General features: G+C 34.8%; 2 protein-coding genes and 1 non-coding gene across 4 annotated transcripts; all 3 read left to right on the top strand.

Moving 5' to 3' along the window:
* The first annotated feature begins 25259 nt into the window (after positions 1-25259).
* On the top strand, positions 25260-45441 carry NMU (neuromedin U). Of its 2 annotated transcripts, XM_051964450.1 has the most exons (11): positions 25260-25551; positions 29173-29231; positions 31087-31134; positions 32079-32138; positions 33137-33166; positions 33391-33441; positions 35205-35279; positions 37322-37360; positions 40465-40518; positions 43031-43069; positions 45215-45441. In XM_051964450.1, exons 1-10 carry the CDS (start codon positions 25419-25421, stop codon positions 43064-43066), a joined length of 585 nt encoding a protein of 194 aa, XP_051820410.1. In that variant the 5' UTR covers positions 25260-25418; the 3' UTR covers positions 43067-43069; positions 45215-45441. The 2 variants fall into 2 exon arrangements, with proteins under 2 accessions (XP_051820410.1, XP_051820411.1); XM_051964451.1 differs by lacking the exon at positions 37322-37360 and having other exon boundaries at positions 25278-25551.
* A 1835-nt stretch (positions 45442-47276) lies between these two features.
* On the top strand, positions 47277-69515 carry PDCL2 (phosducin like 2). The gene is made up of 6 exons (XM_051964426.1): positions 47277-47420; positions 59313-59433; positions 61952-62042; positions 63712-63855; positions 66044-66252; positions 69320-69515. The coding sequence occupies exons 1-6, from the start codon at positions 47415-47417 to the stop codon at positions 69475-69477; spliced, it is 729 nt and encodes a 242-aa protein (XP_051820386.1). The 5' UTR covers positions 47277-47414; the 3' UTR covers positions 69478-69515.
* Positions 61762-61870, top strand: LOC127542198 (U6 spliceosomal RNA). The gene has a single exon (XR_007948586.1). It is a non-coding gene; the product is annotated as a U6 spliceosomal RNA (small nuclear RNA).
* Positions 69516-72089: the final 2574 nt, after the last annotated feature.

Raw genomic sequence — 72089 nt, 5'->3', positions numbered from 1 at the left:
ACCAGAACCCCAGTTTCTTTTCAGAAAAACAGGTATAGTATTTTGTCGGATTCAGGCCCTACAAACAGAAGGTTTCATAAAGTAAGCCTATTAAGCCTACAATCTGAAAATTAAATTTCTATAATTATACTTCCTATTACCCAATTGACCAATATATTGGCTGTTTATTTCAAGCAGCAGTACTAAGAAGGTTAAAGTATCACCTAAGGAAAACACAGTATTTGCAGCTATAGTCACAGCCAAGAACTTGCTAGATCCTTTAGTATAATTCCATGCTTAATGCACTAATTAAATATACTGAAAATTTACATAGCTTAAAATTATTACAAGAAAAAAAACTTTCAAATTCTACCTAAACAGTATTAGAAAGAATTTTAGGCCATATTTTGTCCTGTGGAATTTCTAAATCTTGAGATAGTCATGTAGAAGCAATTCCAAAGCCCTCTGGGCTTCCATTTCTATGACCAAGTCTTTTCCAAGACATAAGCCAGAACAAATTTGCATTTATAATCCTTCTGTATCCTGGCCAGCTCTAATCCTCAGGAAGTTCTTTATATTGAGTCACAATTTACTCTTTACAAATTTTACCCAGTGTTCCTAATTCTGCTCACTGGATTCAAGACAAGGAAATTAAATTCTGCTTCCAAATGACATAACTCTTTGGATAAAGATGTTCCTCCTAGGTCTTCTCTCCTCCAGGATAAATATCTCCAGTTCTTTCATTTATTGAACTATGATCATGAGTACCTTATATTTTTCATCCCTTTCTGTAGAGAATTATTTCCTTACATTTCTCTAAAAAACTTTTTAGTCAGTGTCTAATATACTGACACCTATTTTCTTTCTAGTTCTTTGCTAACATTAAGAGTGCTGTTATGGTTATTTTGGTAAATATTTGGTAAATAAAAATATTTGGTAAATATTTTGGCAAATATTACCAGATTTGGTAAATCTGGACTTCTTCCAGAAATGAGATTACTGAGACAGAGTATGAGCAAGTTGGTCCCTTTTCCTTATGTAACCAGTCTCTCCTAGTACCTCTAAAACCTATCATTCCCCCTTTTTAGTCATCTCTGTAGCATTATGGCTTTGAGGTAGAACTTCAGAGGTATAATTCTTAGCTCAGATATATGTATATTGCTTTCTATTTCCATCCAGTAATTATCAGATATCTAGCTTTTCTAAAATTCTGTTCAGGTGTTGTACTGTTTTCTTATTTATCTTTCTTGTAAGTCCATAATCATTTATTTTTAATAGTATTTTATTATTCCAATTACAAGTAAAGCTAATTTTCAACATTCATTTTTGTAAGACTGTAAGATTGAGTTTGAAATTATTTTTTCTCCCTCCTTCCCTTACTTCTCTTCTTCCAAAGACAGCAAGCAATTTGATATAGATTAAACACGTACAATCATTTTAAACACATTTCTACATTAGTCACGTTGTGACAGAAAAATTGGAACAAAAGGGGAAAAGGTGGGGAAGCAAACCAAAAAAAGGAGGAAAGTAGTGTGCTTCAACCTGCATTAAGATCCCATAGTTCTTTCTCTGGATGCAGCCGGCATTGCTCATCAATTCTTTAAGTAATCATTTATAAATGATTGTGCCAGATGGGCAGGTACATAGTACAGTGATAGAGTGCTAGCTCCAGAGTCAGAAAGAATCATGTTCCTGAATTCAAATCTGGTTTCAACACTAGTTGTGTGACATAAAAGGTGAAGCTGGGTTCTCAAAGCTAAGATCGTAATATTTGTTATTCACTGCGAATAGTTTGAAAAATGGGAAAAATCAAACTCAAGCTCAAATGTTGAGTTTTCTATATTAGTCCTAAGAAATTTGAATGACCGAATGATTAGATTTCCAACTAAGAGAATTTTTAGTAATGCTAAGAAATTAAATGTAGAAGCCCCAAACCACAGTTCACGCAAGGGAGACATTTTAGACAACAAGGGAAAGTTCAAGAGAGTATAGAACATTTTTGGTTGAATATTTCGGTTGTCTTCATAAAGGAATGCTATCTTTAGGCTACACACAAAAAATCTGAATTTTCTTGAGAATTGTAAAGGTCTTTGTGTTGGTTAAAGGATAGGAAAAATAATAAAGATAAATTGGAAATAAGCAACAGATGGAAAGGACTAGCATTAAGGGGGAATCTTAAGGAAAGACTTTCTACAGAAAGCAGGACTTGAAGCAATTGAGAAAAGCCAGAAGGTGGAGGCAAAGAGGAAGAGAGCATGGAAGATAGCCAGAGAAAGTGTCCAGAATTGGGAGAGGAAATGTCTGATTTAAGAAATAGCAAGGAGACTAATGCCCATGTATGTCCAAGATGGGGAGCGAGGTATAAGAAGAATAGAAAGGTGTGTGTGAAGGAGGGAGTATTATTTCACATTTATGAATGAGATAATTATGTATTTGCACTGAAAAGTATGCATTACAAAGTAATGCAATGGTCATGAATCATAATATGCATAATAAATATACGTATGTGTGTGTCTTATCTATATCACATATATTTATATCTTCCCATTTGTACATTTGTGTATAACAGACTAAAGCTATATTTTCCCACCAGAGTTTTTCTACCATTGTGACAGCAGAAATCGGGGATCAGATGAAAATATAACTGAGATGTTGGCTGATATTTTTAGACTGCTTCAACAACCACATTGCTGATCCATCATAACCTTTTCCTCCTTTGTGAAAAATCTAATTCTACTTTGGATCTAGGAGAAACTTTGGAAACTAATGTGAAATTTGGGCAGCCTCAGATTGTGGGATAAAAATTCTCATAAGAACACCTCTATTCTTTATCAAAAAAGTTATGAAAAATATGATAATTTCTACCCACTAGCACAACATGTTCATCTTCTACAAAAAGGTTGAAATAGGGATATTAAAGCTAAAAAAAAACTTTAACTATTAAAATCAATCAAAAGTTTCTTCAGAAAATGTGCTATTAGGGCCTTTAGTACTTTTATTATTCACTTGTAAATTACATACATCCTAGAACAATTCAAAAATCTACCAGCAAGTACATTGCATTAATATTACTGTCCTTAATGTCACTATTAAGCATATAGATAACTGGCATTTTTATTATGTTTAAAGGGTCCTTCACTTAAAGAGAGACAGTTGGGTAGAGGAGGCTGTCCAAAGCCATTTACATTTAGCACGCTGCTTAGAATCTAATCGTCTCTCAATTGGGGCATTTTATGAATCTTGATGTGCCCAGAGTAATGTTCAGCAATTCAGAATGACTAGAGTGTGTTCTTTTTAATGTCTAAAACTCAAAAGTGAGTCAAATGATGTTCAAGATCTCAAAATTAACAAGCAAAAATGCAGCACTCCAGCCGCCGCTCAGGCATAGAGATTTAAATTGACACTCATGAAATTATATCTTCACAAAATGAGAAATCATTACAAACTGAAACTCTCAATCAGCCTCAGAGAAGCAGGGTAATATTATCCACTCAATATTCTTGTGAATTTTAAATAAGTCCTATATGTGTTCAACTTGGGAACAGAGAAATGATGGTAAGATCAATGAGACAGGTTTTGGGAGCATCCTCTTCCCTTTCAAGGTGATTACTAATAATCTCATGATCAATATTCAAAGTGTGAAGTCTTTTTTGGCCAACTAGAAGCAATCCGGAGGTAGAAAATAACAAGAAAAAAAGTTATCCAAAATCATAAATGGTCATTGCATGGATAGTGGTTCTAAATAACATTAATTGAATAATCAATAAGAGCCCAGTGACAGATACAGAGTAGGAATTTCACTTATTAAATGCCTATTTAAAAATCTTGTTATTGCATAATTTATTCTCTTAATTTTGTTCATTTCATTCTTTTTCAGTTTAAAAAAGTCTTAAAATTGTTCATTTTTATAATTTTAATGTTATATTACAAATTTATTGTTCTCCTGTGTGTCAATTCAAATCGTCTTTCCACATCTTTTGAAATGACTATCATTTATGTAAATGCTAAAGAACTTTATATATATATATATATATATATCATTTGATCTTTACAATGACCCTGAAATATAGATGCTATTCTTATTTCCTTTCACAGGTGAAACAATTGAGGCAAACAGAGGTGAGATGATTTGCCAATGGTCATAAAAATCGGTTAATGTCTGAGGATAGCCTGTTGGTATCTAGGTTTTTTTGCAACCACAAAAAGGCTCTGTAATTATTTTTGCATATAAATGACCTCTTTTCTCCTCGATCTATTTTCCAGATCAATTATTTTTGCTTTGAAACACCTTATATTTTTTTTATTTTTTTCAGACACTTGTCTTTGTTATAATATTTCTTGTTGCCTCATAGAATCTTTGACCTCTATTTGGTTCATTCTAATTTTCAGGGAGTTTGTTGCTTCGGGAGAGTATTGTCCCTCTTGTGCCAAGCTGTTAATTTTCTTTCAAATTTTTTCTTCTATAGCTCTTATTTATTCTCCAATTTTCCCTTCAAATACTCTCATTCCATTTATTAAAATTTTTTTACTCTTTTAAAAATTTTTATTTCATTTCTTCCAGGAATTCTAGCAGAGTTTGTGCTCAAGCTGTGTTTTCTCTGTAGATTTTTTTGGAGTAATTCTCTTATTTTATATTTGTGTTTTGAGTATCCCTACCACCAAAAGAGCTGATAATGGTGGGACTCATATTTTGTTTGCTCATTCTTCCAGACTACTTCTTGAGTCCATTAGGACTGAGTTCTTCCATTGTTCTAGGCAGAAGGCAGGTCTGGGCTGGTCCTGAAATGTTAAATGTTGTGTTATTTCAGGATCCCCTGGCTGGATACCTGCAAGCTTTCATTACTCCCAAAGTAGTTTCATCTCATTCTGCCCTGAATCTTTGACATATAAAGTTGAAGCTGGGTTCTCAAAGCTAAGATCGTAGAATATGTTATTCACTGCAAATAGTTTGAAAAATGGGAAAAATCAAACTCAATCTCAAATGTTGAGTTTTCTATATTGGTCCTAAGAAATTTTAATGACCAGGATGATTACATTTCCAACTAGGACAATTTTTAGTAATTCTAAGAAGTTAAATGTTAAACCACGGTTCACCCAAGGGAGAGATTTTAGACTACAATAAGGAAAAGTTCAAGAGAGTATAGCACATTTTTGGTTGAATATTTCAGTTATCTTCATAAAGGAATGCTATCTTTAGGCTACACACAAAAAAACCTGAATTTTCTTGAGAATTGTAAAGGTCTTTGTGTTCGTTAAAGGGTAGGGAAAAAACATCTTTAAATGAGTTTCTCTATTCAAACATATTCCCTTTCAAGTAAATGTTGTCAAGTGACAGAGAACCTTCCCCCTGACCTTTTCAAGTTCTTAACAGAGTGTGTTTCTCAAAATGAAGTTATGTCTCAGCATGTGTTTTGTTCTTTACCATGGTAAGCTGAGTTGCTTCCTAAATGGAGTTTTCTAGAATATTTTCCAGGCTATGTTTTAGGTATTGTTCTCCTGTGTGTCAATTCAAATCGTCTTTCCACATCTTTTGAAATGACTATCATTTATGTAAATGCTAAAGAACTTTATATATATATATATATATATATCATTTGATCTTTACAATGACCCTGAAATATAGATGCTATTCTTATTTCCTTTCACAGGTGAAACAATTGAGGCAAACAGAGGTGAGATGATTTGCCAATGGTCATAAAAATCGGTTAATGTCTGAGGATAGCCTGTTGGTATCTAGGTTTTTTTGCAACCACAAAAAGGCTCTGTAATTATTTTTGCATATAAATGACCTCTTTTCTCCTCGATCTATTTTCCAGATCAATTATTTTTGCTTTGAAACACCTTATATTTTTTTTATTTTTTTCAGACACTTGTCTTTGTTATAATATTTCTTGTTGCCTCATAGAATCTTTGACCTCTATTTGGTTCATTCTAATTTTCAGGGAGTTTGTTGCTTCGGGAGAGTATTGTCCCTCTTGTGCCAAGCTGTTAATTTTCTTTCAAATTTTTTCTTCTATAGCTCTTATTTATTCTCCAATTTTCCCTTCAAATACTCTCATTCCATTTATTAAAATTTTTTTACTCTTTTAAAAATTTTTATTTCATTTCTTCCAGGAATTCTAGCAGAGTTTGTGCTCAAGCTGTGTTTTCTCTGTAGATTTTTTTGGAGTAATTCTCTTATTTTATATTTGTGTTTTGAGTATCCCTACCACCAAAAGAGCTGATAATGGTGGGACTCATATTTTGTTTGCTCATTCTTCCAGACTACTTCTTGAGTCCATTAGGACTGAGTTCTTCCATTGTTCTAGGCAGAAGGCAGGTCTGGGCTGGTCCTGAAATGTTAAATGTTGTGTTATTTCAGGATCCCCTGGCTGTATACCTGCAAGCTTTCATTACTCCCAAAGTAGTTTCATCTCATTCTGCCCTGAATCTTTGACATATAAAGTTGAAGCTGGGTTCTCAAAGCTAAGATCGTAGAATATGTTATTCACTGCAAATAGTTTGAAAAATGGGAAAAATCAAACTCAATCTCAAATGTTGAGTTTTCTATATTGGTCCTAAGAAATTTTAATGACCAGGATGATTACATTTCCAACTAGGAGAATTTTTAGTAATTCTAAGAAGTTAAATGTTAAACCACAGTTCACCCAAGGGAGAGATTTTAGACTACAATAAGGAAAAGTTCAAGAGAGTATAGCACATTTTTGGTTGAATATTTCAGTTATCTTCATAAAGGAATGCTATCTTTAGGCTACACACAAAAAACCTGAATTTTCTTGAGAATTGTAAAGGTCTTTGTGTTCGTTAAAGGGTAGGGAAAAAACATCTTTAAATGAGTTTCTCTATTCAAACATATTCCCTTTCAAATAAATGTTGTCAAATGACAGAGAACCTTCCCCTTGACCTTTTCAAGTTCTTAACAGAGTGTGTTTCTCAAAATGAAGTTATGTCTCAGCATGTGTTTTGTTCTTTACCATGGTAAACTGAGTTGCTTCCTAAATGGAGTTTTCTAGAATATTTTCCAGGCTATGTTTTAGGTATTGCTTTCTCTGTAGCCTCATCAATTCCCATGTAAATGTCATGTTGCATTGTACAAGAAGAAGCTTTGTTAAATGATAGAAACCCTGAGGTTTCTATTTTTCTTACATGAAGCATTTTTTTTCTATTTTGGAAAAGGTCATGACATTTTCAAGTGCCCACTTGTTTTGTACACCATTACACCTCTTAAAAAGTAGCATTTGTTAGTGAAAATCTGTGTTCAATGGAAGTAAATAGGGTAAATTTAACAAAAATCAACACAATCTCCATACAGTGCCTCACAAATATAGAGTGATGATCTTTTTTCTGAGTCTCATGTCAAATATCTCCCAAATAAGTAATCAAAAGGAACTTGAAGTCATTGCTAGTCTACAATTGTTGCATATGTAATGCATGTATATATATATATATAATCTGTGGCTAGTAATTATATATATATAAAAACCAAAGCTATATACATATACATCAGTCAATAGTTATCTTCCTTCCTTCTTTCCTTCTTTCCTTCTTTCCTTTCTTCCTTTTTCCTTTCTTTTTTCATTTCTTCCTTTCTTCCTTTCTTCCTTCCTTTCTTCCTTCCTTCCTTCTTTCCTTCCTTCCTTCCTTCCTTCCTTCCTTCCTTCCTTCCTTCCTTCCTTCCTTCCTTCCTTCCTTTCTTCTTTTCTTCCTTTCTTTCTTTCTTTCTTTCTTTCTTTCTTTCTTTCTTTCTTTCTTTCTTTCTTTCTCTTCCTTCCTTCCTCCTTCCTTCCTTCCTTCCTCCTTCCTTCCTTCCTTCCTTTCTTTCTTTCTTCTTTCTTTCTTTCTTTCTTTCTTTCTTTCTTTCTTTCTTTCTTTCTTTCTTTCTTTTTCTTTCTTTCTTTCTTTCTTTCTTTCTTTCTTTCTTTCTTCTTTCTTTCTTTCTTTCTTTCTTTCTTTCTTCTTTCTTTCTTCTTTCTTTCTTTCTTTTCTTTCTTTCTTTCCTCATTCCATCCATTCATCTATTCATCCATCCATCTATTTATCCATCCATCCATCCATCCATCCATCTATCTCTCTGTTATCCATCTGTCTGTCTGTCTATTTTTATGATGCCCAGGGTGTCCCTTTCCAGAAAAAAGGACCTATCTTTGGAGTCACATGAATCAAGTTCATGTGATTGATTGGGAGAAACTTGACTACACATAACATGAGGTTTTTCTCATGACTCTGGTTTGTTATATTCCCCACTCCACAATAGAAATTCGGGGGGGAGGGGACTTCTAAATCAAGATTCATGATTCAGGAACCTAGGAAATGAAGGAGAAAGGAAAAGAGAAAGGCAAGAAAGGATGCAGCAAGGATGAAAGAATGGAAGGAAATAAGTACTTATTAAGTGCTTATTGTATCTAAGAATTTTACAAATATGTCATTTGTTTTGTTTTCCTTCTCAGGTTTTTTTTTCTTTCTAGATCCTATTTTTCTTGTGCATCAAGACAACTGTATAAATATGTATACATATATTGGATTTAACATATATTTTAACATGTATTGGACTACCTGCCATCTAAAGGAAGAGGTCGGGGGAAGGAAGGAAAAATTTGGAACAGAAAGTTTTGCAAAGGTCAATGTTGAAAAATTACCCATGCATATGTTTTGTAAATAAAAAGCTATAATAAAATAAAATTTTAAAAACCCCAAATATATCATTTGATCCTTACAACAATGCTGAAAGGTTCCATTTTAGAGATAATGGAATTGACAGAGGTTAAGTGACTTGCCAAGAGCCAACTGGAAATCCCTGAACTCACAAGATAACCACTAAGGCTGAAAATATCCATTTTTCAAGATCTATCTTTGTAGCCTATGCTTGGGGAAAAGAAACTCAAAGCAACAGAGGCAACCACAGACTTGAGACTCAATCTCAGGTCCAATTAGGTAAATTCTTGCTGTCCTTGTCATGTGCTTATAATTGCCTTTGCTACCGGAGTTAGGAAGGAGACAAACTACCTGCCCACACCACTGGAAGTTCAATGGAGAGGGAGTAGAGTTCCACAGCAATACACTCAAATGAGATAAGGGTAGAGCCTCCTGTAGCTCTTCCAGCCTTCTAGGTCAGAGGGATAACTCATCTATCTTGATTCAACACCATCATGTTCAGCAGAATCCTTCAGTCAAGAGACCAGCCAGGAATCTCTATGTCACTGTATCCTTCAATAGGGTGTGAGAGCATATATATGCCAGCAGAAAAGAGCTCCAGGTGGCTTTTCTAATCACTCTCACTACATATGTGTATAATTTACATACATGTTTAATATACTTTATATATATGCAAACTCAACTCAAGTGAATCTATCATTTCATTTATTCAGGAGTTCTCTCCAGCGACATAAATCACAACCCATTTTTCTCTTCCCATCTTTGACTCCTATACAGGAAAAGGTCCAGCTAACAAGTCAGAGACCTATCTGATTTCCATTCCCCACTGTACAATCTGATTCATTCCAGATTAACCATGTCTAACTAAGGTCGTGGTTTTTAATAGTCTGTGTAGACTAAGAATCAATTATAAGATGACCAGCTGTGATGGAGACCCCTCAAAAGAGGAGTAATAATAGTAATAGCTCTTTAAGATCTGCTGAACCCTTTACGTACTTTATCCCATCTGATCCTCAAAACAGCTCTGTGCGGGAGGTGTCATTTGTATCATTCTGCCTCTTGTAACCTGAGTTTCCAAACTCATCACTACGGGACTCTTGTTTTGGTGGAGATCAATGCCCTACACATAACATGAGGTTTTTCTCATGACTCTGGTTTGTTATATTCCCCACTCCACAATAGAAATTCGGGGGGGAGGGGACTTCTAAATCAAGATTCATGATTCAGGAACCTAGGAAATGAAGGAGAAAGGAAAAGAGAAAGGCAAGAAAGGATGCAGCAAGGATGAAAGAATGGAAGGAAATAAGTACTTATTAAGTGCTTATTGTATCTAAGAATTTTACAAATATGTCATTTGTTTTGTTTTCCTTCTCAGGTTTTTTTTTCTTTCTAGATCCTATTTTTCTTGTGCATCAAGACAACTGTATAAATATGTATACATATATTGGATTTAACATATATTTTAACATGTATTGGACTACCTGCCATCTAAAGGAAGAGGTCGGGGGAAGGAAGGAAAAATTTGGAACAGAAAGTTTTGCAAAGGTCAATGTTGAAAAATTACCCATGCATATGTTTTGTAAATAAAAAGCTATAATAAAATAAAATTTTAAAAACCCCAAATATATCATTTGATCCTTACAACAATGCTGAAAGGTTCCATTTTAGAGATAATGGAATTGACAGAGGTTAAGTGACTTGCCAAGAGCCAACTGGAAATCCCTGAACTCACAAGATAACCACTAAGGCTGAAAATATCCATTTTTCAAGATCTATCTTTGTAGCCTATGCTTGGGGAAAAGAAACTCAAAGCAACAGAGGCAACCACAGACTTGAGACTCAATCTCAGGTCCAATTAGGTAAATTCTTGCTGTCCTTGTCATGTGCTTATAATTGCCTTTGCTACCGGAGTTAGGAAGGAGACAAACTACCTGCCCACACCACTGGAAGTTCAATGGAGAGGGAGTAGAGTTCCACAGCAATACACTCAAATGAGATAAGGGTAGAGCCTCCTGTAGCTCTTCCAGCCTTCTAGGTCAGAGGGATAACTCATCTATCTTGATTCAACACCATCATGTTCAGCAGAATCCTTCAGTCAAGAGACCAGCCAGGAATCTCTATGTCACTGTATCCTTCAATAGGGTGTGAGAGCATATATATGCCAGCAGAAAAGAGCTCCAGGTGGCTTTTCTAATCACTCTCACTACATATGTGTATAATTTACATACATGTTTAATATACTTTATATATATGCAAACTCAACTCAAGTGAATCTATCATTTCATTTATTCAGGAGTTCTCTCCAGCGACATAAATCACAACCCATTTTTCTCTTCCCATCTTTGACTCCTATACAGGAAAAGGTCCAGCTAACAAGTCAGAGACCTATCTGATTTCCATTCCCCACTGTACAATCTGATTCATTCCAGATTAACCATGTCTAACTAAGGTCGTGGTTTTTAATAGTCTGTGTAGACTAAGAATCAATTATAAGATGACCAGCTGTGATGGAGACCCCTCAAAAGAGGAGTAATAATAGTAATAGCTCTTTAAGATCTGCTGAACCCTTTACGTACTTTATCCCATCTGATCCTCAAAACAGCTCTGTGCAGGAGGTGTCATTTGTATCATTCTGCCTCTTATAACCTGAGTTTCCAAACTCATCACTATGGGACTCTTGTTTTGGTGGAGATCAATGCCCTACACCTGCTGGAGAAAGTGGGCTCTGAAGAAATTCTGTGAGTCTTCAGGGACTTCCAGTGCTGCTGTGACTGGGCCCTTCGGGCTCTCATTTTTGAGAGAAGTGATGGAGGATTCTAACCCCATATAAAGTTACTAGAAGAAAAGACCTGAGGTATATATGACATGAGAGGAGCTGACAGTCTCCATAGTGTCCCAGTCCCCAGTTTGCTACCCTAGAGACTTAGGGGAACTTCTCCTTGGGTGAAATCTGGGAATCTCTCTTTTGGTTGAGCTGAGATATCTCATTCCCGATGGAAGAGCTCCATTTAATTGTCTGGCGAGCATTCTCCTTTGTATGCTTTCTCTGGCTTCCAGTTTTGCCATAGATCTGGTAAATGGGTTCTTCTATAGTTCACTATATGTTGACGAGGAGAGTCAAACTTGGATATAAAGCTTGGAGTCCTCCTTCTCCCAGTGGTGAAAAAGCAATCAGAAGTTAGCTTGAACCTGAAAATTGAATCCCCTGGATAGATAATGCTTAAGGGAGAAGATAGAAATAATTCTGGCTCAGTATTCTCTCTCTGTCTCTGTCTCTGTCTCTCTCTCTGTCTCTCTCTGTCTCTTTCTTTCTCTGTCTGTCTGTCTGTCTCTCTCTGTCTTTGTCTCTGTCTCTCTGTCTCTCTCTGTCTCTGTCTCTCTTTCTTTCTCTCTCTCTCTCTCCCCCTGTCTCTCTCTGTCTTTGTCTCTGTCTCTCTTTCTCTCTCTGTCTTTGTCTCTGTCTCTGTCTCTCTCTTTCTGATGCTCTTTCTCTCTTTCTCTCTCTCTCTCTCTCTCTCTCTCTGCGTGTCTCTCTCTGAAGAAAGCAGAGTGTCCAAGATTCTGGCCCCAACTTTCTGGTAGGAATTGAATTCTCCTTCAGAAGTATAGGGGGAGAGGCCAGAGATTTCTACTCTGTATCCCTTCAAGCCACACATCATCCCAATGCTACATGTGGGGAACATGTTATACCATTTTACAGATTAGGAAACTGAGGCTCAGAGAGATTGGTAATAGCCTACAGCCCATCACTAAAACGTTTCTGAGCCAAGGTAGAGCTTAGAGCTTAAAACTGCACTAGGGCCTTGGGGACAAGTGTATATTATTTTGTCAGGACTTTTTATTGTATTAGTAATTTCCAAGCTCACAAAGCAGCAAAGTATTTTAGAGGAAAGATGCATGAAAAGACAAATGTCTTTACTTTTTTCATTTCCATGATCTTTAGAGCCCCTGTTGACAATTCTTTTTGAATGGGAATGAAATAAAATTGTCTTTCCCATCCTGAACTTTTGTTTGCTTCTGACTCATCACTGGCTCTACAAACTCCACAGAGTGCCACTAGTATAAGTAGACTTGCGTATGCTTACAATACCATATGGAAAGGAAATGCTCATTGGAAGGAAATAGGGGACTGGGATGTTCCAAGGGGAAAGGAGAGATAGGACATTTTAATTAATATAATTTAGCTTGTTTTAGATTATTTTGTATAAGAAAAGTTCAAATATATTAAATTAACTAGCAGTTATTGAAGTAATTTATTTTACTTATAAATGAAATAATCTTATTTGTGAAAAACAGGCATTTGATGAAAATATGATTTCATTATACTTTTCCAGAATACTTTTTAACTATTTGAAAATTGTCTTTTGTGGTCACTAAGTTTCAAATCTCCCTTCTTTTTTTTATTTTGATAAATAGATGAAGAATTTGAGGGACTTTGGAGATGATATAGTGCAACATTCTCAATTTATAAATGCGGCCCAGAGATATGGAGATGCTCATACAGGAAGTAGGAGACTTAAGATCAGAACCCAAATTCTATGACTCCTTAATTCAGTATTCTTTCTATTATGCTGCACTGTTGTTTAGGTCTGTTTGGAAGAAAGAAAGGAAGAAGGAAGGAAGAAAGGAAAGAAGGAAGGAAGGAAGGAAAGAAGGAAGAAAGAAAGAAGGAGAGGGAGAGAGGAAGGAGGGAAGGAGGGAGAAAAGGAGGAAGGAGGAAGAGAGGGAGTGAGGAAGAAAGGAGGAAAAGACAGAAGTGAAAGAGAAAGAGAGAGAGAAAGAAAAAGAAAGAATGGAAAAAAGAGAAAGGAAGAAAGAAAAAGAAAGACTAAAAAGAACAAAGGAAAGAAAGAAAGAAAAAAGAAGGGAGGAAGAAGAAATGATGGGAGGAATGGAGGAAAGAAGAAATTAAGGGAGTGAAAGAGAAAGAGAAGAAAAAGAAAAGAGGAAAGAGAAAGACAACTATAAAAAAGGAATAAAGGAAGGAAAGAAGAAAGGAAAAAAGGAAGGAAGGAAGAGAATGCATCAAGTCTACCAGGATAATTTGAAGAATTATTTAATATCTACAAATTCTAATCTTCCCCATGAATATGGATTCCCACCAGAAATTTAAGAGGGGGGGGTCATTTTAATTAGTAATCATACAAAGGTCAATACTCTTCCTGTGTGATATTGGTATATATGTAACTTACATGTTCTTAATCCTACTTTTTATTTTTTTAAGTATTTTATTATGAAATTAACAAACAACAGCTAGGAACATGTCAACATGCAAAGAAGAATAGAAAAAACAGGGTTGTATATTAATTTGAGAACTTCTATTGGAGATAGCTGGTCTTTTTAAAAGTTTGTGTTAAATTTGGCACATTAAGAACAAAAATGCTCTTCTTGTTTCCTTCTGAATTTCCTTTTTGCTTTGTCTATTTTTTAAAAGTATTTGTTGACAGTGTGTAGCTCTTAGATTTTTCCATCTGTATTGCTGTTTTGAAGTTATTTTACACATCTAAGCTAAAACAATAGTGACATATTACTAGTCTGATGAGTCCTTTTACCAAACTAACTAGGAAAAGAAACTCACCACTGAAATTCTTACTTTTTCTATTTTTGTTGTTATTATCTATTTGAGAGACCCCTTTATACCTATCCAGTTCTGTTGTGACTTGAAATGGCCTTTGGCCAAAGAGAATTTCCTGAATGGTGATGATTAAAAGTTCCAAACAATCATGGAAAAAATAGCAGTCATTTTCTATTTACTTCAGAGATTTGTCTTTTTCATAATTATCCCTTGCTTTCATATCACACTCAATGAAAACAATTCTAACAGGAATGAGAAATTATGCTATTTACTGTATAGAATCAGTAAAAAAAAATGATTTAATTTACTCTTTCCTTGTTGCTCCCCCCATTTGAAAACATATCACATATTTTAGAGCCATCATATAATTTTTAGTCCCAGCTTTTTACAAAACGATCTGTTTCTGTGCCAACTTTACAATACATGATCTATGAACTTTTAAACAAAAATCTAATAACATGCTTATTATTTTTATTAATATTAATGTTTGTTATTATTATTAATATTAATAAATAGAATTATTATTAATTCTTTTTTTTTTGGTGAGGCAATCAGGGTTAAGTGACTTGCTTAGGGTCACACAGCTAATAATTGTTAAGTGGCTGAGGCCAGATGTGTTAATTTTTTAAAATCAAGTTTAGAGAGCAAAGAAAAATCTACCTTTGAGAGTTTGGTTTATTTTATTTTTTAACTTAATGATTTCATTGGAGATAAAATTAATATTTACATTTTAGCCTTTTGTTTCTTTTCATTGCTGTTCTCCTTTATTCAGCCTCTTTTTAAAAACTTTAAACATTTTATTATATATTTTTAACATTAACTTCTTTTTTAAAAGTTGAGTCCCACATTCTCTCCCACACTCCCTCCTAGCCCTTCCCACCCACTGAAAAGAAAACAATGTGATATCATTTATACACATGAAATCATACAAAACATTTCTCTATTATTTAGATCTTCATTTCATAGCCTGATTTTCAGACATCTCTCAAGTTAAACACAACTGTATGTTAATACAGTCTACAATACATCTATAAATGACCACTGAAGCAACTATTATTTAATTTCTAACTTTGAAATGAAAAGAAATAAAAATATTTAGAGAATTTTAGTTATTTCAGTCACAGGTTTATCTTGGGGATATTTCATGGGTTAAAAAAAAGTATAGAGAAAGGAGTATGGATGAAGAGATTAGATTCCTTGAAGATGCAATAGTCATAGTTGGATAATACTATCAATGGCATTTCAAACTTCCTGGGTAGCGTGATTTTGTGTTTAATTGTTATGTTTTTAATTATTTATTTATTCATTATTTGTTTATTACCTATTTGAAAGTATCTTTTTATTATGCAATTAATAAACATCACTAGATAGGAACATTTCAAATATTCCTGACTCCATCAGAAGTGATTCCAGCTCTAAGATACCACGACTTATCCAGCCATTCCCCAATTGATGGGCATCCACTCATTTTCCAATTCTTTGCCACCACAAAAAAAAGTTGTAAATATTTTATACCTGTGGAACAGTTTTCTCATTTTTTACAATAAAAAACATTAAAATAGATGATTTTCAGACTTTGGTTTTGACTCTTCCTACAATTTCTAGCTGTTTTCCTTCTTGCTATTCCACTTATTTCCCGTGAAGTAGTGCCAGATGCTAATCTCAGGCAGAAGCAAATGTTCTTCCAAGACTAATCTTCTTCTACCATTGGATACAAAGGGGAAGATCCCCACAGTTTTTCTTGTCTTCACATCAGAAGTTCATTGGATTTAGAACTGGCAAGGATTCCAGAGGTCATCTAATCTAAATCTTCTTAAACTGTGTGTCATGAGCTCACAATTGAATATAAAGATGCTTAAATTATAATTTATTAGCAGTAATATATCTATTTTATATTCCCATATAATAATAATAATACCTATATAACCATGGTTGTGTAAAAATTTTTTGGGTGGAAAGGGGTTATGAATGGAAAAAGTATAAGAATCCCTATCTAATACAACACTATTTTACAGATCAGGAGATTGAGTCCCAGAGAGCTCATGGAGTTTCCTAAAGTCACATAGGCGAGAGTCAGAAGATTTGAACTTGGGTTCTGTGAGCAGTTTCAGTAGAATTTCCACTGAAGCATCTTCTGCCTCCTATGTCACTGTTCTTTTCCTTTCCACTGCTGCTTTGCTAGTTCATGCCATAATAACTTCATGGCTAGACTAATTTAATCCTGCTTCTAGCCCCTCCCCTCAAATGCAAAGGTAAACCTCTAAAAGATTCATCACCCTAAAACACACTTTTATCGTGTCACTACAGTTTAGATTTTTCAACAGTTCCCAATGTCTACAAGTTTAAACATCTTAGCTTGGTATTCAAGCCACCTACAATATGACTCAAATATTTTTTCCCCAGTCTTCAATAGTATCCTACACAAACCCCCTGCGCCAGTCAAACTTATCTACTCACTCTCTTCGTAGAGTATGCTGTTCTTTAATGGTTCCATGTCTTTATCTCTATGGCTTCCTGTGTCATTAGTACCTTAGGTATATATCTTTGTTTCCCTGAGCCTACTCTGAAATTCATAAAAATTGCTATTTTTAATTCTAACAATCTATGTAAATCCTTATCTTGTGTCATTGAAATTTTGCTTTTCCTTCAAGATATGGCTCAAATCGGATATCCTACATAAAAAATCCTCAATTTCTTCAGATAGAAGTGGTGACTCCATTATCTTACTATTCACTTATAATTATATTCATTTGTCTTATCTCTCCCACTCAGTTGTATGGTCTTGGAAAAGAGAACCCACAACTTGTATATATTTATCCCTTTGGAGTCTTTCACATAGTAGGTCTTTAAAAATGTCTTTGGAATGATTATATTTGGCAAAGAATATTATTGTATGGATGAAAAATTAACATAGATTTTTTCTTCAAACACTGAAGATTCAGCATTAATGTAATGGACAGTACCAAGGCAACCCCAGCTGATTGGGTACATCAGGTAGCTCTGTGAGCTAATGATGTTGGTGTAAGGATCTTTGAGAATAGGGAAGTATTGGTGTGAGGGCCAGAAGTTTTAATTAGGGTGACACACTTTTGTCACTTCTGATATCTTCTATTGTGTACTAAAGCTACAGGAGAACTCAGACTGATAGATTCTGAAGGAGAAATAACTGTACTGGAATAGGATTGCGGCTGCCTACAAACACTGATAACTGTCCGTGAGATCTTGCACTATAAAAGAAATAATCAGGACGTCCCTTTGAATCTACTAATCAGTGGAAAAGGGATGGATGGAAAATATTTCCCTGGGTTAGTCATCAGAATGTGGAACAGTTTTTATTTGAATTGATGCAGAGAACAAGAATAGAATATTAGTAGAAGGACTAAACAACAGGATGAGCCTATGTAGACAAAGAGTCTGATTAGAGAGTGAAATCTGTGGCTGTGTGAATGCTGAGAGGATGTTAGTCACTATAAGAAGTTCTGGGAATTCTCAAGTATTGATTCCTGGAAGTGGATTATTTGAGTGTGGATGCCTATGGTTTGTGAAGGATAATTTGTGTGGATGCCTGAAGAACTGGGTTTTCCTCTAGGATGAGCTCTGACTTCTTCAAACACAGAAAAAGTTGGTACTGGGTAGAAGTGGATACTGGTATATTCTGTTCGTGCTTTGATATCTAAAATTGTGCATAACTCTGATCCCAGTGAAGTGATTCTAATTTGGAGAAATTTCTATCCGATATTATATGTGAATGATTCAGTCCTGAGATCCCATTAGCTTTTACATGAGAAAATGGATCACCCAGGCAGGTACAAGTTCTAGAATTTGGAGGTCTATTGAGACTTAGTTTGAAAATAAGTGGAGTAGAAGGAAACAAAGAATAAATGAATTGTTCTGAAAACTATATCTTTTATTATTATAATATATGGTTTCTTGAAATGGAAATTTCTTGTTATATATTTTGAATCTTCCCTTATGTTCTCCTGGGCATATAACAATTTTTTTTCTTTTTCAGAATTTTTTTCTTTTTCTGTTTTGTTTTTTTCTACTTTGTATATAACTTTAAAATAAATTCATTAAAAAAGAAAATGAATGGATCACTCTTTTTTCTTAAGAAAGATAACCTTTATATTGTTTGCATTTATAATGAGAAACTTACTTGATGTGATTTTTTTGTGTTTCCCACCCCAGCATGCCAACCAACAGGCAACATGTGTGTGTATGTGTGTCCCTAGGTATCTCGAGTGATGGACATGGTTCTTAACAATGAGGTGACCCAGGCAAGTTCCAATAGACTGGTGATGAAGAGACTATCTTCATCCAGAGAGAGGACTGAGGGAAGGGACTGATGGAGATCACAATGCAATATTTTCATCTTTTTTGTTGTTGTTTTCTTGCTTTTTTTGTTTGTTTTCATTTTTTTTTCTTTTTGGTCAGCATGATTTTTCTTGTGCAGCATGATAAATGTGGAAATATGTATAGATGAATATATATTGAATTACTTACATATCTTGAATTACTGCTGTCTAGAGGAGTTTTTTTAAAGGCTCATATTTTATTAGCTAATTTGGTTATTAAAAGTGGATTTCTTATACATGGAGTTAGCTCACATGGAGTTAGTTGGTTAGATTTTGTCAGTGTACAGTATGGTTTTGTACCCCCTTCATATATTAAATGTTAAATGTAATGAGAACACTAAAATGTCACTAATTCAGAGTATCTGAATCTGAATTATGCAACAACTGATTTCTCCAGAAAAATGTCCTTAAAGTAATAGGGCAAACACTCAGAAAAAGTACCATATCATCAATGCAACTAAAACTGTTTTTAAAAGAATTTTCATTATAAATTCAGTCATTGCTAGAACACTGACACTCCATAACAAATATTGCCATAAGGTGCCAGATACCTAGGGACAGCTTGTGTCATCACATCAATTTACCACAGGAATCAATTCAACCTACTGGAACCATTCCTTATGTCTTTCTGTCATCACAAAAGACACAAATGGAGATGTAGGCTATCCATTAACCATCCTTTGGTCATCTGATAAGACTGTTCTATCTTTTTCAGTCATATATTTGTCTCATATTCTTTACATTACTTCTTTCTCATAATTCCTTGTTGGTAATCAAGTTTGTTTATTCTCTTTTTAGTCTCTGGATATTGAGGAGTGCTGAGGAGACTTGTGATTCTACAGCATCAGGAGAAGAACATTAGTGTTCCCCCCAAAACACAAAAAGATTAACCTTTATTTCAAAGAAAAACTTGCAGTTGAAAGAACTATCATTTTCCAAAAGTAATCCAGCCTACAAACATCATCCTGTTTAGTTCTGGGTTCAGTACATTATTCATTTGCAGTGATTGTCTTTTTTTCCCTTTTTGATCTGATTTTTCTTGTGCAGCATGATAATTGTGGAAATATGTATAGAAGAAATGCACGTGTTTAATTTACATTGGACCACTTGCTATCTAGGGGAGGGAGTGGAAGAAGGGAGAAAAAATTTGTATGTCTGTGTAAAATAGATTATATGTGTACATATGTAGAATACCTTTATAATCATCCAACTGCTTATCAGTATTATCAATAGACATTCTTCATACGTTTGGCGGTTCCCATATGGATAATTAGGCAAAACCCTTCTGTGTGATTTTGGATTTCATTTAGAAAGTTCTTCAATATTCTGAGGGTTCAGTGTGATAATATCAATATCACTTTTTAATGGGAATAGATGAATCACTCTATACAGAATCCCTTTTTGACCTGTACTCTGGGCTGAATCTTCTCCATCCTAATACTCAGGCCACTGTGTGTTAGACCTCTCTGTGTTAATTCTCACACAGCCATGATTGGAAGATAGTCCAACCGAGTTGTCCCCATTATTATGTCTTTCAATAAATTGAATTTTATGTATCTATCAGAGACATCTTGTTGGAGCAAAACCTTTAAGACAATGTTTTACTCTACCAAATCAAATGTTTTTTTTTAATAGTCAAACAATAAATTCAGTGGACTTTTGCATTCTCTCCATTTTTCAACTTATTGTGTGATGGTAAAGCTATAAACTACTGTGGAATATCACTTAAGCATACTCATCTAGGACCTGCTCAATGAGTACAAAATATTTTCATATATACTTCATATAGATAAGAAAGTAGGCATATGAGTATGGATAGTCATTAAAGCTCTTTAATAGTCCTTTCAAGTCATTCTTTTTTTCTTTTTCTTTTTCTTTTCTTTATTTTTTTTTTGGGTAATCAAAGCCAAAAAAAATTTTTTATATCATTGGTATTTTTCCCTTCTTAAATAAATTGAGAATCTATATCTTGACAGATTTTGTCATATCTTGCATAAACTTCCTCTGCAAATACAGTCAATTCTCAATATTCATGCATTTGATTGTTATGACTTCAAGAATTTGTGTGGTTGTATAAATCACCTCATTTTCACCTTTGCATTGGCAATCAGGCACATTTGTGGCTATACACAGTATAAGGGGGAAACGATAGGTGTGATACATGCAAACTTGTAGAGTTATTGACCAATGAGCAGTTAGTAGCAATGGCTCAGAAAGGTCTTCAGGATAGTAAAGATGATAACAATGATCAAGTTCCCGATATTGTGCTACTCACAGTGTCCAGTCTTGACATAACTAGTTGGCTAAAAAAAATTGAGGCTGCTGATCCCAGCATTGATGGTGATCTCAAGGTTAAATGTCGACTCAACTTTGCTGTGCTCCCATATTCTCAGATCCTTAAGGATTTGAAATGGAATACAGAGCAAACATTGCTGATGGATGATTTCAAACTGACGTCTGCACAGTCCCAACAGCATCCACCAGGTGTTCAGGAAAGAGTGTCACAGGTGATGTCAAGTGACTTCTCACAGCAGCAAAAACTATCCCAGCCACCTCTCCCTTGGTTTTCAGCGAGTGGCCAAAATAGAGAAGTTTATAGCTATGTAGGTCACAGTGTAACACCTTTACACTGCCATCCGACACGAGGGAGAGTAAGATACAGATCGTTCATCTACATGACAGACTTCCGGATACTTAAAGACAGCTCTCACCTTCCACTACATCCACTAGTTCCCAAACAACTTCCATGGATGCATATGTTAGAACCAAATCCACTCTTGAGGGAGCAGTTTTCAAAAACTAAGGAAGAATGAGTAAGTTGGAAACCCTCTTCATTGATGACTTGCACTCTACAGCAATGCACTTGTATTTCACCAAGCTTTGAAATAGTATTTTATTATGGTCCCAATTTGCTCCCCACTGGCCTTCTCTTGGTTCCATACCCAAGAATTCTGTTCATAATCTCATTCCCAGAAGTCAGTCTTCCCAACAGCCTGGATCACTTTGACCAAAGTTACAGGCTTTGCTGATGAGTGAATATGATGCCATGTTAGGGAGAAAGAGCTCTATTCAAGCCAAGTGTTATAAAGTAGTAACCAAAAATGAACCTAAGCAAAAACATAGACACTGAAGTCATTCATCCCAGAGAATTCTCAGTATTAGGAATTCCATAGTAATTTCCATTTAACCTTTTAGTGAACCAAAATCCAGTTCAAAGGACCTTCCCAGAGAAATGCAAAAAGAGGGACATGTCTGAACAAAATCTGCTTTTCTCCCAAGATCCTTTTCAGATTGGTATTTAAATCAATATTAGTAAGAAGAGAGAGCAAAATCATTGTCTTCCATCCTCCTTGTTTGCTTTCCTACCTGGATTATTTATATCTGTAAGCAGTAAAAAAAAAAAAAAAAGCAAGCAAATATACAAACAAACAAACAAAACCCAAATGTGTATTTTGTGCTACATTGTTACTAAGAAAATATGAATGAAAGAAAAGGAATTATTAAGTATTACCTTGTTTAAAACATTCTGCTACATAGTGGGAAGAAAAAAGGCAAGTGAAAGAACCCCTCCTTTCAAGGAGTTCACATTCTAATGGGAGAGGCCACAAATATGAGATTTAAGCTGCAAGTTAGAAAGAACTAAACTACCATTTTTATATGGGATGCAAGAAAACACAGAGTTCTTCTCTTTATCTTTAAATTGGCTTTAGAATAGAACTCATATGGCCTTCTACATCTAGTTCTCAGGAAAAAAAAACCCAGCTCATCAATATAGTCTTAAATATTTATATAAAAGAAATCAGGCTTGGAAAATAGGTATTTGTATTACCTTTTAAGGCCCTTTAAAATCTAGCCCCAAAGTATCATTCAACTTCATAACACAATATTCCCCTACTCTGGTCCATTCAAAATGGTCTTCTCTCCACTCCACACATGGGCCACTCCATCTCTCATCTCCATGTCTTTGCAGTGGCCCCAGAGTACTCTTTTTTTAACCTTTACTTCCCAGAATCCCTTCCAATCTTTACAAAGCTCTACCATCATTTCCCACATAAAGCTTTTCCTAATCCCATTTCCCTCAAACAGCTACAGACTTCCTATCTTTATTTTTCTTTTGTTTATTCTACATATACATATTCTACATTTACAAAATATATATCCATAAATATACTATATAAATAGATGTACATATTTAGATAGGTTATATATGATGCCCCTCTCTTAAATGTAAGCTTCTTAAGAGCTTGGATTGTCCGATTTTTTGTTTGTTTTTATATCTAAGCACCTAATATAGTGGCTGGTACATATAAATCTGATCAATTCATTGAATACCTAATATATGATTATGAGTGTTTTCTTCTTTTCCCACCAGATACTGTACTTGGTTTTGATTCACACCCCCTTGCCAGGAACCCTATGCCCTCTCCTCTTCAAATCTTTCCCATCTCATCCAGGCTGAAAGTTCAGGGACTTCTTACAGTTCTGATCCTTTTCTACGCTAGAAATTTTTACATTACTCCAGGTATATAAGCATATAAAATAGGCATACAAATAAAACATTTACTGACAATAAAGCATAACTTCAAGACCCTTGACCCCACGTGGAGTCACAACCCACAGTTTAAGAACCTTTGCTTTATCTTATCTAATCTAAAAAAATCTCAACAGACTAGAGGATCAGGATGAATCTAATAAGATGGAACTTAATAGCAATAAATATAAAATCCTACACAAATTCAATGAATCGGTTGACCAAGTTAGCTACCAAAAGGTTTATGAGACAAAGATTCGTGATTTTATGGGACTAGAAATTCAAAAGGAGTCAACAGTGTGAGATGGCAGACAAAAAAAAATAAATTAAATTCTAGGCTGCATTGAAAAGCACAGTATCCTGAACAATGGAGTCAATAGTCCCATGTGGTGAGCTCCTGGGAACAGGAAGCCACTGGGTTGCATAAGGAGGGCAAACCAGTCCATTTTAGAAATGGAGCAGGTCAAAACTCCTGAATAATGGGATCAGAATTGTAAGGAGTATCTGAACTTTCAGCCTGGATGAGATGGGGATACCTGGTCTTTAATAAATCATCAATCATCATCATCTCCACAGCATACTATATTTATGAGTCTCTTCTGTTTGCACCAAATTGCAAGCTCTTTGAGAGTAGGGATCTAGTCCTACTCATCTCTGACTCATCTATTTTGGAACATAAAATCTTGAATATCCTGAGCTTTTAATAATTATTTGTTGGTGATATCTGAGAATTCATTTCAAAAACAGACATGATACCTTCCTGCATTTGGTCGGAGGAACGTTCCTCTAGTTATATAAAATAATTTGGTTATAACCGAGACAGCGAGATGACACAATTAGTCCTAGAGCCAGGAAGACTCATCGTAGTGAGTCAAATTTAGTCTTAGACACTTACTAGTTGTGTGACTCTGGGTAAATCACTTAACCTTGTTTGCCTCAGTTCTTCATCTGTAAAATGAGTTGGAGAAGGAAATGGCAAACCACTCTAGTATCTCTGGCAAGAAAATCCTAAATGGGGTCATGATGAGTTGGAACACTAAAATGACTAAACAACAAATAGAATGGGATCTAAGCAAAGTATCGGGGAGAGACAAGTATGAGAATCCATTTATATATGAATATATATATATCCATATATATCTATACATACACACATATAGTCCTGTTCAAAGGAACAACCCTTTGAGTTAGATACATGTTTGTACATTATCATGAATGAGTGTTGTCCTTTCAAAAGGGATTTTGAAGATAAGGCAAGTAATTAATGTTCATTGTTCCCCCTTTATCACCATGAATAGGAGAAAGTCATATGAAGTTTAAGGTTCTAAATGGGTTTCTTCCCCACTATGGGTGTAGTTCTGGCAAAAGCTCCTTTTCCTGCATCTGATACCACTTGGACAGTAAATGGATTGGGGATAGTGAAAGATCAGAAAGTTAATCTGGAGGCTTAACCTGGCTTGGAGGGGTGGGGGTGGACATTCTTGTTGGGAGAATAATGTGGTTGGTTTCCTACAGACCCAAATTTTTCTCTAAAAGCCCAATGTGTGGTTTGTCCATCCCGGGGAAAACTGGAGAACTAATTACCTTTTAGGCAGGGAAAGAAGCAAGGAGTATTTTATTGTTGTTTGTTGTTTCCCCAAACATCTCCCAAGTCCGCTTTTATAAAATCTATCTGGTCTCCAAATCCTTACAGGAAATTGATTTGTTGTCCCCAGTAAAAATCTCCAGACATAATCATTTGGGAACGGTTTGCCATCATTGTGACTTTCTCTTCCTCTCTTCTCCTATGGGAGTTAGAAATGGAAAACTTTGACAAAAATTATTGTCTTAATACAAAGCTCTGCTTCGTGGTTAGAATTCGGAGGAGGCAAAGGGGAGGGAAAGGATGAGAAAGAGAGAAGAGGAATCTTGGGTCAGAGCCAACTAACTGTCAAGTGGGCTGCTTTGCCCAGAGAGGCAACTTGCCCGGGAGGACAGGTCAGGCAGGACTGTCATGCAGAACTGACGCAGGAGTAAGGGGCAGAAGGTGACGTGAGGAAGTCGGGGCGGGAGGAGGAGGTGGAGGGGAGGTTGGCGAGGTGGCAGGAGGCGAGTGACGCGGCCCAAGAGGCTCAAAGAGGGCTCGGCCCCCTGAGTCTGAAGGTTTAAAAGTTTGGGGAGAGGACTGTCAGGTCGGCAGCTCCACAGTGGGAAGCAAAGGACAGGTGCTCCCAGGACGCTCGAGTCCGCTAGGAGGAGCCTGTGGGAAACTTGGGGAGCACGTAAGTGCTCAGCGGCAGAAACCCGCGGTCCAACGAGCATCTCTGAGCAGCGGGGAAACTCCAGGATGCCCAGGAATCGCAGCTGCGCTCCGCTGCCCGGCTACCCCAGGGCGCAGAGACAGCTGCTGGGGTGTGGGCGTCCGGCTGCTCCCCTCCTCCTGCTCCTGCTCCTGGCTTCTTGGGCGTGCGCCTGCCAAGGTAAGGAACCCGCCCGCCTCTTCCTTGGGCGCCCAGTCCAGCCGGTCCGATCCTGGTCCCGTTTACCCGGGAGGCCGGAGTGGAGGCTCTTTATCCGTTCTCTGGCTCCCCTCGTCAGCAGCCTCTTCTTTAGCTCCTTTCCTTCGCTGCTCCGGCTCCCTCCTCTTCCCAGTCCCGGGCTTCCCGCTTCCCTCTCTCCGTTTCCACTGATGGGTTCTAGAACCACAGCCGGCAGGTATAATGATCATTTTGAAGTCCAAACACAAATGGGGTTTATAAAGTTCAGTTGGAACCATCGTTTGTTCTTACTTAGACGGCTCTCCGCGGTCGGTGCGTGGCTAGTTCCTGCCCCCGCGCAGGTGAGCGCACGCTCCCCCCTCCGCTAGGATTCGCCTACTTTTTTTCAGCCTTCGGCTGAAACCCGGCCGCACTTGGACAGCTCCCAGCCTCAGTTTGCCGGACACAGGTCGGTCCGTTCAATCCCACGTTAGCCGAGAGCCGTCTATAAAGGAGGAAGGCTCCGAGACTGGTTTAATGTGGAAGGAGATAACGGACGGCGGGGCGGGACCAGGGCTCCGCGCACACCCGGGCTCCGCGCACACCCGGGCTCCGCGCACACCCGGGCTCGCTGTCCCGGCGTCGGGGGCGGCCTTCAGCCCCTGCGCGGGGCCGTCGGGCTCGGCTGGTGAAAGGCAGAGGAACAATCTCAGCCGTTTGTTTGCACAGGGAGGAAGGGCAAAGTCGCGGGTGGGAGAACAGAGAAATCGTGCGGGTTTTATTCTCATAGAGATTCAAGAAGAACAACATGCTGGGAATACAAGTTTGGAGGGAAAACCTTCAAGCTCTTTCTCCTGGTTTTCAATCCGTGCCGCTTCTAAAGTCATCTGCGGCAGAGTCAATAAATCGCTCCTTCGCTCCCCACTCCCCCCAGACTCTCTTCCCCCTCCTTCCTTCCCTGCCTCTTTCTCCCTCTTCCTTTTCTTCTCCATCTCCCTCTCCCACCCTCTCTCTACCCCTTTCTCTCTCCCCTCTTTCTTTTTCTCTCTCCCTTTCTCTTCTTCCCTCCCTCTCTATCCCTTTCTACCCTCCCTCCCCCCGCTTTCTCTCTCTGTCTCACTGTTTCTTTCTCTCTCTATTTCTGTTTCTCTGTATGTTTCTCCGTGTGTCTCTCTGTGTGTCTCTGTCTCTTTTCTTCCTTTCTTTTCTGTTCTTCCTTCCCTCTCTCTCCCCCTTTCTCTCTTCCTCCTCCCTCTCCTCCCTCCTTCTCCATCTCTCCCTTCTCCCTCCCTTCTTCTCCACCTCTCCCTCCTTCTCCACCTCTCCCTTCTCCCTCCCTCTTTCTCCACCGCTCCCTCCCTTCTTTTCCACCTCTCCTCCTCTCTTTCCCTTCTTCTCTCCCTCTCCCTCTCATCCTTTCCTTCCCTCCCTCTCTTTCCTTCCCTTCCCTCCCTCCCCCTTTTTTCTCCCTTCCTTCCTCTCCCTCCCTCTCTTTCCTTTCCTCCCTCCCTCCCTTTCCCTTCCTCCCTTTCTTCCTCCTTCTCTCCTTCCCTCCCTTCCTCTCTGTCTCTGTCTCTCTCTCACTAGTTCAACTCATACATAGTACTTTACAGTTTAGAAAAATATTTTTCTTTTCTGAACAAACCTATAAAATAGATTTTTCTAAGTACATTTGTTAGATCCATAGGGCATCCTCATGTCTTACTGCAATTTTCTACATTAAGATTTTAGGTATACCCTGTATTTTATGGAAGCTCAGCAGAGGAAAGTTACTTGTCCAAAGTCACATAGCCAAGCTTAAGTGGCAGCCTTCTACAGTAGAAAGAGTAAAAGTTCTGGCTGTCAAAGGACCTGGATTCAAATTCTATCTCTGTTACCTGTGATACTTTGGGCAAGTGTATAACCTCACTGAGTCCCAGTTTCCTAAACTTTAGAATTAATGAATTAAAAAATAGGACTTTCCAGGTCCCTTCTAGTTCTAGCTCCAGATTCTAGTTGAATATAGAAAAGTTGTGAAAGCTGGTTTAGATTTGGATCCCAATCTCATAGATTAGAGTTGGAGGGAATCTTAGAGGTCCTCAACTAGAGATCCCTCATTTTTCACATGGAGAAACTGATATCCAGGGATGTTAGATAATTTTCCCATGGACAGCTAAATAGTAAATGGAGAACTAGAATCTTTCCCCAGCTTCTCTGATTAGACAACCTGATGTATAGGATTTTGATAACTGAGAGCTGGGAGAAGTCACAGGAAGTTTCATAAGTCACTGAACTAGTCTTATAATCTGGCTTCTAGTCATTTGCATCTATACAGGTGAAGGACCTTGAACAAATTACTCTCTCTAAACCTCAATTTCTTCTTCCGCAAAATGAGGATAATAACACTATCTGGATTATTTTTTTTTACCAGTATTATTGCTGTATCAAGTGAGATTTTTCATGTAAAAACGCTTTATATTATTAAAAACATCATATAATTATTTGTTATTATCATTAAGTAATCATTAACTATAAAAGCATTGCTTTCTAGAAATCCTTGATAACCAATGGTCTAGATTGGATGCTGCAATTTGTAAGGACAATTGGAGCACTCATTTTTTTTAATGTAGTATCTATTAGTAGCTTCTACCCATAGAGAGAGACATTGTGAAATGGAAGCTAGAGAGCTAACCTCCACACCAAGAAGACTTGAGTTAAATTTCTACATCAAATATATATAGGTTATATCAATCCGAGCAAGTAACTTAGCTTCTTGGTGTCCCATGAAAATCTCTAAAATTATAAATTGAAAAATCATGTTATTTAGTCCCTTGCTAGTTGGATTTTCCTATTCCAGTGAAATCACAGGTTTGATTTTCTTTTTAAATCTATAGTAAAATACAGGAATAAAATTTAAAACTTCTATTTAACATAGCTTATAAACAAGAAAAACCTTTCCACTCTAATTTTTATTTTATGTGATTTGTGATGCAATTTTAAAAAACAGCCTGAACATAAAGGAGTTATTTTCTGGAGATGTTTAAAGTTATTATTTTTTTATTTCAATGTAGTCATGGTCAAGAAATAATTCTAAACCAAGAGTTAGGAAACTTGGAATCTAGTCTCAATTTTCCCACTTTATTACTGTTGGATCTTAAATGAGCTCTAAACTCTCTGGATGTTAGTTTCCTCATTATTAAAATGGGGAGGGGAGGCAGACTACAATAGGGGTTCTTAACTTTGGATCCCCAAAGGATCCATGGATAGATTTCAGTGTCCATAAATTTGGAAGGGAAAAAATTAAATCTTTATTTTTACTACTCCTAATTGAAATATGGCATTTCCTTCAAATATTTTGAGAAGGTTTCCATAGGCTTCACCAAACTACCAACAATATTAAGAACCCCTGGGTTGGTTGATATCTTTAGAATTCCTTTCAGTTATAATTATTTGAAAATTAACTAAAATCTTCATTATAATCCCATGATATTCTAGTAACTATCTTTCATTATTGTCAATTAGAAAATATGTTCTACAACCCAAATACATAAAAATATAGAGGATTTATATTAACTCAGAAGGATAGAGTGAAAAGGACCAAATTGGAAAGAATAGACTCAGAAACTAATTTGCTTTTGTTTTTAGGTGTTCCAGTATCACCTCTGGCAATACAGACAGACAAAGAGTTACAGCTGTGGAATGAGGTAAAAGTTTGTTATAACCTTTCTTCCTTAAAAGCTTTAGCTCAGATTTTAAAGATAAATTTGAATGTAATTTCCCCCCATGCTTTAAAATGAAAAACCAAAAAATCTAGTGTCATAACTGAGTATTGAAAAATCTCTAATTTTCTGTTTTAATGAGTTTATATCTTTTTATTGACATGACAATCATTTTTGAAATCTGTGCTGACACTTTCATTAAAATTACTCATAACAATATGCTACAGTAACTACATCTGACATTGCAATCGATATTCTGCCCTGGCAAGCTCCTATACTATGACAAAAAAAAAAATGAATGTTTATCCAGAATTTTAATATTCAAATTTTGTCTTCCTTTAATGATCTTTCAATCAATTAATAATCTTTAAATTTATATTGTAATTATATGTGCATATGTATTGCATATTTAGCAAAGTAGATAAATTACCAGTCCTGGAATCAGTAAGATTCATCTTCCTAAGTTCAAATCCAGCCTCAGACACATACAAATGATATGACCCTGGGCAAATTTCTTTTTTTATTTTATTTTATTTTATTTAATAATAACCTTATATTGACAGAATCCATGTCAGGGTAATTTTTTTTTTAACAACATTATCCCTTGCACTCGTTTCTGTTCCAATTTTTCCCCTCCCTCCCTCCACCCCCTCCCCTAGATGGCAAGCAGTCCTATATATGTTAGATATGTTGCAGTATATCCTAGATACAATATATGTTTGCAGAACTGAACAGTTCTCTTCTTGCACAGGGAGAATTGGATTCAGAAGGTAAAAATAACCCGGGAAGAAAAACAAAGATGCAGATAGTTCGCATTCGTTTCCCAGTGTTCTTTCTTTGGGTGTAGCTGCTTCTGTCCATCATTGATCAATTGAAACTGAGTTAGGTCTCTTTGTCAAAGAAATCCACTTCCATCAGAATACATCCTCATGCAATATCGTTGTCCAAGTGTATAATGATCTACTGGTTCTGCTCATTTCACTTAGCATCAGTTCATGTCAGTCTCGCCAGTCCTCTCTGTATTCATGCTGCTGTCATTTCTTACAGAACAATAATATTCCATAACATTCATATGCCACAATTTACCCAGCCATTCTCTAATTGATGGGCATCCATTCATTTTCCAGCTTCTGGTCACTACAAACAGGACTGCCACAAACATTTTGGCACATACAGGTCCCTTTCCCTTTTTTAGTATTTCTTTGGGATATAAGCCCAATAGAAACACTGCTGGATCAAAGGGTATGTACAGTTTGATAACTTTTTGGGCATAATTCCAGATTGCTCTCCAGAATAGTTGGATTCGTTCACAACTCCACCAACAATGCATCAGTGTCTGGGCAAATTTCTTAACCCTGTATTCCTTAGTTTTCTCATCTGTAAAATGGGCTGGAGAAAAAAATGACAAATCACCACAGTATCTTTTTTTTCGGAGGCAATTGGGGTTAAGTGGCTTGCCTAGGGTCACACAGCTAGGAAGTGTTAAGTTTCTGAGGCCAGATTTGAACTCAGGTATCCTTGACTACAGGACTGGTGCCCTATCCACTGCATCAATCACCACAATATCTTTAAAAATAACTGGCTCTCTGCTGATGCCTTTCACCTAATATTAGGGTATTCTATAGCTGTGATGAACATCTCTATTCTGGTCCTAGGAGTCTTCAGGCTGACATCCACAGCCTAAGCTGCTACGAGAAATGAAAATATATATGAAAAATATAATAGTTGGTTAAAAAAGTGACTTTATAACTTTAAATTCTTGGCTGAATTTCTTAAACGATTGATCTATCTTCTGCTAGTCTGGTAGCTCACATTCTAATTCATATCCCCATTTTTACAGCTAGATAATGCTTGTTCCAGTTTCCTGTCCGTTGACTCAGAGTCTCAGGTAAATTCAACTAGAGAATGCTAACATTTGTTTACTTGTATGTTTGTTAATAATGCGGTAGGTTTGGTGCCTGATAGCACCAGGCAGCAGAGATATCATCTCCTTTGTACGCCTGTTAATGCTAATGATTGAAATACTTGCTATCCATTGAGTAATAGGGAACACCTTTGTTGAAAACAGCGCTATGATGTTTGTGCTCAACATTGCATTTTCATATTTTCCCATGATCCAGCCTTCCAGGAGTAGAAGCAAAAAGAAGTCACTCAGAAACGAGTCACATGAGAGAAAATAACTAAAAAATACTCCCCTCTACACCTTCTACATCTAATTCAAATATAAATATAGCTGATTGAAAATGTTTCTGTATTGAATGAATATAGAATGGCTTAAAATATAGGCCACAATCAGATGTCCAAGAAAATGGGGGAAAAAATACAACCAAATATACTGAAAAACAAAGTTGATTAAAGACCATATTCATTTGTATATCAGATTTGGATAAATCAAAGTATGGCCTATATTTGCATTATGATAATGAAGTTACTATGTATTCCTCTAATACAAATATAATTTTTCCTGAAGTTATCTATTCTCTGATTAGTTCTTCTTTTCTTTTTCCTGGCTCACTGGAGGATGTTTAGGAGGCAAAAGAAAATGACTGAGAATTAATTATGACATGATCAGATCAAAGATGGAAAGGCTGTTCTAGATACTATACAAGTCTATCCCTTTATGTACTCTGATTGAATGGGAGATAATCCTTTGAGTGGTCAAGTTGTTACAATCAGATAAACCAAAGCATCTTTTAAAATTCTAGATGGGACATGAAAAGAACATTACCTTTGCTAATCAGATGCCTATATAATAAATGTACACTTTGCATATATGTCGTCAAATGAGAAATTCGGCCCCTAATGTCTGGATTTCCTAAAAATTTCTTCTAGGCATCCAGTGAACTGGAAGACCTTTGCTACATGATTATGGGAATTTTACCAAAGCCACAGGTAATTTAAGTTAGAAAGTACTTTATTTTGGAAATGACTAATTACCTAGTGACCTCATCATAGAATTCAAACTAGTGGTTTTTTAGACTATATTTGATATTAATTTGCTCACTGTCACTGAAAGCATAATTTCAGGAGAAACAGAAAAACATTAAAAATAAAATAAAAGATAAATATCTATATCCTTGAGATCCATAAATTAGCTTTAGATTGTTTTTCTTATCTAGTTATTTCCACAGCTCCCCCAAGAAAAGGTTTATCCATATCTTTGTATGGTAATTATTGTATTAATTTAATTTAATATGTATTATATTTAATTATTTGTATTGTAATTAGGATATACAATAATAAAAAGTCCTTCTCCTTCATTAACTGATTTACCTTATTCCTATTCATTTCCCTGACTCAATTCAGAGGCAATTGTAGCCGGAGATGCCAGTTGTAAGAGGAAAATGGAACAATGGAGCTCATTCTTTACAAACATGCTAATACTAAATAACAGTAAATTCTGCTGTCAATGTTTAACTTTGCCTTCAACTATTAGAAAAGAAGCAGAGCAACTAAATGGCCAAATGGATAGAGCCCTGGCCCTAGAGTAGAGGAGGTGAGTTCAAATCTAGACTCGGATATCACACTAACTGTGTGATCCTTGTCCCAATTTACCTCCATTCCTCATCTGTAAAATGACTTGGAGAAGAATAGCAAAGCACTCCAGAATTTTTGCCAAGAAAACCCCAAATGAGATCATGGAGAATCAGGCCTGAAAACAACTGAACAATAACAATATTAGAAAAGAAATGTGGTATCATTATAGATGATGAAAAAGAGATACATTAAATATTAGCAAGAAAAATCACAAAGAAAATATATTTATTTATAAATGGTTAGCCAGAAAGAATATTAAACTTTTCTATACTTTTTTCTAGACTAAGACACTTTCAACCACATATGTGTGAGATGTTATGAAAAATTATATATAATGTGTCTTCTCCTCACAGGAATCAGATGAAAAGGACAATACCAAAAGGGTAAGTTGATCTCATATATACATGTACAGTGTTCCCAATTAATAGTGTAAAATTGCATTAAGACTTTTAAGATATGAAATGTATATATGTATATGTGTATGTGTATGTGTTGTAGGGTCTCCCTGAATAAATATATTTATATAAATAGTGCAAAAATGAATATCTATTTAATCATTAATGTTTTATAGTAAAATCTCATTTTTCCTTTTTTTTTTTTTTAACAGTTCTTATTTCATTATTCTAAGACACATAATCTGGGCAACTCCGATGTTATGGTAAGTAGCAGATCCACTTTTTTAAAGTACTTTTAAGACTTTTGCTCATTACAAAAAATATTCTTGCTCTTTGTGGTTTATGTAACAGTTTTAAGTTCAAAGTAAAGTTGATTTGAGTTTTAGAAATTTGTCTAAAAATGAGCACGTATGCATGTAAATTCATTGAGCATTATTACTACTTAGATATGTATTATATATTGATGTATTTCAAATTATACATAATATGTAATGCATGCTGTAAAAAATACAAGGCTTTTTTTTTATTCTACAACTGCAATTTGATTTGTGTAGGGAATTTCTGATCTGAAAACCTTATTTGCTGAGACACATCAGCACTGTAACTGTAACTTATAGCCTTAGAGAATTGTCTCTAATTTAACTAACTTACCCACGGTCATGCAAATTATGTGTCAGAGGCAGAAATTGAACGCATGTCTTCCTGACGCCAAAGCCAGTCCTCTATATAATACCCCAAATTATCTCTATTATATTATTATTAATGCAATTAATAATAATAGTACCTTTAATGCCATTAGCAATAAGATGCTAATATCATTATCAATATTTAATCTAGATCTGTGATTTCATTAGTATAGGGAACTTCCTCTATGAATGTAGATTTGAAACTGCTCTTCAATCTATAATCCTAAAGAGCTGGCTGGGTTCCTGAGAGAGCAAGCAATTTGCCTGTGATCTATGACTAGTATAGATCAGAGGCAAGGCTAGAAGCCAGGTTTTCTTAATTCAAGGTCGGCTTTCTAATCATTAAGCAACACTACCTCTTGTTATATTATTATAGGTGAACAATTTTTTAAAAAATAGAAATGATTTTATGTAAAAAGACTAGCTACTTTTATGAATGACATATTTATTATATTTAGAATAATTAAAAATTAATATTTGTCCAAAATGGAAAGAAACCTTTTAGAAGTGGATTCTCCTTCTAAGTAAATACTCAGTAATTAGCTAGGCCCTTAATGAGGAAATCTCCTCTCTCAGATGACTAAGTATCTGGAATTCAGTTTTTCTTATGAAGTTCAGCCTTATTTCAAAAATAACATATTTCCCCCTTTTTATAAGGACTTAAAACCTCTATATTAAAATAAAACATGCTAGCTTTAGTTGCATTTTTAAAAATGTATTAACAAGAGGTCTGAGGTAATGGACTTTTTCAGTATTCAAGTAAAAAGCAATTTAAGGACGAAATCTATAGCACAGTGTATTCTAAACTTCTATATTCTTTTTCATTAAATAGTGCTATCATAAAGAATCATAAGCTAAATGTTTCATTCTCTTAAATATTTGGTACTAAGGAAACTGAATATAAATCAATACACACTATGTTCAATTCTTTTTTCTGTTTTTCATCTTTCCCATGGTTTTTTCCTTTTTGCTCTAATTTTTCTCTCCCACCATGATTCATAAAGCAATGTGGGCTAAAAATAAATGTAAAAAAGAGAGAGAGGACCTGAATTCAAGTTTGGCCTTGGACATATAATGCTAACTAGCTATGACTCTGGCCAAGTCACTTAATCCCAATTGCCTCAGCAAGCAAAAATAAATAAATACATTTCTGGCACAATTTCCTATGTTAGCTTTTTAAAATTGTCCCACTACCGAGTACTCCAAAGAGATAGATCATTTGGCTGTTTACTCACCATATGCTGCAGGCCAGGAGCCAGCACAGTGGGTAAAGTACATTCTTTGCAGGGCAGGGCCAAGACATCATGATTGCTTATATGTTTGTATTCATCTCCTCTTAGTCATCTGTGATCCATCCTTTGCTGCAACTCATTCCTCAACTGCATGAGAGAAGAATGAAGAGGTTCAAAGTGGACGTATGTAATCTTATTTTCATGCTATCTATGGATTTCCAATTGGTGGGGGCGGGGATCCTTAGAAAATAGTGTTTTAGGTATGAAAACCATGCTAGAGAAATTCCTGGCTCCTTAGAGCTAGAATGGACTTTAGAGAAAACTAATTTTTCAGGTGAGGAAAAATGAGAATTAGAGAAGTTAAATTACTCAAATAGTCAGATAATTGGCTGCAGAATACAAGTTTTTAGCTCCTATTTCCAGTGCACCGGGCTGTCTCCCATGAATGTCAAGTTAACTCAGTTGACCCAGTGGTATCACCTGAGCATTTATCACCTGATTTATCAATTTGTCAACTGATAAATTCAAGGAGCCTAAAATGTTTCCTTATAATATTGTGACTCACATGTAAGAATCACTTTTAGAAAGGTTGTAGCTCAGTACTAGGATGCTACAGTAGCCACAATAATTCTCTCTTCCAAGAGGAAGTCAACTAGTGTTTCCTAGGAAGGTCTCTTGTCCAGTACCATGAGAATACAGTAGCTGTTTCATTCAAGGCGTCTATCTCCTAGTAGGAAATTCTCTCCTCTCTTTCTTTATAAATAGAGGCTTTAAACTGACAGGGGTGTGGGGAGAAGGGGGAACTCAATTCTTTAGGGGGATTAGAAGATTTTGTTGATGAGTCATCTCAGTTGTCTCATGATCCCATTTGCGTTTTCTTGGCAAAGATACTGGAATGATTTGTCCTTTCCTTCTCCGACTCATTTTACAGAGGAGGAAACTGAGGCAAACAGGTTTAAATGATTTACCCAGGCTCACACAGTTAGTAAGTGACTGAGCAAGATGAGTATTTCTGCCTCCAAGCCCAGCCCTCTATCCACTGCACACTCCTATTTATCTCTTCTTCATATTTATGCTGAATAGCTACCAATATCCTGTTTAAAAATAAAGTAGGAAATTTTTTAAAAATTAAAAATAAGAATAAGAATATAATAGGAGAAGATAAAATTTAGGAACCTAATTAAGAAGGTATTTTAACACAAATCAGCCAAAAACATATAAAGCCCAGTATATATGTATAAGATAGATATAATTGAGTTGAACATTTCTAAATATTTTAAAGTGTAGAATATATATTTATTTAGATTTGCTTTTGTTTCAAATAATGAAATATTGTTACCTATTCAAAATGTATGCTTCCCAACTTCAGTTTTCAAATCCATAATTTTAAAGTAATCACAATTAAATTATTCTCCTGAACTCAGATGAAAATGTCACTTTTAAATCTGAATAGCTTGCCCAAAGTCAATAAACTATGACACAGAACCTGGTAATTTCATCATAATTGTTTTCTTTTTAAACACAAGCTAATGTTTCAAATTAGCATTTAAAATATGCTTTTAATGAAAAAAGTCCCTTATAACTTATTTTTATAGCAACTATATTTCTCTTTAAAAAAAAATTACCAAAGAATTCTCAGGAATACAATAGCTTTTGGAAACTTTAGAGACAAGTGTAAAAGAAACTAACTATACTATCACTTAAAACTTTGGAATTGATTGTAGCACATTTATATATTTGTATTCTAGAGTTATTCTATAACTCTAAAAAAGCTTAAGTAAATTGGAAAGCTTGAGCAATGTTTCTTTTTTTGTTAATAACTTACCATCTAAGTTGTAGAATGTTTCTTATGTAAAACCTAAGTGATTTTCAATGAGAAAATAATATTTCAATCCCTTTTTTCTATAAACAAAATGAATCTAGCCTTTTAGAGAGTTTAACTAAAATTTCAATGTTAGCCATGAACTCAATTCCAAAATCTCTTAGCTTACTCTGACCTTATCTACAATTTGCCAGAGCAGGAGTGCACTGCAAATTTTTAACAACCAATTTTTTTTTTAAGTATGCATCACACACTTTTAAAGTTTAATTTGCATTACCAACTTTGTCTCCATAACTTTCTCAAGTATAGACAATCAACAAAAAACTCCAGCTCTGCTTTGTAATATTTTGTTCATTTCAGAAGTGTAAATACACTAAAACTTTAACAATTGGCTCTCCAACAGGTTCATGCTGGTTTCAGCATACCACTGCAAAATGGAAAGGTAATATTTAATATGTCACCATAATTTTTGCTGAGCATGGATCACCTACCAATTAGACACACATTTAGATACTAAAATATTTGAGCTACAGGAGAAAAAACCAATATGGGTCAAAATCATTATTTTGTTATTAAGGTATTGTGTATTATTCCCATTGCCATCCTTAAATTTGGATTAGCCAGAAGCTTTACCTTTTATTTCCTACTTCCTACAGTTAAAATCTCTATAAGTTCTTTTAACAAACTTTTTTTTGCATGTTAACTTTTCCAAGAGTTTTCTTTCTGTCAAAAAGCAAGCTAAAGACACTTGTATTTGAGTGCTTCCATATCTGTGTACTTTGAAATAAAAGGGGTAGCTATTATATTTTAGGATATAATAAAGATATAGGAACAGTGGGTGGAACTTAAATTGGGGAAATGTCAGAACAACAGAAGAAATATTTGTCCTTTCTTGGTTAAAATACATGGAAAGATCACCTCCCTTATTCTGGATACTTGGTGTGTTGATTTGTAGCCCAAGAATAAATTAATCTGTAAGGTCAGGGAGTTCTCTGTTCTGCCATAGCAGGACCATTTGTGCAGTAGAATATTCACATGGAGGTGTCAAGTAAAAAGTGTCATACTGAGAGGGAGTAGAAATTATGCCATTCAAGGACTAATGGAAGGTACTAGGGATTAATATCTATGTCAATACTTAGAGAAGTTTCTGGGGATGAGAAAGATGGTTTCTGTACTTAAGTACTTCAATAGGTTTTGTATAAAAGAAGGAACATATTGTGTTTGGTCAGAGAAGGGGGAATCAGTGATTTAAAACTATAGAGTTATTTGAAAGTCAGTGTAACAAAGAGAAATTAGAACTCTGGAAATTAAAACTGTCCAAAGTGAAATGGGCTTCCCCAAGTGGTAGTGTGTTCTCTGACAGTGAAGGTCTCCAAGTGAAGTCTAAAGTACCTGGAAGAGCGATTAGCTCATGCACAGAGTATGTCTACAGGACTGGATTTCTTCCATTTGATCCTAAAAAAGAGAGTCATGTGCAAAGGATAGAAGCTACAAAAAGGCTGATTTAGGCTTAATCTCAAGCAAAGCTTCCTAGCAATTGGGGCTCTGCAAAAGTTAAATATGTATTCTGCTTCAAGAAGTGCTAGGTTTCCTCTCATTGACCAATTATTATATTTTTAGTAGAGATTCTTGCAAATACAGGTAGGACAGGTGGTCACTGAGGTATCTTCCATCTTTAAATTCTATGATATGCAAATAAATAATTTATATGCATTACTACCTATTAATTATTCCTTTCAGCATCCATGAGAATTCTAAATAATGAGTAATGAATACAAGCAATAACAATTAAAGATGCATTTGCTGTAAAAACAGATTTCAAGGATTTTGTTAGAAGTCAGGAGACATTTCTTAGACTTTTCACTCTTGCATCATGTTGTGATTTTAAGATATATTTTTAAACAAATAATTTTGTTATGATATATCATATACATAACAATATAATATGCAATATAATATAATTTTGATATTATTACCCTGGTTATAGTAATGTTGATTAACAATGTTAATATGAATTATTGGAAATGTTAATGTTTCCATTGTTAACATTAGCACTGTTAATAATGGAAATTAGATAATTCTAGGGAAGGTTAGGCTTATGTTCTTGCCATCTTGAGATAATTACATGAAATTTAGCTATCTCTCTTTAATGCATTAAATTAAATATCCTTTTTGCAAACAATTGTTTTCAAATATAAGCATTATCTAGCTTATTGCCTTGTTTCTATTTGATATTCTTTAGCACTACCATCTTTTTCAAATGTAAATGACTTCTGACAGTAAGCTGAAACCATATTAAATTATACTCTGTTTTGCATGTCAATGTCTGTTAATCTTGATGGACATTCCTATGAAAATATTAGCATCTTCTATCTGTTTATGGAGATTTTTTTAATTAAAGCTTTTTATTTTTCGAAACACATGCAATTCTTCAACATTAGCCCTTGCAAAACCCTGTGTTCCAATTCCCCCCCCTTCCGCCACACCCTCCCCTAGATGGCAAGTAGTCCAATATATGTTAAACATGGTAGAAATATATATTAAACCCAATATATGTATACATATTTATACAATTATTGTGCTGCACGAGAAAAAAAGAGAAGCAAAATAAAATGCAAGCAAACAACAATAAAAGGAGTGAAAATGCTATGTTGTGAACCACACTTAGTTCCCACAGTCCTCTCTCTAGGTGTAGATGACTCTCTTCATCACTGAACAACTGGAACTGGTTTGAATCATGTCATTGTTGAAGAGAGCCATGTTCGTCAGAATTGATCATCACATAATATTGTTGTTGCTGTGTATAATGATCTCCCGGTTCAGCTCATTTCACTCATCATCAGTTCATATAAGTTTCTCCAGGTCTCTCTGAAATCATCCTGCTGGTTGCTTCTTACAGAACAATATATTCCATAGTATTAATATACCACAATTTATTCAGCCATTCTCCAATTCGTGGACATCCATTCAGTTTCCAGTTTTTTGCCACTACAAAAAGGGCTGACACAAATATTTTTGCACATGTGGGTCCCTTTCCCATGGAGTTTTTTTTTTTAAGTTTTCCAAAATTCTATTTTGTATTCATAGAATCATATAGTTGAGTTTTGGGAAGCACCTCAGAGATCATCTTACCTCAAGCCCTCATTTTTACAAATCAGATTAAAAGCTTTAGTGGAGGATCTCTAAGGCCAAATGTGATAATCTTTTCACAACATATTTTTCTTTGTTCTCATGATAATAAGAATATATGTAATCAGTATTTTTAAAGACATGCTTTAAAAATGTGTTCTTATTTTCCACCCAAAATCCATTCTTTGGTTGTTTCTGTGTAAGCCACTTAGTAGATAATTTAGTAGATAAACTTTCTAAAACTGAATTCTATTATGTTGCTTAAGAAGGAAAACAATTTTAAGTTTAGCATTCTGGTAAAACTGTTATAGTCTAAAACTCTTCAAATTGTAATATATTTTTAAAACATCATTTCTAGCTTCTTATTAAATTTTGGATTTTATATTGTTACTTATTTTGTCGTTATTTTTTTTCTAGGAAGAATTACAAGGGCCTGGAAGAATTCAAAGTCGGGGTTACTTTTTATTCAGGGTATGATTATACCATGGATTTTTATTTAAGTCAATTGTTAGAGAACATTCAAATATTGTTGATGAGAACAGAGTATTATTTTAAATTGTGTTTTATGAATATGGATATATGCATATATATGTTTGTATCTATCTGTATATGTTAGTTGCAGCATGGTATAATGGATAGAGAACTGACCTTAAGGCCTTGGTATAAATCCTGATTCAGACACACACTGGTTATGTGACCCTGGACACCTTAACCTCTCAGTGGTCTAAAAAAGTTCTTTAAGACTAAGTTGCAGAGCTTGAAAAGAGAGAGTTTTCTCCCCAAGAAACCTTTTATACCAATGAAATCACAGAGCTAATCCCTATCCCTATATATAATACATAAGAAACGCATAAAACCAGTGGTATTAATTTTGATTTTGACTACAGTTCCATTTTCAGACTTCTTTACCCTATTAGATAACAATTGTATGAAAAATAAAACAGCTTGATGGGATTTTTTTCTTTCATTTCACTAGGAGCTTCTTTCTAACTTGGTAGAGTAGAGAACTAGGGTTAGAAATATAGTTCCTGGACAATCAGGTTGACTGTTTCCATGACAACTATGACTTACAATATACTCAGAGTAAGATATGGTACAGTAATAATATAACCAGACAATAAAGATAATTAAGGAAAGGACTAAAGTATTAAGATAGAATTTATCTGGAGTGGAAGCAGAGAGAATTGGACTTGTATATTCCTTGAATAGACAACTCCCAGTAAGGAAACTCCTTATAACAATGCTAAATTAAAATTATAATGGTCTGAGAGAGCTGCCTAGAACAAGGCTTCTTAAACATTTTTGTAAGCCCTTATCATCAGAGAAATATTTACATGGTGCTGGTATATAGCTATATAAAGCAGGCATACAAATCAAACATTTATGATAATAAATCATATTTTTTGCAACTCCCACAGAAACAAGATAGCATATATGTGGTCTTAAACTACAATTTAAGAAATTGGGCCCTAGAGCAGTAAGAAGCTAATTAGAGTTATATAATTTAGAGATTTCAGAAGAAGGTAAGTCTTTCTGTCTCTAAGGCCAGGTTTTTGTCCTCTATACCATTGCCGCTTTATGATATTAAATATCTGAATAAAAATGGAAAGAACTTAAGAAGTTTTTGTTAAGAAATTATTGAGTACTAGGGTATTTTGTAATCATGGACTAATAAGCTGGTTTTCCCCTAGATTGACTATCAGCCATTTAATTCTGGTTTCTTTCTGTCACTAGCATAGTATTTTACCAAATGAACTTTTTAACTTTGCTCTAACTCCATATTTATAAATGAAGCTAATAATGTATACTTGCTTCCTCAAATTACTTATGAAAAGTAAGTAATGAATGATAGCATGAGTACACTCTTCCTTGTAATAGGATCTTTGCTCCTTCAGAATTTAGATTGTCTTGAAGAGTTGATATGACTAAAAAGTAATACTCTTCATCTTGTCTCTTCAGACTTGGCCAGGCTTATTGTATGGATATTCTTAATTTAAAATTCTGACAAGTAAAGAATCATGAATTTTATGTTTAGGATATTGTTGTGTAAGCCATAATATTTTTTTAAATTGAAACCTTTTTTAAAAAATAAAAAGGAATGTTAACACTTGCCTTTTTTTACATACCTAAAAAAAAGTAAGAATAACAGCCAATTTTGGGGGGAAACAATATTCTACCAGATACTTATAAATATGGATATTCCTTCCAGTAATAGAGATTATAAGTCATATGTACCTAATTATCCCATGTCTTCCCATACCCAAAGAACTGGATGTCTTTCTGATGATACTGTATGAAAAAAATGAGGATTAAGACATATTATTATAGTATAACATATAATTTTAAATTTAAGATAAATTCTACATTTATTCAAAAGAGCCTGATATATTTCACATATAAGGAATCTCTGGGACCAACCATATTCTATACTTAAACAAACTATATTGACTCTCTAGGGTCACTAAGGTATCATTTAACTAAGTAATTATTATGGTGTATCAAGTATACCAAACGTTAAGGTAATTTCCCAAAGTGGCTAAATCCATGTGAAATCTAGGTCAACAAATACAATGAAGAGTAAATCAAGAAGAGCTTTATTATGTATTTTATTATTGTATATTCAAAAATTTTCTCAATAATGCAGAATTTTTACATTTGTTGCTGTTGCTTCTGTTGGTTTTACCTAAGAAACTATTCCCAAAACTCTTAATAGAAGTTGTCCAAAATCTTAGTGCAGCTGTAAGCTTTAAGCTTTTAACTACATTAAAACTTTTGGGACATGCTATATATTATCAATGAACTGACTAAGCTGATTCCATCAGTTCTATTGAGGTTAGCATCAAACTAAAACACAGGTGTATTCTGTAAAGGGATAATGACAAAGTAAAATTTTAAAATGAGAGCTATTATCTTTAGAATAAATAAAAACCATCTGTTAGTTAAGCTGAATTAATTTCCAATTTGTCTTTGCTATTTTTAATAGCCCCGCAATGGAAGAAGGTCAGCAAGTTTCCACTAAAAGGTATTTGTTTCATGTTTTAAACCAGCTTCAAATGCTCTCAAAATAAAATCTATTGAAGTTGTTTCACTATTTAACATATGTTTTACTATATGTTCAACAGCGTGTGTGTGTATGTGTGTGTGTATGAATGAGTCTTTATAAGTGAGTTTTGTTGTTTTCATGGAGAAGAAGAGGCAGGTAAGGAAATAACAGAATTTCATCCATTCTTATGAGCCCCACCATGTCAAGTAATTTTGATCTGCTCACGTACACCTTGGGCTACCCTGACAATAATGGGAATATAGTTGAGAACAGAGGAACTGTCTACAGCAATCAATAATCAAATGGGTCTACAATCTCATTGAGTTTGAATTTTCTTTAATAGTATTGGTTGTAACACTTTCATGCTGGAGTTTTATAAATTTTGTCCATGATGTCTCAAAAGTTAGCTACAAGGGACCCAATCAACATTCTAGGAAACTTCCTCAATTTCTCCTCACGTTGCAAGAGCCCTCTGATAATACATCTGTTATGCCTTACTTTTGCTTAAACATTTTCTATTTGAAATCCTTTTTTGCCTGAGAAATTTTTATGCAATCCTGGGGTATATAGGTATATAAAATAGGTACACAGATCAAACATTTACTGGTAATAATAAATCATAAAGAAATTCATTTTAAAACAATTCTTTGGTACATATATATGAATATATATTATCTTTAGAATAAATTATATATATATATATAATTTTACCATTTACTAAAGAAGAAAGCAAATTTGTATATTAATGAGATTGATGTGCTTATTTATTTTTGCATAAAAAATTAAACCTTGGTGGAATATTTGATACCACAGTTTAGGAAACTTTGTGTTATGTAGCTTGCCCATTTTATCATGCTATCATATAATTCTTTGACGACATCCTTTACTTCTATTCTTTGAAATTCTTCCACGGTTATAGTGCAGTCTGTTCATATTCACCATGTACCTATATTGCTTTCTGTGTGATTCTCATATGCTCATCTTTCGTTCTTCAGAAGCAGTAGTGTTCTACATCTTGGCACCATATTATAACACTGGCAAAATGTTAGCATGGACAAATTGAGCTTTCGATTTCACAGGAATCTTGAAGTCACTAAAAAGAGATCTGTAGTTTCCCAAATCAATCCAGCCAGCTCTCCTCTTCCTTTTCAACTCTAGGCCCACTTTATTGTCCTTCAGTAATGGCTATCCCATATATCTTTGTTGGATGAGTTCTATAAGATGTCCATCCTATATTGAAGTCCTTCCAGGTTCTTAGGACTTACCAGATTATGTTTCACTAGTATGTCTTTTAAGTATATAAGGCCACTTCCACACCATAATGATGCCATTTATTACAGTAGAACATCAGTGGAGATTAGAAATCAGAAATGGGCTTAAAAATTCAATTCAACAAGCATTTATTAAGCATCTATGGGTTACTTACTCTGGAAATACAAAAACAAAAAAATAAAACACACCTAGTCAAATAACTGTGCAATTCAAGACAGGGCTTAATTATCCAGATGGTTGTTAACTATTTCTTGATTGCTGTGATTTATGGATTTTTCCATAAATGGAATTTAAATTTACTTTTTAAGAGTAAATATAAACATAGTAACAAAAAATTAGAATTTGTATAAAAACTATTCATAATCCCTAATGGCATGGAGGAACTCTATGTAGTACAATTGAGTTGTATACTTAAGCACTTTGATATTGTTCAGTCATGTCTGATTCTTTGGGACCCCATTTGGTCTTTTCTTAGTAAAGATACCAGAGTTTGCCATTTCTTTTTTCAGTTCTTTTTATAGATAAGGAAATTGAGATAAGGAAACAGGATGAAGTAATCTGCCAAGAGTCACTCTGCCTCTTTTGAACTCAGGTTTTCCTGACTCCAGGTTCCATGTTCTAACTACCCAGCCTCTCTTCATTAGCTACCATTTTGATATTTGGACGAATGTAAATATGAGCACAGATGCTATTATATTTTTTAAAGTATTATTGAGGAAGAGAGAAGAAATCTCAGCTGTTTCCTTTTTGCTATGATGAAATATTTCAATTTGGGGAAAGAGAAGAAATCTCAGCTGTTTCCTCTTTGCTGTGATAAAACCTCTATCTAATTGTAATTTCTTTATCTTGCAGGCCTTTGAACTACTTTTATGTCACAGGAGTGTTGGTGCAGAGAATTATGGTTTTTTTTCCTCAAAGAATATCAACTGTACAATTTGAGAATTCCTTGGAATGTAAATGTGCCCCAATTAGATTTAGTCAAGGATGTATTATGTTTCTTTAATTTCATCTTCAAATGTTTCCTATTGGTCTAATATTTACAAATGTGATTAATAAAACTGTGACTTGCACGTCAGAAACATTGCCCTTGCTAGTTTTCTTTAGCAATATTTTGTTATTGTTGAAATAAGAAATATTTGGTAGGGAAATAATCTTATTTTATTTCATGCTAATGAAGGTACTTGTATACTTTTATAATTCCAGGTATCAAAATCAATGAAGTTTTTTCTTTAAACAAAGGAGTAGGAATATGATTCAGAAAGCAATACAACTTCCATAATACCAAAGGGCTTTCTGCGCTCATGCTCTCCTGTTTTTTTGCTTTAAAAAATTAAAGTACATAAACTTGGGTTTTTTTGGTGAGGGGAAGGGGCCATTTTCTAGCGGAACACAAAGTTAAAATATGATTTAATTTAATTTGTAGTTCATCAAAGACCCCGATTAAAAAAGCAACTTGTGATTTTCCGATTTCCCTTCTGCAAATCTTACTACCACTTTCTTCCACTGACTCCACCCTGGTTGCATGGAAGTGTCCTATACTTTAGAAGGCTGGATCAGTTTAGTGCAATTTCAGGCTGCAGTTCCGGTGCAGGTGAGATTTAGAATTAGGGCCCGAGACTGGATTAAATTAGATAGCTACAGCCATATAGATTAGATGGACAGCTGAGGGCCTCGGAACGGTTTAACGAAGTTTAAGAAGGCTCCTTTTCCAAACGGCCGCAGGAAAAAGTTGGCAAAAAGGCTGTGATCTGCTTCGGAGGAGGAAGTGTCAATACCCACGAAATTATGGACGTCGGGAGAATTATGAACATACAGAGATGCTCGACTCTCTTGATATAAGGATGCGTGCTCAGTGGACTCATTGGCTCTTTTTTGGAGGTGGTGAATGAAGCTTTAGTGTCAATAGGATACTATGGTATAAAATTGACATTTTTTTCAGGCTAATGATGAGCGACTATCCTAGCTCTTCTTTCTCTAAAGAGTGGAGGGATTTGGTGTAGAACACCTAAACAGTAATTGACCGCAGAAGCGTAATGAAATAAAAAGCAGGACGAGGAAGGTTTGAGTTCAAATTCCCTTCAGTGACCCGACTCCAGTCAGAGCACCTCGGGCAACTAACCACTTTTCATCATCTAGTCACTGACAGATTGTCCTCCGGCAAAAGAGTTCCCCGTGTTGCTTAAACCAGGGTTTCTTAAAACTTTCCCCATTTGAGATCTCTTTTCACTCCGAGAAATTTTTACGCGACCCTGAGTATATAGGTATACAACAGGTATACAACAGGTATACAAGTCAAACATTTACTGATAATCCTAAATTCGCGACCCTCCCCAACACATGCAGTTATGCGACTTCGAATGGGGTCACGACCTACAGTTTGGGGTCCACAATTGTGGATGGATTAAACCATATTTCCATAATTCCCTGACACAACCCCGTTTATGATTGAAAGTCTGGGTTCAGACTGGTCGAGAATAAAGCCCTTCTGCCTCCCGAAGGTCAGCCGATAAGACACCCCCTCCTTTTGCTTTTAATAGTTCGTTTTATTAAAAAAAATCGGGGCTTGGGATATAGGAGAGGACCAGAAATGATGAGGAGAGTCTCTCCCTTTCCGTAACCCTGCGCCTGGAATTAGGGAGCGCATTTCCACAGCGAGGTCTCGGTCTGTGCGTTCTCGTACAACTAGGACCCTCCTCCCCGAAGCTTTCCGGTTACCGGGCAACGGCATCATCCCAGTGGAGCTCGAGTTCTCCGTGTACTGGCCTGCCCGCCGTATTGGGCTGGGCTCCGGGCAGGCGTCGCGAGGAAGAGTTCGAAAGCAGCTTGGGCCTGCGCTTGTCCGAACCCTTGAGGGAGCGTGCGCGGCCACTCCAAACTGTTGGAAAGCGCCAAGCGCGCCGGGGCCGTGCGCTCCCAGTGCGGCGGCGGCGGAGGCCAACAGGGGCTCAGGGCTTCCGAGCTGCCCGGAGCTGCCCTAGCCCCGTCTCCGAGCCCCGGCAAGGCGTCGCTGCCCCCTCCCTTCACGTAGCCTGAGGAGGGGGACCAGTACATCATGCAGGTGACTTACGGGGAGCGGGAACTCTATTAGAGATTCTTTCTTTAGTTAGGACGAGTGGCAGCGGAGAGGGGCACACGGCCAGCAAGTCAATCGCTCCCGATTCCGGAGTTTGTCACTGGGCCTAAAAGGAGCGATTCCAGTTAGAGGAAGGGGACTGGGTTTAGTACCGGCGGAGCCACTTAACTTGCTGTGTGGTCCTAAGTTAACTTCTCTAGAACTCGGTTTCCTCATCTGTAAACTGAAGTTAAATGGCCTCTGAGACCTCTTGTAGCTTTAAAGCTAAGGTCCTTTGATCCTCGTGTATTTCGAGGATTACTGTAGTGATTCAGCCTAGAGGCCCGGTAAACTACCATCCACAATTGCATCCCCCCAATTAATGGGAGTTCCTGCTCTTTGGCGTTAATAACTCACACTCCTATAGAGCTTTAAGGTTTTATAAAGCGCCTACTTCACAGCCAGAGCGAGTCAGAGCCAGATCAGTGCTTTCTCTCATCCTCTTTTACTTGTGACGAAGCCGAGCTTCTTGGGGTCAGGGTGGGGTGGAACTGGCTAGTCTTTGCCGACTCCAAAGACTGGGTGGGAGCCTGAGTAGAGACTATTCCCTTCTTTCAAACCTCAAAGAAAATCACGTTCCTGGAGTAGAAGACTCTTTGCCCTGAATTAGCCTGACCCAAACGTTATAGAGTGCTATATACTCGGAACTCTTTTCCTAGAGCAAAATACCCATTTCCTAACGTCTAAAAAGCAAAGAATAAGTATCTTTTAACTAGATAATCTCTAAGGTCTCAAGGCCTTATTATTCCCATGATTTTGTTTGCAAAGATTCTAGAATGGCCGGGATTCTTTGTCTTAAAAATTGTTATCCAAATTTTTTGGTTTTGTTTTTGTTTTTTCTCCTGATGCAATTGGGGTTAAGCGATTTGTCCAAGGTCACACAGCTAGAAGTGTTAAGTGTCTGAGATTAGATTTGAATTCAGTTCCTCCTGACTTCAGGGCTGGTGCTCTAATCACTGCACCACTTAGCTTCCCCATCCAAGTAAGTTTTATACCGTGATTTTAAAATTGTGCTAGAACTGAAAAGGGAATAGAATGGATCCTGTAGAAGTTTGGCATTAAAATATGCTACCATTCCTTAATTTTGAGGAAAGCACCGGTAACCCAAGGGATTGTTTGGTGCTATGCTTCTGTTTGCTACTAGTCTATTTCAAGGACAATAAAATGTAGAGTTGAAAGGGACTTTGGATGTCAACTGTTTAGTGCAACTTCATACATGGTTAAATAATAGTAAATCAGTAGTTAATAAGGGACTAGGATTCTAGCCCAAGTCCTTTGGCTGTATCCAGTTCTCTTGCTACTGTACTGGATTCTCTTTGACAAGAATTAACTGTGCCTTTTATTTGCTTTTAAGCAGGAGAGGTGAATAATGTTGGAAAAGGGTGAGGCATTTTTTAGAATAGGATGTTAAAGGGACTTGGGTAGAATCAAGCAAGAGGACAAAATTTGTGATAAAAGAATAGCTATTTGAGAACTCGGTGTTGCTAAAGACACTATTTTATTATTTTAGAGTTATTAAGATTTAGCCATCTATTTACTACAGAATACAGAGGGGGAGAAAAACAAAATGGAAGCCACTAGCTAAGAGTGTTGTATTTTCTTTTGCCAAATTTTACAAAGCCTTCTACGTGGAAATTGCTCACAAGTTTAGTTTTGATCTTAGTATTTCATTCCCAAATACTCTCTTCCCACTATTCCCCTCATCCTTATCTTGATTGTGCTTATTTAATGAAGTCGTGTGAGTTGATGAAGACTTCAAACTCACATTAGTAAGTGAAGCTAGAGGTCCTATACTATTTCACTGAATTAAAAACTAGTTAGATTGGGACTCCCAAGGATATGAATTTTATATTGTTATGAATGTAGTAAAGTTTTATCACTTGGGAAAATGTCTAATATGGAGGCCCCTACAAAGATATTTTACTTAAAGGATACCACTTTGGAGGCATATTTACTGTTCAAAAATGTTTAGTTTCATTTTTACATTGATTAGATTTCTCCATTAGCTCTCCCCTAAGAGAGTTATTTTTTTAAAAAAAGAGGAAAAAACCCCAGCAAAATCAATCAATAGATTAAAAAAAAACCACCTATCATTATTTGTCATGTGAAACATTTGTGATTTCTCTTGCTCAAGGAGTAGAAAGAGAGAAGTATCTTGTCATAATTCTTCTTTGGGATCAAAATTATTTCTTGTAATGTTAGAACATTAATTCATTTGTTTTGTAATCATTGTATATTGTTGTTTTCTTGGTTCTATTTACTTTATCTTATATTGTATGGGTATTTTATACCAAAGAACTCTGAACATGGCCCTCAGATTCTTAGTATTGTCTTTCACGTTTCTCTATATTCATCAAGCTCATCCTTTTTCCAATACTGCTACTTTCCATTATATTCATTACCAGAATTTGTTTAGATATTCTCCAATCTATGGATGTCAGTATTGTTTCCAAGTACTTTCTACCACATATCAAAAATTGTTTCATTAAATATCTTGGTGCTTACAGAATATTTCTTTCTTCTTTCCCTCCTTTTTTAAAAAATGAAGTTTCTTTATAACTAAGAGTAGAGTGAATATCTAAGTGAAAGGGTATGAACATTTTATCCACTAAGACACTTTTTTTGCATAGTTAAAAATTGCTTTCCACAATTGATCTTCCAATTCATAGCTCCACCAGCAATGCATTAGTGTGCCTCTCTTTTCACAAGTTCTTCCAATGACTGTTCATTCCCATCTCTCCTCATCTTTGTAAATTTGCTGGGCAATGAAATTAAATTCTAGAAGCGCGTTTAAGTGAGAATTCAATCCAAAATTAGTAACTGCTCCCATGACTCTGAGGAATTCAAGACAGCAGATTTGTAGATGCTACAAAGCTGGAAAGAATAGGTAACATTTTGAAAGAGAATAATAATTTAGAATCATATCAAAAGGCCTAAAATGTTGAAATAAATCTGGTAGGAATAAGTCACATTAAAGTCACATAAAAACAAGTCACACAAAAAAGGTAGGCGGCAACATCGACTTGATGGCCACAAAAATTAACGTGATCTTAGATTACATCAGAATAAGAGAGATCATTCCCCTGTACTCTGCTTTGGGAAGATCACATTTAGGTTATTTTGGTCAGAATAGTTCAACAGACTTTAAAGTATATATTATGTGCAAGTCACTGTACTAGATGTCAAAGATACAGTTGAAACAGTTCTTACCTTCAGGGAGGTTGTACTCTTTTGGAAGGGAATGCAATATGTATGCAAATAAATACAAGGTCTTTACAAAGTAACATAAAATAACTTCAAGAGATAATGAATGCTAATAACAGATGATCAGGTAATAGGAAAAGTAAGCATATTCAACTGATGAACTCATGTATTGGGGACAGTAATAAAAACAATTACACTTATACTTACTAATACTTGCTTAACCATATAATGTATACCTTGCACATAACTTAGTGTTTGTGAACACTTATTATTGCATGTTTTGAATATACTTTTGTATTATTCATTGTCATCTTCATTTGTTTATATGTTAATATCATGCACATATTGTCTATTACATGTATCAGCACACCTTAGTCTATTAACATGCGTGGTTTTGCCAGTTGTTTATATGTACTTTTGTTGCTTTTTCTGTGAATTTATCTTGTAGAGCTACTGGTATTGTTTTACTTTTTGTTTTCTGTTGTGCATCTTTGCTTGTGCTCAGTAGTTATGCCTATGCATTTTTATGAACTGCAATTAATTTAAACATGTAGTTACTAAATTAGTCTGTCAGGTGAAGTTTTGTTCCAAAGAAGGCAAACACAGTACTCTTGAATGTAACCCAAACCAAATTAAAGTGGAATTAGGAAACAGCTAACAGAATAAATAAAAAATACAGACATAGAGAATATTACATTTTAAGAATAAATCAATGTGCAGCCTGCAGAGATCCTTATGTATGATTTGGTGGCCCCTAGCTCTTGAATTTTATATCACTGCTTTAAACCATAGTGTACTTATTACGTGTGTTGAGATATAGCTATGTTTCTATCTATAATATAGCTGTATATGAATTGGTGATAATTACCCAGAAGGCTGGGCTAATCATCCTTGTACATTGTGGATATTTTTGGTGATGCTGTGATGTACAAATCTAATAATGATCCACAATCAGATTTTGCAAGGGACTAGGAAATTCCAAACACGAGGGAGGGAGGTAGCAAAATATTCTCTATAGGCAGGGAAGAAAGGGTCTCAGAACCTAGCTCTTGTTTTTGGGAAACATAGTTTGTATTGATAGTCTCAGATAGCATTGATTCTTTCTATGCTTGGAAACAGACCCTTGGATATATGGGAAGACATAGGATTGGGATATTTTTGTGTGTAATTTAGGAGAGGGAGAAAAGATTTAGGAAGATAGCAGGAAAGGAGACTATTAGCAATGGCTACTATTGAGCATAACTAGTTTTTAAATAGCTTCTTATTTACAAGATTTGTGCATGGGTAATTTTTCAGCATTGACAATTGCAAAACCCTTTGTTCTAATTTTCCTCCTCCTTCTCCCACCCCCTCCCCCAGATGGCAGGTTGACTAATCAATACATGGTAAATATGTTGAAGTATAAATTAAATACAATATATGTGTACATGTCCATACAGTTATTTTGCTGTACAAAAAGAATTGGACTCTGAAATAGTGTACAATGAGCCTGTGAAGGAAATCAAAAATTCAGGTGGACAAAAATAGAGGGATTGGGAATTCTATGTAATGGTTCATAGTCGTCTCCCAGAGTTCTTTTGCTGGGTGTAGCTGGTTCAGTTCATTACTGCTCTATTGGAACTGATTTGATTCATCTCACTGTTGAAGATGGCCAGGTCCATCAGAATTGATCATCATATAGTATTGTTGTTGAAGTATATCATGATCTCCTGGTCCTGCTCATTTCACTCGAGCATGACTGGTTTTGACTATGGAAGGTGATACCTTTGTCCACTTAGAAAGATGGGAGAATTGTGTATGGTATGTATCTGAACAGTGAAGAATTTGCAGTCCCCCTCTCCTGCACTTCTATTTGAGAGGAATAGATGTCCAGTCCAGTGTTTTCTGTTTTTAAAGTTGTTTACTTTCTATTTGAATTAAAAACAGATCTAGCTGGGTTGAGTTAAAGGGTCCATTCTGATTTCCTAGTAACAAGTGCCATTATCCATGAAAAGGGGAAGGCAAAGAATAAGTAGACAGTGACAGGCATGTAATATTGATTTTAGAAAAAAGACAGTGATGATTTAAGTGAATCGCCCATGATCACTGTGCTAATATTTGCCAAAGTAAGATCTGACCCAGGTCTTTCTCAATGTAAAGCTGGTTCTTTATCCACAATCCCCATGCTTCCTGTTAGGCAGCATAAAGACATACTTTTTAAATGAATTGTGGTTCTTAAACTAATGATTGTCACTGGAAGATGGAATATGATGAGATTTTTTTCATGGCTTTTGATCTCTAATTTCTCCCTACCAGTGTATATGTGTGTGGTAGGGGAAAAGGTAAGGGGGAGTTAATCATTTTGTATTTTGGGAATATCTGAATAATCTTGGGAAATGCAGGAGAGATCACTGTAAAATCTTGTCTCCCTGTTCCTCCTTTATTCTTTCTTTACTTTGATGGAAAACTGTGCTTTTGTGGGAGGTCTGTAAATAATACTTTCAAGAAGTCCACAAAATAAAAACTTTTTATAATAATAATTTAAATGTCTCATGTAGTAAATATTAGTAGACATAACCCACATAAACAAAAGCACTTTGTAGGAACCGAAATAATTTTTAAGAATAAAAAGGAACACTAAGACTAAAAAGTTTGAATTGCCTTACAATACTGACCTAGAAGAGTCAACAACTATTGTATGGTGTTCATGAAAAAAACAGCTCTCAGCTTAAACCATGAATTGCCACTTTGGCAGTTTTACCCCAGAAAGAAAAGTCCCTGTCTTATCTTTATATGGCTTAACAGTTCCTAACTCTCCTTTTTTCACCTCAATTCTTTCAGCCTTTAAAATAGCAATGCTCCAACTTGTTTGCCTGACCCATCTCATAGGTGTATAAGATTATATATATATATATATATATGTATATGTTTATTTCTATAAAAGAAATCTCAATAGCCTGATGATTGTTTTTCTGTTCAGTGAAAGCAAACACTTTCTGCTTTCTGCCTTTAAAGGGTTTACATTCTAATGTAAAAAGGACATTTAAACAGAAGCTAAAAAGTAGTGAGGTAGATCATGGTTTAGAGATTCCAGGGCAATGACTTATAGGCTTGGTTCTGGGCAAAATAAGGTAAAGATCAATTTTTAGAGCCAAAGGACCCAGGGGAAGAGTTCAGATGGTTCCTGTGGGAGGGAGTTTTGGAAGGTGATTAAGGAAGAGACAGCCTGATCTGGAAATCTCTAGAAAGGATTATGAGGGTTAGGATACAGTAAAAGTTTACCTATCAGAGCCCAGAGCTCAAAGGATTTGAGGGGAGGGGAATGAAGAGGATGGCTAGAGTGGAGTCAGCAAGATTTGGCAATGTCCAGAAAGAAAAAAAAACTGAGCTGTTACTAAGTTGAATGTTTAATAAACTGAGAAGAGAAGAGAGAATGGAGTGAGAAATGTTGGATCAATCTTTATTTGGAAAAAAGGGTTTTTTGGTGAAAGAAATGTCATGAACATAAGTTTTAATAACAACAAATAAATTGAACATGTGACATGATACAATATTCAATGAAATGATTTTCCATTTTCAAACTTAACACTCTGCTGAAACTCTTCACTCCAAGATTTCCAGTGACCTCTCAAAAACGAAAACTCCAATGATCTTTTCCTAGTCAACAACTTCCTTGATCTTTTTTCTGTTTTAGCAATGTTGACCACTATATCATCTTTCTTTATGTTTTCTTCCAACTTCTGTGATAGAGGTCACTCCTGGTTTTTCCTTCACCGCTCTCCAAGTTATATTCTAAATTCTCAACCATTTGCAATTTCATGTATAACCAAAGCTTCAGCTGTGCAAATGACACTCAATTCTATATGTTATCCAATGCCCATCTTTCCCCAGAGCTCCTAAAAACCTACTGTACCTTGCTATCTATCTTCACCTGTCTGATAACTCACATTCAACATGTACAAAATGGAACTCATCTTTCTCATCTTACCAGCCCTTTCTTCTGGTTTTCATATTTGTCAATCAACAAAAAAATTGATGAATCACTTATTTAATGTCAGGCACTCTGCTTAACTGTGAGGATAAAGAGAAAGGTAAAAGCAGTCTTTGCCTTGAATTAGCTCACATTCAAATGGAAAAACAACATATAAAAAACTAGATATATCTGAAATATATATAGTATAGATGGGAGGCAGTCTCAGAGCAGAAGGAACTAAAGACTGGTGGGATGGGTAGATGACCAGGAAAGGCCTCTTACAAAAAGTGAAATTGGAGCTGTCTTGAAGGAAGTCAGGGACATAGCATCTAAGTATTTAAAAAAAAAATTAATTGAATTACAAAGCAACTGTAATATTTGACTCTCAATATATTCTCTTTCAGACCTATTTAAATGTAGCAAAGAAAAAAAGAAATTTAAGACTTGAATAGAACTCTAGAAAATCTAAATATGAAAGCTCACTATTGATTGCTGAATGAGAATAAAAAGGAATATGTACATATTTTTTTAACTGTTTCTTACAACTTTATGGAAATTGACTATGGTTTGAGGTATAAAACCTAAATGAAAAAAAATACATCTTGTATTAACCACAACATAATAAAGCTGTAATCAATAAAGGGAAATCAAACAAAGGAGAATAAATCGTTTAATCCTAAAGAATTGTGGGAGTCAAAGAACAGCTCATAGAAACAGCAGAAAATTTCATTAGAGAAAATGTCAACAACTGGGCAATATACAAAAACTATGGATTCAATGGAAGCAGCCCTGAAGGGAAAATTTATATCCTTGAACACTTTCATCAATAAAAAGAGAATAGATTAATGAACTAGACATGCAACTAAAAAATAAATAAGAAATAAATAAGAGAACTCCAAGTAAGGAGTAATAAGAAAAAATTAAAGATCAAAGAAGAGATTAACCAAATTGAAAACAAAAAGTACCATTGAATTGATGTATAAAATTAGGAATTAAAAAAAATGATAATCTGAGTTAAAAAGAAAGGGAAACCAAATTACCAATATAAGTTTTTAAAAGTTTTTTTTTATAAATGAAAAGGAAATAAAGGAAAATATTAAAATGTTACCAATATAAGTTTTTAAAAGTTTTTTTTTATAAATGAAAAAGAAATAAAGGAAAATATTAAAATGACTATAGTCATATGTCAAAAATGATAATGTCAATGAAAGTATTTTTAAAATATAAAGCACTCAAATAAATATAACAAGAAATAGGAAATTTAAATGAGCCAAATTGAACAAGCCATAAATAAATTCCCAGGGTGGAGAGAGAGAAGAGACTTAGGATCAGATAAATTTTTAGATACAGTTTATCAAACATTCAAAGAATAAGTAATTCCAACATAAATGATAAGACTAACAAGGATGGTAGAGGTAGAGACATCTACTCTAACAAACAAGAGTGCCAGATTGGAAAATTGAAAGAGAAAGAAAAGGAGATCATCTTTCTTTTTTTTAAATAATTTTTTATTGATAGAACGCATGCCAGGGTAATTTTTTACAGCATTATCCCTTGCATTCACTTCTGTTCCAATTTTTCCCCTCCCTCCCTCCACCCCTTCCCCCAGATGGCAAGCAGTACTTTACATGTTGATTGGGTTGCAGTATATCCTAGATACAATATATGTGTGCAGAACCGAACAGTTTTCTTGTTGCACAGGGAGAATTGAATTCAGAAGGTATAAATAACCCGGGAAGAAAAACAAAAATGCAAGCAGTTTATATTCATCTCCCAGTGTTCTTTCTCTGGGTGTAGCTGCTTCTGTCCATCTTTGATCAATTAAGGCTCTCTTTATCGAAGAGGTCCACTTCCATCAGAATACATCCTCAAACAGTATCGTTGTTGAGGTATATAATGAGGAGATCATCTTTCTCTCAGATTTGGCTCACAGTCAAGTGTTCAAACAGAAAAATGCAGAACAGAAGTGGATCTGGGCTCAAAATATGGCCACATATGCTATTCTTATCCTGGAGAAAGGATCATAAACTAATTCCTGGCCTCAGAACAAAGTCTCGGTAATGTTCCTCTGACCTAAAGTGGAATTCTATCCTCAGTGTATTGGATCAGAACAGGGATAAATAGGCAACACTATCCTTCTTAAATATTGTCTATTGTAGACTCTAAAGTCTAAAGCACTAAAGAAAGCAATTATAAAATATATATCTATACTGTATGAAAATTGGAGTTTTCAAATTTATTTTTTTTAGTTGCATTAATTTTAGTTGGTCCAGTTCATTGATCTGTTCTCTTTTTATTGCCATAGAGCAAAGACTTGGAAAAAAATGAAGAGTTTTACACAAAAGTTTAAAATTTTCATCCAAATAGTGGATTCCTTGAACCAAACAGAGATTAATGATTCCAGGGAGACAACAAGAAACATTAAAACAAAATCAAAAGACTAAAAATCTAGGTGAACAGCTTCATATAAATGATAACACGCAAGCAGCTTCTTGTATAAATGGAATGTTTATTAGTTTGGCTGTTTACAAATTGTGGGATACCTATAATAAAATTGGACTTTGAATGCTTTTTAATATATTCACATAGTAAAGTACTTTTTTTTTTTTTAGTACTTTACTGGCATGTAGTAGATGCTAGATAAATGTTTATTCCATTATCTTTCCCTTCTCCTAATAAAAACAATCACATGATTTTATCAAAAGATACCAAAAAAGCTTTTGACCTAATAAACACCCCCAAATTTAAACATATTTAAGCAAAAATACAAAAATAGATGTGGGCAAAGGATGTGAACAAATAGTTTTCAAAAAGAGGAATTGGAGAATATTAACAACTACATGAAAGAATGCTCCACTCCCTACTAAGAAAAATGCAAATCAGAACAATCCTTAAATTTTATTTCATTCCTAGCAAATTCAGAAAATGAAAAGAACAACAATCACAAACAATAGAAAATCAATGGTACAAAATAGTTTTTTTTTTTAACTGCCTAAAAGAAGAGATATGACAAGATACTTTTTCTCTTTTGGAGGGGAGAGCTCCATGAATGTGGAACATTTTTAATATTGTAAGATTTTTCTAATGTGATTTTCTTCCCCTTTTCTTCTTTAAAAAAATCTTTGTTTTAAAAATGGCTTTTTAAGAGAGGAAGGAGAAAATACAGTGAGTGATTAGGCAATATAAAAACCAAAGTTAAAAATAAAAGTTTATTTTTAAATATTACAAATTATTGGAATAAATAAATGGACTATTCCTTAATATGATAATTTTATATCATTTTAAGGATTAGATAGAATGGAGAAACAATAGAGACCTTTCCAATAATGTTTGACAGATACCACAGAGGATAGAAACATGAATCAAAAATCTGGAAGATGTGAACTGAAATCTTGCTTTAAACATGGCCTAATTGGTGTTGGGAAAATTTGAATATTTAATGTTCATGATATCTTTGCACCATGACACATGATCAATTTTTAAAAAATTCTATGTTGTGCTGAAAAACTTATGTTCTTTTGCAATCCCATTTAGTAGTCATTATATGTCTTTTAGCTTTAGTTTCTCCAACAATTTGTTCAGTCCCATATTTTTCCCTTTTGTTTCTGTTTCTAAGATAAACTTTGCTTTTTTAAACTGTATTTCTTATAAGCAATAAATAATATTTTGTTTGATTATTCTTAAAACTTATTACTTTTAATTACTCTTAAAAGTCTTTTTTAAATTTCATTGATTATTTAGTCCAAAAAATATGTGAATGCCAAGAAGAACCCCATCCTCAGCCTTTCAAACCAATTTCCAGTACTTTTGTCTAGATGCTTTGCTCTTTATCCTTGAGATGCAACCATTTCCTATTCAAAACAAAAATTATTTTTCTCCAAGATTGGATGACTTCCCTCACCCTGAAATACAGTGAGCTACTTCTGAGCTAAAATATGCCCAAAACACCAGAACTAATCTTTACTACTCCCCTGGGACTCCTCTGACCTCCATAGTTGTTTGGAAAGATTCTGAGAGCTGAATCATGGTACATGACTAGGAAATGTTGGTTTTGATTAATGAACTGTCCCCTTACCTTCTTAATTGCAGGTTACCATTTAAAATTATAAGTGGGTTTATGCTTTTTCCTACATTTGTTTCTGATATTGAGGTTTTATTTCAGGATTCCATGATAAAATGATCTAGTGAAATCCACAGAAACAAAATGTTGTTAAGTGAACAGGACAGATAAAGAATAAAATCCTAGTGAGTAGATAGCTGTCTTTTCTTATAAACTAGGTTCTTTCTGAAAAAGTGTTGTACCATTGTTATATAAATCTGAAGTCCTATGGGAAGACATTAGGAGAAGAAAAGTGGGATGGCCTACATGCTTTTGAGGAAAATCTTAGGTAAATTAGTACTGAATAGGGAGAGTGGCAATTTGAATTAAATAAATTGTATATTCCTACTCTTTTTCACCTTATGTCCCCACATGTAGAGACTCAGAGAATTGCACACAGATATCCTTGCTGAATGTTATTTGTATAATCTTATGGAATTTTCCTATTTAGTAAAAATAAGTTTTTTTTTAAATGAGTATTATTTGCTTTATTGTCTCTTCAGATCCTGAATTTGCATTTGAGGCCATGATTCACCTGGCCTAAGGCAATAGCTTTATTTGGTTTTGTTCTTTTGAAAAATAGGATCCAAATGAAGATACTGAGTGGAATGACATATTGAGAGATTTTGGGATTCTTCCTCCGAAAGAAGTGAAAAAAGATATGGCTGACGATTTGGTTTTACATTTACAGAAAGAAACATCAGGTAAAATTATAGATCTTACATTGTAACATTATAACATTGTACCACAGGAGTAATAGATCACAAATGGTGAAAAAGAATCTAGAGATTATCTGGTTCAATCCCCTTATTTTTATCTCTGAGGAATCAGATTCACAGAGGGATGCAGTTATTTGTTCAGGATTACACTGAAAATTAGGGACAAAACAAAGATTAGGGTCTTTGGACAACTAGTCCGAAGATTTTCTTCTTCATCATATTAGTTCATCTGATAATCCCATGAGATACGGTTTCCCAAGTTATTTGTGGAACTCGGGCATTTCAAATGATGTCAATAGGAACTTAATGGAAAAAAATATGTTACTGGAATGAGGTCTAGTGATCATTATATGCTCTATTTTTCATTTTTTTTATTCTTTGCAATAATTCACACCTAAATTTCCACAGCATCCCTTTAACCCAAAAGTATTCCATACTCTCTGAAGCAACCTTTATGTATTCCATTAATGTCTTTCAAGTGTAAAAATCTCCTGTAACTAAGTTGGTTTAGGAAACATGACCTGTGGTTTACTACATTGACAAGGTAGATAATCATTGGATTTATTTCATATGAATCACTAAGTTGAAAATTCATCTCTTAGATGCAAAATTTCAGTTATACATTTTTGAAGGCTAAGATACTTAAGTGTAAGGATACAGATTTTTCAATAAATGAAGTTCTAACCTTCAGAATGTTTCTGGTTTAAGTTTGTCTAGAGATTTTCAAATATGAAGAAAAAAGTGAAGTAGTTATAATTTTATAATATATTGAACTACGGATGATTGTGCTATATAAGAATAAGAAGTATTCCTATTCATTCCCAAGGCTAGCTTCTGCCTCTCTAACTTTGATTCCTGACTTCTCTTAAGTCTTTGTTCCATCAATTATCCTTTCCTCAGGAATTGTTGTATGTCCTATTTTTCCCTTAGTTCTGTCACATCTTCAAACATGCTGAGTTTTCCCCACTATTTAAAAATATTACTATGAAGTAAAACAGTAATCTTATCTTAATTCTGTTATCCCATGAAGTTGTTCCATTTATCACCACCATGGAAAAAGTAACTTGCATGCTTTTTTAACTCATTACTTTTTCTGTTTCTATTGATTTAATTTCCATCTGACTATTCTTTCAACTTATCCAAAATCAAAACCTTCCCTCAGTCAGGTTTGTTTTTGGTCGGGTTTTTTAAACTCTTAGCTACATAGAAACCATTTCCTTTTTCTTCTTTACTCTCATACTCTGCTGGTTCTACCTTTAGTGACTTTCTTTTGTCTCCTTTATTGAGTCTTAAATGGACTTAAAGTGGATGTTTCCCAAGGTTCTGGTACTTATCTTTTATTTTGCTAGAGTAAATCCTCTGGAACTCTCTTTTAATACCATATTTTTAAAGATCCATCTTCACATAGATAACTCACTATATTAATCCAGCCTTACCTTCGCTCCAAATTCCCATTCCCAACAGTTTACTGTTACCCAAAGGTTCAAGATTCCCACTGAATGGGTCCCCAAACCAGAACATGTTATTTTTTTTCTTCCAAACCAATCCTTTCTTCTTAATTCTCTTATTTCTGTTAATGACAACATTGAAACTAGATATAATCTATGACTGTCCCTTCTCTTCCAGCTCCCAATAGCTAATGAGTAAAGAAAGTCATGTTGATCCTATGCATCGGTTCTCTTTTTTTTTTTTCTTTTCTATTTCCCAAGTTATCATTCTTAATACAAATTTTCTTAGTAATAATGTTTGACCACTAAATGCTCTTCTAATCAGTTTCCTAAATTCCAGTTTCTCCTTTCCTGCAATTTATCCTTCATACATTTGCTATATTTAGTCTTCTTTATATGTAGATCTAATCATGCTATTTCTCTACACTTAAAACTTCTCATTCGTTCCAAAACTCCTAACTTTGCATTCAAACTTTTTTTTAAACCTATCTTTCTAATTGTATCTCACATACTCCCTTCCTTGCACTAACCAAATCAAACTTCTTAGCATTTTCCAATTTCATCTTACGCACTCCGCATTTGTCCATTTTCTGTATCACAAAACTTCTTTCCTTCCCTTTCTGTCTCATAAAATCTTACCTATTCTTTTAAGTCCTAATTGACAGGTCACTTCCTCCAAGCATCCTTCTATGATCCAACTACATCTCTAATTGGAAGTTATTTTTCTTTCCTTCAACTTCACCAACTACCTTTTAACTCCTATTCTTTTATTATATCTTATACAGTGAAATTACTGTAAATGTATTCTGTACCTTTGCTTATTTTTCTGTGGCATGTGCCTACTAAGTTCCATGAAGGCAGGGATATATGCTCGCTTCGGCCATACACATACTAAAAATGGAATGATACAGAGGAAATTAGCATGGCCCCTGTGCGAGGACGACCTGCAAATTTGTGAAATGAAAAAAGTAATCATTTCAATTATGCTTGTATCTTTCTCTGCCTCTTAAGTGCTTTCCATGAATTAAACAGATTTAATGGTTATTTTTTTTTAGCTAAACCTTATGAAAGCATGACCCTTAACCAGTTGAAAGAAGCTGAAGATGATTTTGATGATGAAGATATGAGAGCTATGGAATCATATAGGTACAGTAAAGTCTCTATTCATATTCCTTATGTTGTAATTTGGATTTACAGGGAGCAGTTACCTGAGAACTATAACAGTATAATTCTGAGGTGCTGAGGAGGCAAGGACAAAAGTAAGTTTCTCTCCTCAACATATATATGTGTGTGTATGTGTGTGTGTGTGTGTGTGTGTGTGTGTGTGTGTGTGTAAAATAATTAATTTATAAAATAAATATATTTATATATGTTATAACATGATTTATAATATGCATACAATCTATACTATATACACATAATTACATATGTGTAAATACAAAATAGTCACTAGGAGTGAAAAAACTCATGAAGAAGATTGTTCTAGAGCTGAATCTTGAAGGAAATTGGGAATTCTGAGAGAAAGTTAAAGAGACCATGCAGTCCCAAGAATAGGGGACACCATTGCAAAGGGAAGCAAGTAACATTGAATTAGCAAGGATTAAAAGCAATAAGAACCCAGTTTGGCAAGACTATAGTGTAGGAAGGGGCAATGATGTGTACTTGGTCTGGAGAGGTTGCTTGGTACCAGATTGTGAAAACTTTAAATGGCAAACAGGAACTTATATTTGATGTTAAAGGAAATAGGGGATGTTTGCATTGAATAGGGAAAGACATGGTCAGACAAATGATGAACTGATATAGAGAGTGACCATTTAGAAGGCCATTTCCATGGTCCAGCAATGAGTACCTGAACTAGAGTGACAGCATATGACTTAAGAGAAAAGGGACAGGGAAGGGCAAGTGACGTGCCGGTTTGGATAATAAAATATGACAAAGTGGATTTATGCGATGAACAAAAGTAGGAAGTTGAGGATGATGCTGAGATTGCTATGATTAGGAAGATAGTAAAATCCTTAACAGAAACTGAAAGGAGGTTAGTTTGAGGGGAAAGTGAGGAATAAGACCCTGGATCAGTCAATATCATAGAGCTTAGACTAATAAGAAAAAGTCCTTTGAACCACAGTGACAATGCAGTAGAATTATGTACAGATATTCCAAGAAGACTTAGGAGATGTCTGTAGCTTATCCATTCCAGCAAATGGATCATTCAGACACACCTATAGTAGTAAAGATAGGACTGAGTTGTGGCAGCAAAGATAGATATTAAGATAGGTCAGAAATTCTCCAAGCATGTCAGAGCAAAAGACCTAGGCTGGATGAAGTCTTGAGAAAAGACATGATTTCCCCCAAATTATTCCTGATTCACGCAGATGCTAGCTCCTCTCTCCCATCTTGCCCCCAATCAATAACTTTATAAGTATTTTATATATCCTTTTTATATGTACTTGTTGTCTCTCCCGTTTAACACCTTGAGGGAAATCCCTTTTCATCAGTCAACACTCTAATAAATGAGTGCTGATTAAAAATGTTTGGTGTGAACAACTTGTACTGTTTCAACTTCTTCCTTCTTTTTCCTCACTTCAGAAACATAGAAATTATGCCTTTCCTGTATTTGATAATAGGCACAAGCATGGCAAAAATGTCAAAAGAGAAATTTATAACAGAAAGTTAGAATCCAGTCTATTCTCAGATTTTTTAATAGTAACTATATAAAGTTATTTTTATAATGACTTACATAAACACTTAGGATCCATAAAATTATCCCAAAAGGATTATCACAACCATCTTTTGAGAATTTCATTTCTTTAATTAGACAAAAGCGTTTGCAAGAATGGAAAGCATTACAGAAAACACAAAAGTTTGGGGAACTAAGAGAAATTTCTGGTGACCAATACGTGAAAGAAGTTACAAATGCAGAAAAAGATGTCTGGGTTATAATCCACTTATATAGAACAAGGTAATCCCTATTGTATTCTTCAAAATGTTAATTTATGTTTTTAAATTATGTTTCTAAAATTGCTCTTGTGTTTTTTAAGATTCAAGTAAATATACTCTGAGCAGTACTCAAGAAAATGCCTATAATATTCATCAATTTGCTTTTCTTTGGTTTTTTGCTTTATGATGGACTAAAACATTAGATTAATCTAGTTATTTCTTTGGACAGCTACATCTTTTTGATTTTAAAATGTTACTTTTGTACATAGTATTTTAAAATTTAAAATTTTTTAAAAGAATATACTGTAACTATTATTTATTTAGTTCTTAGGATTTACAAAATATTTTTTTAAAAGTATAGTCAGGAAAAGTTATTTTTGTTAAGTATGCAGGTTTTTCAATTGATTTTATTTCTAGAAATATTTTGAAGCACATATTTGAAGCTTTTAAATACTTAAGATTACTAGTCTTTTATCTTGGTTTTTTGTTGTTTTTTGCTTTCTGGTAGTTTAATAATTACACGATCATTAATAAGTTCTTAAATTCTTGGGATTTTTCCCATATATATTTGCTCTTAATCCAGACTATAATTTGTTAGTATTTTTAGATTCTTTTAAAAATTATACAAGCTATGAATACTTTTTATGAAATACATAAATATATAATTGGTTTTTATTGGAAGAGTTTACGCAACTTTTGGTGTTTTTTTTTTAAGATTTTAATAGCTTTTTATTTTACTAAATACATGCAAAGATAATTTTCAACATTTACCTTTGCAAAGTCTTGTGTTCTAAATTTTTCTCCTTCCCTGCCCCCTCCATTCCTTTCCATAGACAGTAAGCAATCCAATGAGTTAAACATTTGCAATTCTTCTAAAAATATTTCCATACTTATCATGCAATGCAAGAAAAATTATGTCCAAAGATGAAAGGAAAAAAATGTAAACAAACAACAATAAAAATAAAGTGAAAATACTATGTTGTGATCCATAGTCAGTCTCTATAGTTCTCTTTCTGTATGCCGATGGCTCTCTCCATCACAAGTTTATTGGAATTGCCTTGAATCACCTCATTGTTGAAAAGAAATAAGTCCATCACAGTTGATCATCACACAATCTTGTTGTTGCTGTGTACAATGTTCTCTTGGTTCAGTTCACTTCATTCAGCATCAGTTCATTTTAGTCTCTCCAGGTCTCTCTGAAATCATCCTGTTCACACATTTCTTAGAACAATAATATTCTGTTAAATTCCTATACCATGATTTATTCAGCAGAATTGATGGGCATTCATTCAATTTCCAATTCCTTGCTACTACAAAATGAATTGCTCCAAAGACTTAGCAATTAGAATTTATAAGAGATGATTATCAAAAGTAATGACACAATATTAAAAAATAAACTTGCCATACATAATCTGCTTTAGATTATCTTTTTGTAAAATGAGCCAAAATATCATTCTTAGGTACTATATATATTTTTAAGTGCTAAAATGATTTTGATTAAATTAAATGGATCAGTACCTACTTATCACCTAGAGTTACTCATAGCAGAGCTTCCTTTTTTGTCCCAAAAGTGTCTTCACTGAGAGAAATTTCATGCAGATTATTCCCTTTATGGGTAATATGTAACATCCTCCTATGTTTATCTCCAAGATGGCTTATACGAATGGATTTGATCTTGTTTTTCTCAGTTGTTTCATTCTAGACACTGGTCCAGTATGGAAAGTCCAGAGGACAATGGAGGGAATAGATTTGTTTCCTTTTCACCCATCATTCCCTATTTTCTCCTTTTTCTAAGATGATTAAAAGTTCTTTCCAGGCGTCATAGGTGATATGAATCAAAATCATTTAAGATTCCCTAGAATACATAAGAACTATCAAGGCTCTATCTATTCCTTGAGATCCCTTCCAAATTATAAACCATCTCAGGCCAGAGTTAACTGCTGTGAAATTTTAAACTACCCTGGCTTAGTCTGATCAGGAATCCAATTGCTAAGATAACACTAATGACTTTTGAATTATCTAAATTATATATTAAATTATAAATTAAATATCTAAATTATCTAAAATCTAAGTCATGTCATTTGAACAGAAATGAAAGACAATATAATGCTACATTTGTGCCATGATAAAGATCTAATCAATTTTTTTCAGATACTATTTTAGATACTAGTTTTTGAAAATCAACATATGTATATTTTTCCTTCTTTCAGCAACCGAATGTGTTTAATGCTTAATCAGCATCTAAGTGTTCTAGCAAGAAAGTTTCCAGAAGTCAAATTTCTTAAGGCCCTTGTGAATAGCTGTATTCAACACTACCATGACAGATGTTTACCCACTCTGTTTGTGTATAAAAACGGCCAGATACAAAGAAAATTCATCGGAATTTTTGAATGTGGAGGAGTAAATCTGAAGTTAGAAGGTAATTTTTGTCTTGGGTTATTTTAAAGGTAATTTATAAAAATATATAGAAAACGGGATTTGGAACATTTTTTCTAGCTGCCTCTCACTGTAACAAAAGTCCACTTCCATAGGTCTTTGATGACATCCTCTGTTACTTTGAGAATTCTAGTCATCCATAGTTAATATTGCATAGCTTATATAACGTTTATCACTATATTTCTTGCTGTTCTTAAGCAACTTTGATTCTTTGGTAATTGTAACACAATCGATGGCTTTCTAGTATGTTACCTGCTACGGGGATGCTAGCTACCAATTTTGTTTAGCAAACCAGAGAGTGCCATGTTTGTCTTGGAAATAACTTTGAGACAATCTTCTTGGGAAAGGAAGAAAAAGGAAAATGTTTTTTAAAGAGGGAACAAATCTGTGCTCATTAATTTTTCCTTCCCGATTTTGCTTCTGACTTTCTGGGCTTTGAAATAATGACTCAGCTGTGGTCTAACCCTAGCATTTCCCTTAGCAACTAGAGCATTCCTCTGCCATGTTGGGCTCCTTCTCCCATTGGAGAGTTCCTCCCAAGGCCTTCCTTTTGGAAAGGAAACCAAGCCAACTCAGCTTCATTTCCTTCCTGTTTTTATGGTTTTTTTTTTTTTTGTTTTTTTTTTTTTTTGCTTTTCAAGACTTTGACATCATTGTGAAAGGCCTGTCTCAGGTTCTTTTTGCACATCTTTCCCCTCTTTAGAATGGAAGTTCCTTGATGGTAGGGACTTTATTTTTGCTTGTATTGGTATCCCTAGGATACTTAGCACAGAGCCTGGTACATAGTAAGTAAGTACTTAACAAGGACTTCTTGCCTTATTCAGAGTTTTTGCACCTCTGCAGTGGACAGAAATGTTTAATAGGTTCAGAGCATTCTGTGGGGCTCAGGTAGTATGACTAATGATTACTAGCTTGTTTCTGAAAGCCAGCACCAGTTCAAGAAATGCATGGATTTGTGGATTTGTAAAGAAACTTGTTCTTCATCTCATTATACTGGCTATACTTCCTCCCCCCCTTTTCTAAATTTACTACGTCTCAGTGAGCCTTACTCACATGATCTTGTCATAATGGAATTAACTCTCCAAAGAAATGAATAACAAATATTTTAAAATACTACATATAGGATTTATTCTTTAACATAGAATTAATAATTACATATAAATAAATAGTAATAATTTATATTACTATATATAATAATAATAATAAAAACAGCAATGAATAATTAAACATTTACTCGGATTTACTGGACCCAAGGAAACCTCCAGAAACTAGAAAGGTTATTTTTGAACCAATGATTCTAGGAAATAATCACTTTTAAGGTTTTTTTTGGTTCTTCATGGCTATTTACCTTTGAATTTGCAAAAGAGTACCTTTAGATAGATGTCTGATTTGTGGTTCCAGTAGTGTCCATGAATGAAGATGCAGAAACTCAGGATGTGGCATCTTTATATCTGACCTTAAGTGCACCCTTCTCCAGCATCATCTGTGATCACTTTCTGATATCCAGCCATAGGATAAAGAGAAACAAAGAAAGAATACTTCTACCTTATATTTGGGGGAAGAGAAATCAAGAGAATTTGTTGAGAAGCTACGCTTGTGTTGTTTGTCAGTTGCATTCTCCATATCAAAGAATTGTACCATCTTTGGCAGTATCCATACTTATCTGGAGAAATCTAAACTTTTCTACTCTAGAAGGAGCTAAAACTCCATATCCTCACCATGGTACTTTTCTGTACTCTGAAAAATTCTGACCTGGACCATTCCTTGACTTAAAAATATGAAAAAGAAGTATCATTATTATTATTATTATTAGGCTTAGCAGATCAAAACCAAGGTTTTCCAATCATACTTTTGAAATATGTTATTTTGTATTTTAATATTACATTGATAAAATTGTCCAATGCACCTGATCTCAGGAAACTAAATATTTGATTCCTCTACTATTTTCAACTTAAATGTTCCCATGTATTATATTATAGCCTATTTATAGTTCTGCTAGGTTTTTCATATGCAAAGTTTTTCAGTTTCTGATATGTCACAAGGTTTTTCCTTTGTCCTGCAATGGAATATTAAGGATTCACTTTTTGTTAACCATCTGGAATTATTGTATTTTAAGTTGCCCTGTAGATTTGAATTCTTTTTGGAAATGCTCATTCTAAAAATAGTTTGGAAGCATCTAATAGTGCTCAATTTTGATAACAAATTAGCATGAGGGAGTTGTGCAAAGTTTTGGGATCAGACTAAGAGATAAGCAAGATGAAGTAAGGGAACCACCTTTCTCTCCCTCACTCATCTGGAAGAAGAAGCCCCCTCCAAGAATACTGCATCAGCTTTGGGATCCACTAGCTATGAAGCAGGCACTTTACTAAATGATGCTGAGAATTTTGGGGGACTATAGCCCAAACTTCTCTGTAGAGAAGAATGGATGTCCTTAAAAGGGATTCTCTATTGTTTGGCTAAGAGCACGTATAAAAATCTTTTTCTGTGTTAAATAAACAGTGTTTTTGGTATAATGTCTTTAAAAACTTACAGGGGACTTGAGGGTTTTTTTTTTTTTTAACAGATAAAAACCAGATTCTTATATTCTCAAAGGAGATTGAGTAGGGAAACAGTCCATATTCTAATTAGAGCAAGGCACATAAGATTACACTATCAGCCTCATGATCCAGGATTCTGTTCATGAGACATACTTCTACCTAGTTTGTTCTAATAAAGGTCAAAGTATAGTGGCTATCACTCCCATAATCAAGCTATATCATCTCAAAAAAATATTCTTCATATAAAGTCTTATTGTAATCCCCTTTAAAATCAGGACTGTCACAAAAAATAAATCCAGGAAGATTAGATACCTTCATTTTATAGTAAATCCATTTACTTTTCATGATTTTTTTCAAGTTGCATTTAAAATTGTACCTTCCTTAACTATAACCTCCTATTTTAATTTTGAACTTTCTGTACCATGTAAATATTTTTACTTCATCATCTCACTGAATTTTTTGTCTAGATTAAAATATGCTTGATGATTAATATTGTTTCATTTCTTATTACAGAACTTGAATGGAAACTAGCAGAAGTTGGAGCCATACAAACAGACTTGGAAGAAAATCCTAAGAAGCAGATTGTAGACATGATGATATCTTCCATTAGAAACACTTCTATTTATGACAATAGTTCAGGCAGTGACAGTGATGAGACTAAATGTCCTTAGAAATATATAATAAATGGCTTTCCACAGTTTTTGCCCAATTATGTTTACCAGTGTCTTTATAAATCAATAATCTAAACAATGCAAATAAATTTGTTTTAAAATTCATATTGACAGTAGAACTGATTATAGCTTTCCAACTTGGCTATCTTTTTAATATGGGCACTGCCACATCACTTTCTTGACCAGAAACCATATCGCAGAGGTCATCCCCTGGATTTGTACAGCCCTAAATGGTTAGTGCTTCATATGGCCCACAGGCCAACCACACAACTTTTTTTCTTCTTCTCCCTCTTGCTTTCTCCTCCCCTCTCAATTCCCATCTTTCCAGCTCTGAAACATCAAATCAATACTGTTGTTGTTACTTAGAAAGGGTATATTGATCTACTCTCCTATGTCTCTGATCACCATCTCTGTGATTTTCTCAACTAAAACATTTCTCCCTGACCTGCATTCATTAATTCCTTTCAGTTGTGTATGACTTTTCATGACCCCATTTGGGATTTTCTTGGAAAAAATATTGGAGTGTTTTGCTATATCCTTTTTCTAGCACATTTTGCTGATGGGGGAACTGAAGCAAACAGGTTAAGTGACTTGTCCAGAGTCACATAGCTAGTAAGTGTCTGAGGCTGGATTTGAACTTGGAAAGAGATTTCCTAACAAGCCTAGAACTCTTATCCACTGCATTACCTATCTAAGCTCTTCGTGCTTTTTTTCCCTCCCAATCACTCATGTCTATAGGTTGCTCAAAAAATATTAAACATTCTAAATTTATATTTATCTTGATTACCTGACATTTGCCTTTGTCATATTTTTTCTTTTCCCAATTGTTCTAAGGAGTATTTATCTAAAGCTGTTATATCAAGTTCCTCACACTCTCAGATAATTAACTTTTGGATGATCCATTTAATAATTTGGTTCAAATCTCATCGTGTATAGGAAATAATTACATGAGTTAGAGTAGATTTGTTGCAAGACTTGATAAACAGGTGAAAATAAGATTTCCTATAAATAGTAACTCTAGTGCTCTAATCAGTCATTACAACCATCATCTTTGATCCCAGATGGAAGAGTCCTGATAAGGCTGGACTATCTCATTGATTCTAATTCCCATGGGAGAAACATATAATTAAGTCTGACTTTGTTAAGGACTTTAGTACTGTTTCAAAGTGAAATTTTCTTAGGACCTATTGCAAGGCCCTGAAATAGAGTTAAAGCAGTGTTTTCTGTTGGCAGTACTATAGTGGTTATTGATGTGGTGACTAAAATAGTAGGAAGCTGGAGGCTAGGATATACCACCACAAGAATCCACAGCATTAATTGGATTCACTAATCTGTAGAAAAGGTGTCATGGTACTGTGATTATGTATTGGATGATGTCAAAAATTAGGCCGAATGTATCTATGGGAAATAATTTTTATGTTCAAGAGAATTGGAATGTTTCCATGGGAAAAACAGTGGTTATGAGAAAAAGTTATATCAACAAAGAAGCTTTGGGAACAAGAAAAAAATATTTATGGAAATATGTGGAAATGTGGAAGTCCAACATGGTCAATCATGCTGGTGACTATGAAGGTAGACATACTGCTGCCTTCTGAAGTCTCCCCTTATTCTTTATCTCTTTATTCTTGTTACTATGAATTCCACAACAGGAGTTTCTGAGGAATATTTTTCTCTAGCTCTTATATTTTCAGTCTGCCTGGGTTTGCAAATTTTTGTTTTTTCTCTACATACACCTATTAGATCCACAAAAGATCATTATTGAACAAATGAGTATTTCAAAGACCAAAATAATTTACTGTGTTTTCCGGGATAGGGCAGGACATTTGTGGTGACTTCTATTTTGTGTCTTGCCAAGTTTTGCTTTTGGAATTAGACTGACCTTTCACAATTTTAACGAGCTAATTTCTTGTAATCCTATTTTAGTCCTGGATAAAGTTTGTCTCCTAAGTAGATCTATTCTTAAAATCATTTTCATACTATCTATAAAAATCAGGCCTGTGATCTACTGGCATGAGTAGGCTCTCTTAAACTAGGATAATTATGAAGTCAGAAAAGTTCTGACTCTTCCTCCAGGCCTTTCTGCTTCTCCTGTAGACCTCCTGGGAAAGATTTTGTTAGTTAAATGTACTTCTCAGACCTTTTATTTTTGACGTTGGTAGATCTCTTATAAGTATTAAAGTAGTGTGCTGACGCTCTCCCCATATTGATCAACAAGTCTTCCACATCAGTAATCATTTCATCTCTTTGGCCTCCTGATTAAAAAATTATTAAGTATCATGATCAGTGTGGAATTCCAAAATCAAAAGTTAAGTCAATATAATGGGTTTCATAATGCGGTACATTCTATTTATAATCATAAAACAGAGGATTCTAGCTATACATTTGGAAAGGACTTGAGCAGTCATACAGCTTCCTTCCCCCACTCCTCATTTAACAAATGAGGTTAAGGCACAGAGAAGTCAATTGATTTTTCCAAAATCACAGTCAATGGCAGAAGTGGGATTTGCACCTAGGTCTTCTGAATCCATACACAGTGTTTTATATCAAAAGTGGCATGTAGTTTAGATAAGCCTACTAGTATTTGCAAATATCCAATTTGCAGCATATTATTA

The sequence above is a fragment of the Antechinus flavipes genome, chromosome 6 (genome assembly GCF_016432865.1).
Source record: "Antechinus flavipes isolate AdamAnt ecotype Samford, QLD, Australia chromosome 6, AdamAnt_v2, whole genome shotgun sequence".
Taxonomy (NCBI): Eukaryota; Metazoa; Chordata; class Mammalia; order Dasyuromorphia; family Dasyuridae; genus Antechinus; species Antechinus flavipes.
This window is presented reverse-complemented; position numbering and strand designations above follow the sequence as displayed.

Coding starts and splice junctions, on each gene's coding strand:
- NMU (XM_051964450.1), top strand. CDS start 25,419: ATGCCCAGGAATCGCAGCTGCGCTCCGCTGCCCGGCTACCCCAGGGCG. Junction 29,232..31,086: donor AGTTACAGCTGTGGAATGAG/GTAAAAGTTTGT, acceptor CCATTTTTACAG/CTAGATAATGCTTGTTCCAG. Junction 33,442..35,204: donor TGGGCAACTCCGATGTTATG/GTAAGTAGCAGA, acceptor ATCTCCTCTTAG/TCATCTGTGATCCATCCTTT.
- PDCL2 (XM_051964426.1), top strand. Junction 62,043..63,711: donor AGAGCTATGGAATCATATAG/GTACAGTAAAGT, acceptor TTCTTTAATTAG/ACAAAAGCGTTTGCAAGAAT. Junction 66,253..69,319: donor AGTAAATCTGAAGTTAGAAG/GTAATTTTTGTC, acceptor TTCTTATTACAG/AACTTGAATGGAAACTAGCA.